Below are 72,089 nucleotides of genomic sequence, written 5' to 3' on the forward strand. Positions count from 1 at the left end.
CATACATAATTTTTTAAAACTCATATTCTTTGATCAAGCAGGTCCATTTTTTACATTTTGTCCAAAGTAAATAAACAGCTACACGCAGAAAGATCTTCACTGAGGGGCACCTGGCTAGCTCAATTCATAGAGCATTTGTCTCTGGATCTCAGGGTTGAGTTAAAACCCCATGTTGGGTGTAGAGATTACTTAAAAATAAAATCCTTTTTAAAAAAAGAGAGATTCAATAAAATTTTGCTTATGATGGCAAAAAAAAATTACAAACAGCCTAAAAAATATTCTTAGGCAAATGAGGTTAAATAAATCCTGGCACATCTGTTTAATGAAATACTTTTCACAAATCAAGAATGATACTATAAATATTTACTTATTGATTGATATGGAATTTGCAAACCAGGATACACAGGATGTCATTTTTATAACAAAAATATCTGGTAAATGTATAGATTGGTGACTCACCATGTAGAGTCCAGATTCTCCACCTTTTACTATATCCTTTAAAATTCAATCTTATCCATTAACTTAGAAGCACTCAAGATCTGAGAGACTGACTCTGGAAAAATATCCTCAAGACTCCAATTGACAAACTACAATGCTGATTTATTCTTTTGCAGTGAAAAATATTCGGTGAAATTTTGCTACTAAAAATGTCCATTTCTTTTCTTTAAGAACACCTTCACTCAGTTATTGAGAAACTAGGAAATCAAGTTTCTTTATCAGAAGTTGCTTCATGGGTGACTCAGTTAGATGCTCAACCCTTGATTTTGGCTCAGGCTAGGGCCTCAAGGTTGTGAAATCAAGCCCCACATTTAGCTCCATGCTGAGCACGGAGCCTACTTTACATTCTCTCTCTTTCTCTGCCCCTCCCCCCACCACACTACTGTTCATGCATACACTCTTCTCTCTTAAAAAAAAAAAAAAAGGAAGAAAAAGTTGCTTCATGAGCTCAGTCTTCAAAAGAAAGGAAATGTGATGTTCCTGAAACTTTTTCCTGGACTAGAAAATCCTCAAGTATTATTTAATGCTCTCCCTCTCTATGACACAGACTGTGTTAGACCCTAAGGATATCCAGGTGAACAGCACAGAATCTGCCATTTCAGAACTCAGAGAAGACAAGAGAGAACAACAGTCATGATCTGATCTCTAAGCAGAGCTTAGTAAGGGATGCCTATGAAGTTGTGTAAGAAGCACTCAACCCAGTCAAGAAGGACTCCAATAAGTAGCCAATATCAAGGTTAAATCAAAAAAGATGAGAAAGTCTTCCATGGACAAGCAGGTGAAGAAGGACCCTCTAGTCAAAAGGACAAGCATATACAAAAAAAGATATTATGAGCTCAAAGCCTGTGAACACTGGAGAAATGCAAACAAAGTTCCCAAACCAAAATGACATAATACCTACAAAACATTGAGCATGATGCTTGGGACAGAAAAGGCACTCAAATGTCAATTTCCTTTCTTTCCTCCTTCCCCAACTCAGAGCAACTGAAGCAGAATGAAGGTAAGAATTAAGTTTTGTGAAGCTTCTATATTTGGGGGGCTTTTTCCCAGGAAAATAATACAAAATCAGTTTGAGAGTCGTAGAAGGGTGCATGCAAGTGAGTGGACATAAAAGTTATGCTTCACTAGCTTCAGCAAGTGTGCCTCTGAAAGAATATAGGCGTGATGGTGGAGATGGAATAAAGCAGGTGCAGTAGGAGCTGGACACCATGGTGAGGACTGGAAGGCACTCCTCAGACACCTCTTCAGGAACAAAGAACTTACTCCCCCACTGCCAGGAGTACAGCAAGAGGCATGCTGCTCATCCAAGCAACACACCTCCTTCCTGGGGCATCCTATAAGGTATAAAGGTCCACTCCCTCTGAGTGGGTCCAACCTGATACAGAAACCCAGGAAATTAAACTATCATCATGCCCTCCCTGTTAGAATAGAGATATATGGACCAGATAAAAAAAAAAATGAGTCCTAACCTATGTCCAGCTCAGTCATTGCAGTAGGTCTGCTGACCCAGCTAGTGGTCATCTCCCCATCCCCAAATATATAATTGGGATGGACATACTTGCTAGTTGCCAAATTCCTATGCTGATTCCTAGCCTATGGGGTAAGAATGAGAGGGGTGTGTAAGACCAAGTGGTGGCCTCTGAACCTAGAAACCACCCACCACCACCAAGACAGAAAATCAAGAATAATACTGCCTCCCAAGGACAGAGGCTGAAATTAGCACCATATTTAAAGAATTGGATTTTATTCATTCATTTATTCAATTACCATCCTGTTCCCTGCAAAAACTAGAAGTCTTCCAGAGTAGACATGGATTACCACAAATTCAACTAAGTAGTATAATTCCATTTGCAGCTGCTGTGCTGCATGAGAAATCTTTGCTTGAACGGCTCTGAGTGTATGGTAAGTGGCGCTGATCCAGCATATGTATTCTCTTCCATCCTACCAGAAAAGAATCAGAAGCATTTTGCATTCACCTGAAATGAACAACAGTAAACATTTATAGTCTTACCCAAGGGCTATGTTAACTCTCTCACTCTGTCACAATTCAGCAAGAGACTGACTGGATATCTGACAGCATCACACTGGCCCATGGGCCCACTGTATTGATGACACTGCGCTAATCACAGCAGAAAAACAGGGGCACCTGGGTGGCTCAGTCAGTTAAGTGTCTGCCTTCAGCTCACATCATAATTCTAGGGTCCTGTGATTGAGCCCCACATCAGGCTTCTTGATTAGTGGGGAGCCTGCTTCTCCCTCTGCCTCTGCCTGCCACTCCCCCTACTTGTGCTCTCTCTCTCTCTCTTTCTCTCTCTTGCCCTGTCTCTCTGTCAAATAAATAAATAACATCTTTAATAATTAATAATAATAATAATAATAAATCAGAGCAGGTAAGCAAATGTAGCTGGTAGATTAGATGCTTTGATAAACACATGAACTCCAGAGTATGAGAGACATACCCTCTGAAGATTAGGACCTTATCAGTAAAGTTTCACATAGAATTATCAAATTTAAATGTCTAAAAGACTGGGATAAACCGAAGGTCCTCTGCAAAGTAAAGGGCAAATACTGTAATTTGTGTTTCTCACCATGAAGAAGGAAACACAAAGTCTGGTAGGCTTCTTTGAGTTATGAAGGCAGCATGTTCCACACCCAAGAATATTCCTTCAATACATATGCCAATTTTCCACCTTTTAGTGTAGATCCAGACCATGAAAAGTTGTCAGCTTTCCTTTTTATTGGGATCAGAGCAGCAAAGGGCTAAGCAGCAGGTGTAGGGTGCAGTTCAAGCAACCCCCTGCCTTTTGGACATACATCCCATATATCTTGGGATATATGATCCCTATGATAATAGAGGTTTCAGTGGTGAGAAAAGATGGCATGTGCAATTTATGGCAATTATCTATGGAAGAAGTATAATACTGATCCACTGGATTCTGGGGCATGCCCCTGTAACAAAGAATCACACGCCTTTTGGGATATGGTTCCTGCCTGTTATTGAGCCCTGTTAGAGATGGAATGTCTGACCATGGGCCACCAAGTCAGAATTGCCCCTTATGAACTGGACATATCAGAACCACCAAGTCATAGGTTGGACAGGTCCAGCTGTAAACTGGAAATGGTACAGGTGGGATTGAACATAAGTGGGGACAGAGAGCACAAACAAGCTGCACAAGCAAGTAACCCTGCCCCACTTCTGTTACCCAGAGCCTCTTCCTTAGTGCACAACCCTGGTCACATGAGTGGTCCCTTTTGACCAGCTGATGATGAAGTAAGAGGAAATCCTGGGTTTGGCTCATACCTGGGTCAGCTAAGTATGTGGATGAAAGCCAAAAATGAATGCTGGCTGCACTACTACCCAATTCAGGATTGGTTTTGAAATACAGTGGTGAGGAAATTCCTCCCAACAAGCAGAGCTGTGGGCAGTGATCACTTTATGAAAAAAGAAATGGCCTAAGCATAGACTGTAATGAACTCATGGGTAAATGGCTTGGCTGATTGAAGCCATGAATGGTACTGTACCATCAAGAACATGAATTTGAAGCCATGAATGGTACTGTACCATCAAGAACAGAAACTGATGCAGAGGTTGTAAGGAGGCCACAAAGGATCAGCCAGCGGTTGCTTCACTGTGTCAGAGAACCAAGCTGTGCAAAGGAAGCTGCAGATCTTCCAAAGAAGCTATAGTCAAGTCTTCATAATTTAGTAAGTCAAAAAAGCCAAGATCCGGAAGACTATATTACATGGTTCCCTGTAACGAAATTAAAAATCAAGCAAAAATAGATATATTGATTATAAAAAAAAAAAAAAAAAAAGGATGGAGTTGCATATCCCCCAGAAACGCAGGACTTCCATGTCTGAGGGGATCAAGCAGCTCTTGAAAGATATGTTAGCTGCTAACCCACAGGACCGGCCTGATGCCTTTGAACTTGAAACCAGAATGGACCAGGTCACATGTGCTGCTTAAAATTCAGGGCAAAGCATCTTGAGTGTTTTTAAACTAGGTGAGTGTACTCTTTTTGTTCTGCATGCCCACTTCCTGGACTGGATTCTTCATCTCGGGGCCCCATGGTGGGCCCTGTGGAGCTGGGGGGAGATGCAGGGTTGAAGACCATGAAGTGCTTGTTATGAGAGACCCACACAAGTCTTGAGATCTGTGGGGTGGAATAAGAGCTGGAAAGTCTAGAGAAGTTTTCTGAGTGGACATGGCATTTGAGCGGAGTCTCAAGTGTTGTAGAAATACTTCTTCTCATCAATTAATAAATGTTTACTGGAGAAAAAAAAAAAAAAGCCATGAACGACCGCGAAGAAAAATGTAAGATCCAGGCCAAGGATGTCTAAGATAGAGGCATGTGGATGGACATATGGGAGTGGACAAGGTATGAAAATCTTCCTATCACATGTCAATGCCCATCAGAAATAATCCAAGACAGAAGAGGCACTAAACAACCATATAGACAGAATGACTCAGCCAGCTGATGTCAGCCAGCTTCTGTCAATAGCCATCCCACAGCAGACACAATGGAACTAACATTACTAACTACTACTAGATTAAAGGAGTAGTTACGGTGGCAGAGATGGAGGTTATGCATGGGTTCAAAAAATCACCCTACCAAGGGTGATCCAGCTACTGTGACTGCTGAATGTCTATGCTGCCAACAGCAAAAACCAATGCTGAGTTCCCCGTACAGCACCATCCTTCAAGGGGCCAACTACTCACTGGTGACAAGTTGATTACATTGGACCCCTTCCTGCACAGAAGGAATAGCTACTCATTTTCATAGGAACAAACATATAAATACTGTCTGGGAAATACAAAATGGGAAATACATTTTGGGAAAGGTTTGCCTTTCCTACCATGGGGTCTCAGTCAGCATTACTGTCCAAAGGCTTACAGAACATTTGATCCACTGGCAAAGTATCCCACGTAATACTGCATCAGACCAAGAAATGCATATTAAAGCAAAGAACCTATAGGACGAGGCACTGACCATAGAATCTATTCTCATTTAATGTATTACAATACCCAGAAGCTTATAGCTAATAGCCTATTGAAAGTACAGCTGAAATTCCAACTCAGAAATGTTCCAAGGATGAGGAAGGGAGGCCTCCTTCACAATCCAGGGTACATTTTAAATCATTGATGTTTATATAAGCACTACTTCCCCAGCCAGTAGAATAAATGGGTCTGAGAATCAAGGAATAGAAGCAAGACTAGTTCCATAGACCATTATTCCCAGAGCCCCATTTGGGAAACTTGTGCTTCCTGGCCCTGCAACTTGGGGCTCTGTGGTTTTACAAGTCCTGGTACCCAAGGTAAGAATGCTTCCTCTGGGGGATGCAGTAAAAATCTCACTGAATAGCCATAGCTTCAACCTGGGCACTATAGGCTCCTCACACCAAGGGCTTAGATCCCTGAGCAATGAGGGTCTGGGTCACACCAACAAGTAAGCCATTAAGACCAGCAGAATTGTTTAAAAAGATAATAAGAATCTGGAATGAAGAACAGAGAAAGGTGACTGTGTAGCCCCAAGACCAGTTGCAAATGCAGGGGTGAGGGTTGTCAATTTACCTTTCTCTTCTAAGTATGCCTCAGAGAGAAAAAAGCCCAATGCCATCCAAAATTTATACACAGAAGTGGATAAAAATGACCCAAGGGATTGACTGTGGTGGTTACTGACATGTAACTACCTGGAACCCCAGCTTCTGGAAGTGTTGAAAGCAGGAGCTCTCAGCTAGCAGCCCCCTCTGTAGATTGCCTCCAGTGAAGAGAAGTGCCTCACCTGATACCACACTTCCTTCCTAGGATTGCCAGAATCTAATGACTGATTGACCTGGGCATGTAATGGCCTGGCCCCTGGCTCAACTCAAGACAACTTTGAAGGGTCATCTCAGGTTAAGAAAGCCCCCACAGAGTCAGCTTTGGCCTCTGCTCAGATTGCATCACAGCTTGACCTCTCTCCCTCTGCCCAATCCTGCTGCCTTCCCTTCTACAGGTGTTGACCTCAAGGGTACATCCTAATAAACCCCTGAATGTTCATCTTCATCTCAGTCCTCATCCCAGGGAATTCAACGTGTGCTATGCACCAAAACAGAGGCACCAAAGATATTTGTGTCTGCCAGAGAAGCTCTCTCCTTTGAATGGTATGTGATAAACACCAATACATTTATCATCCAATTTACCTGCATCATTAACTACTATAGACAAGCAAAATTATAATTGACTTGATCATAGTTTATTTGTAGTAAATATAAATATTGATGAAATACTATCTAATGGAAGGGGTCAGAATCCTGTTATCCCAGGTGGCCCCAGATGTCCAGTTTGATTAAACTTTTTCTTCAAAGATGACTCACTATCAACCAGACAAAACCAGATTCACTCTAGTTTTGGAAGTAAGTCATTTCCAAAAAGACTAATTAAATGTCTGGTGGGCTAGCTCTTTCCATTACCAGGTTGCTTTAGGGTTTTCAGCACCAATACTTAGAATCAAATCTTTGCTAGCGATTCCTGGAAGTCCCTTGCTTTAAGATCCCCCATCTTGGCTGTCCTAGGACAACAGAAGGCCCAGAAGAGCTCTCTCCCACCTCCTCAGTTCACTTTTCCTGTCAGGTACTCTATTACCTAGTTTGGTCAGCAGCTCACATTTAATTTCTAGAGAAAGACAACAGAACTCTTATCTTTAATAGTCTTTCCTGTTCCCCTGACATGGCACTAAAAGGGAAAATACTGCTGTCTTCCCAACTCCAGAATTACATAAATCTATTCAAGTCAACTAACTGCAGGTGGAAAAAACCATAAATCTAGTAGATATGAAGCTACAAATCTATACAAAATAACACAAAGTTCTAAGTAAGACCTGGCCCTCTCCATATCAAAATGGTGTCCAGGGAGTTAAATAACAAGCAACTTTAGAGAAGAGATGGGAAGGTAGAAGGATGGCTCTATGCTCTATACTACTTTTGTCACCAAGGACCTACAAATGTCCTTGTGTTGAAAACCCCTTGTTAAGAAATAGTCCTATTCAAAATCAAAATAATAGCATATGGCTTCTCTGTTTCCTAAAATCTTAGCCCTCCATATCAAGAAGATGCCTAGATTAAAAGCAATTTATGATGTTGATATAAAATAACCATAACTGGGGCACCTGGGTGGCTCAGTTCGTTGGGTGTCCAACTCTTGATTTCAGCTCAGGTAATGATCTCAGGGTGATGAGATGGAGCCCCATGTCAGGCTCTGCACTAGTCATGGAACCTGCTTGGGATTCTCTCTCTCCTTCTTTTTCTGCCCCTCCCCCACCCACCCTCACCCCCATGCTCATGCTCTCTCTCTCTCTCTCAAAAAAATAATAAATAGATAAATAAATAAATAAATAAATAAATAAATAAATAAATAAATAAAATTACCATAACTGAGGAGTTTAGGGTTCTTGGTCCAGACTTGCTGCTAAAGATGAGCCACCTTCCTCTCCTGACGTCTCCTCTTCATTATCTGTGTACAAAAATGGGGAAAGGAGAGAGAGGGCTAACTTTTCCAAAAATATTTTGCAATAAGCATATATTACTTTATAGTGGAGCTAATAAAAACTTTACTATTTGATAAATAAAATTTGAAGGTAATTTCTAAGTTTCTATCCAATGCTAAAATTTTATGAACTTCCAGGTATTCACAATGAGCTGAATTGCATTAGTTCAGCATCCCCAGCCCATGTATCACTCAAAATAGGGCTTCAGTAACACTCTGCATGCCTATAATTTCCAAATTTACATCTCCCAGCCCTACTCCCCCTCTGAGCACCAGACTTGTTTACAACTGCTCCATATATCCATTTGGAAATCTCAAAAGCACCTCAAATGCTGCCCTCAACCAAGTCATGACTTTTTGCCTCAAATCTGATTCTCCTCCAGTGATCTTAATCACAGTGACAAGCACTATCACCTAATAAATATAACAAACTAGGTTACTGGAATAAGACTTGACACCTTCTACCCCCTTCACCTCCACAATCTATCGATTCCTATCAATTGATCACTAAATAACTCAGACCATCCACTGGTCTCCATCTCCATATCCACCAAATAATCCAATCTATGATGACTTCTCACCTGCAGTAGGCAATAGCCTCCGAACTTGCCTCTCAAATCCGAACTTGCCCTATACCTATTCTTCACACTACAATTAGTAATGTTTCAAAACAAAAATATGATCATGCTGTTACCCCTCCTAAAAACCTCAAATGATTTCCCTATTCCCTTAGAATCACAATATCCTTACCTCTTACTACAAAGCCAGATAATCCGGCCCCTGCCTATCTCACCAGCTATATAGTGTTGATCCTCCTCTACTCTCTTGGAGCTCCAGCCATAATGGCCTCTTTAAGTTCCTTAAATAGGGACGCCTGGGTGGCTCAGCAGTTGAGCATCTGTCTGCCTTTGGCTCAGGGCATGATCTCAGAGTCCCGGGATCAAGTCCCATGTCAGGCTCCCTGCATGGAGCCTGCTTCTCCCACTGCCTATGTCTGTGCCTCTCTCTGTGTCTCTCATGAATTAATAAATATAATTAAATTAAAAAGTTCCTTAAATACATGCTTCCACCCACCTAGGACCTTTGCACATATTGCCTCAGAGCTACAGAACTCTGTTATGAACTGAATGTTCCTGTGTCCCTACCAAAAGTCAAATGTTGAAATCCTAACTCCAAATTTAATATTAGGAGGAAGGGCCATTAAAAGGTGATTAAGTTATGAAGGTGGAACCCTCATGAATATGATTAGTACTCTTATAAGAAGAGACATGAGAGTTTGCACTCTCTCGCTCTCTCTCTCGCTCTCTCTCTCTCTGGCAGTGAGGACTCAGCAAGAAGTCCACCATCTGCAAACCTAGAAGCAACCCCTCACCAGACCCAAATCTGACAGCACCTTGATCTTGGACTTCCCAACTTCCAAAACTGTGAGAAATAAATATTCATCATTTAAGCCACCTAATCTGTGGTATTTGTTACAGCAGCCTGAGGTGATTAAGACACACTCCATTTCCTTTGCCTACTTAACTCCTACTTTCCCTTGAATCTCATTCAAAAACCACTTTTTCAGGGAACCCTTCTCTGATGCACAGGTTGAATCAGATTTTTCTGTTACAAATTCTCATAGTACCTCATACATTTTCTTTATAGCACTTAGTCTAGTTTGTAATGATGAATGCAAGGGGCTATTTATTCAGAATCTGTGTTTCCTACCAGGTAAGTTTTATAGGGCTAAGACTCATTTGTTATTCATGTTACCCCAACATTTCCCTCAGAGCTTAGCACATAATAGGCATCCAATAAATATTTCTTTACTGAATGAATGAGTGAAAAAATGAATGAACAAAAGCAGAGAAAAGTAATAAGGCATTTTCTTATTGTTGCTTTTGCTGAAATGCCCAGTTTTCCTCTTAACTTTATTGCATTTTGACTATGAAGGTATAATTTGGGACTGCTGCTCAAATTTTATCAATTTTAGAAGAGAAAAGGTATCTACTCATCAAATTAAATTGTTAAGAATGATCATTTGCTATTTCCATAACAGTTATAAGATGTCAAGTAAAACTGAGTCTTGATAACCCTTCTGGGAAAATGATCAGTAGGTCAAGAAAAATAGAAGCTAAGAAAATATTTGTAATACTCTCCAGGAAGGAGATATCAGCCCTGAGTATTATGCAGTGGAAAAGATTTAAATTACTACCAGGTTTACTTCTCCATAACTATTCTAGTCAAGTGCCTCACATACTTCAATCTTAGACACTTAATGAGGTCCCCAAACCACTCTCTAACCTGGAGACCAATGGAAAGGGAATGAGGAATGTTTCTGGAGGTACATAGATAAACAAATATACTAGTCTAATGAAAACCAGAGAAAACATACAAATAGCAGGAGGAGGGAGAAGAGGGATAAATATTTTCTAATTCAGTCTCTGATCAGCTTACTTCCCTATCTCTATCTCCTTGCCTGTAATGTAATCCCCAACTATGAGATACAAAGATATGTAGGACATTCATTAAGTCCTTGGGACTTTGAGCCCAGGGCACTCATCATGTTTGATTTATTCCTTCATTGTGGCCCTTTAGGCAGCTCTGCCTCTAGAGAACAAACAGACACCAAGATTCTCAGCCAGGTCTTTCATCAGCACCAAATTCAATTTATAAAAACCCAAGTGTTACCTCTCTCAGTGAAAATGCTCCAGACAATATTTGGAGGCAAGTCATGTCCAAATTGCATGACATGTTTAACCGAATCTCTAAACTGATTTCCCCTTCCCTCTACCCTCTACTGCTTTCCTTTAAGAGAAAAAAATAGAAACAGGGCAAGGCAGGAATCAATCACTGAGGTCCATATTCCATCTTCTTCCAATGTGACTGGAATAAAGTGTTTGTCCTTAAGATAAAGCATCAATTGGTCCTGGACTGGAGAGAAATTTACAAAAAGACGCATCAAAAAAGCAGCTTCAAAGTCACATAGTCCAGCATCTGAAAACAAGACCAGCCACCTGTGCTATTTAAGATCTCTCCCATCGAGACACCTGGGTGGCTCAGCAGTTGAGCATCTGCCTTTGGCTCAGGGCATGATCCTGGAGTCCCAGGATTGAGTCCCACATCAGGATCCCTGCATGGAGTCTGCTTCTCCCTCTGCCTGTGTCTCTGCCTCTCTCTGTGTGTGTCTCTCATGAATAAATAAATAAAACCTTAAAAAAAGATATCTCCCATCAACTCCTGGGGCCTAAGGATAAATAGTTCCCATAAGCTCTCAATGGAAAGAATAAGATTCACGCGGTGCCTACTTTTGTTATAACTAAGGAAAAGAAGGGCTTAGAGTATCTTTTTTGCAAAGCCATCCATGATCGCCCTAACACATTTAGCCACTCATATACACACTTATAGACACACACATCCCTTTCAGTTATCATAGCACATTTTTTTGTATCTCTATTATATCACTGGACATGGTATCACATAATTATTTGTTTATAATAAATCTCCACTAGCCACTATGTCCTTCGACAGAAGAATGGATAAAGAAGATGTGGTCTAGGGCAGCCACGGTGGCTCAGTGGTTTAGCGCCTGTCTTCAGCCCAGGGCGTGATCCTGGAGTCCCGGGATCGAGTCCCACATCAGGCTCCTACATGGAGCCTGCTTCTCCCTCTGCCTTGTGTCTCTGTCTCTCTCTGTCTCTCTCTCTCTCTCTGTGTCTCCCATGAATAAATAAAATATTTTTTTAAAAAAAGAAGATGTGGTCTATGTATACAATGGAATATTACTCAGTCATCAGAAAGGACGAATACCCACCATTTGCTTCGACATGGATGGAACTGGAGGGCATTATGCTGAGTGAAATAAGCCAATCAGAGAAGGACAATCATCATATGGTTTCATTCATATGTGGAATCTAAGAAATAGTAAAAGGGATTATACGGGAAAGGAGGGGAATTAAGAAGGAAAAATTAGAGATGCAGACAAACCATAAGAGACTCCTAATTCTGGGAAACAAACAAAGGGTTGTGGAAGGGGAGGTTGGGGTAACTGGGTGATGGGCACTAAGGAGGGCACTTGATGGGATGAGAACTGGGTGTTATACTTATACTATATGTTGGCAAATAGAACTTAAATAAAAACAAATTTTTAAAAAACATGTTTAAAATAACTGGGTGTTATACTATATGTTAGTCAATCAAACTTAAAAAAAAACTTCACTATACTGGGACATCTGCTGGAGCCTGAGGCCACATTTTTCAGCTTTATAGCTCCACTGCATAGCACAATAAGTGTTCAGTAAGCATTTGTTGAATGAATAGGTAAATCAAAGAATGCAAAAATCTGTCAAGAATAACTGATTAAAATTTTACATTTGTAGGGGCACCTGGATGGCTCAGTCAGTTAAGCATCCAACTCTTGGTTTTGGCTCAGATCATGATTTCATGGATTGTGAGATCAAGTCTTGGTTAGGCTCTGTGGTCTGCAGGGAGTCTGCTTGAAGATTCTCTCCCTCTGCCCCTTCTCCCTCTCTCGCACACACATGCACTCAGTCTCTCTCTAAAAATGAACAAATAAATCTTTAAAAATATATATGTTTTTAATATAATGACTAAGGTTGGTCAGCCAATTTATTCCTTTTACTTTTTTAATGTTTTTCTGTTTATAGACATAATCATTTTTAAGTGTACAATATTAAACATACACAAAAATTTATAAGGACTAGCACAATGAACATTAAGGTGCCACCCTTCTTAAGAAACAAAACATTGGAATGCCTGGGTGGCTCAGCAGTTGAGGGTCTGCCTTCGGCTCAGGGTGTGATCACACGTTCCCAGGTTCCAGTCCCACATCAGGCTCCCTGCATGGAGCCTGCTTCTCTCTGCCTCTCTCTCTCTCTCTTTAGGTCTCTCATGAATAAATAAATATTTTTTAAAAAAGAATCAAAATAGGGGATCCCTGGATGGCTCAGCGGTTCAGTGCCTGCCTTCGGCCCAGGGCGTGGTCCTGGAGACCCGGGATCGAGTCCCGCGTCAGGCTCCCTGCGTGGAGCCTACTTGTGTCTCTGCCTCTCTCTCATTCCCTCTCTCTCATGAATAAATAAATAAAATCTTAAAAAAAAAAAAAGAAACAAAACATTACTGATACAACTAGAAAGTTGCTTGTACCCTCCTCCCCTATCCTCACTCTCACCCCACCCTGAGATAAATAAGCACCATCCTGAGTCTAGAGTCTGTAATCAGTTTAAGATAATCAGTCAGGTGCTTTGAAATAAAAATAAGCATGGCAGTGTCATTTCTTTAACTCAGCATAAACAGAGGTCTGCCTTACATAAAAGTTTAGTGTGACTGCATTTATCATTCAAAATTTCACTAATACAAACAGACTTAATAATAATTTAACATGGAAACCAAGGGAAATATTTCCAGCCAGTATATATGCAAACAAGGATAAACAGTTGGGACTATATCAAACTAAAAAGCTTTTATGCAGTGGAAGAAAACATCAACAAAACAGCAAAACAATCTACTGAATGGGAGATTGTATTTGCAAATATCCAACAAGGGGTTAATATCCAAAACATATAAAGAACTTATAAAACTCGGATGCCTGGGTGGCTCAGTGGTTGAGAATCTACCTTTCGCTCAGGGCATGACCCTGAGGTCCTGGAATGCAGTCCCACATCAGGCTCCCTGTAGGGAGCCTGCTTCTCCCTCTGCCTATGTCTCTGCTTTTCTCTGTGTGTCTCTCATGAATAAATAAATAAAATCTTTTAAAAAAAAAACAAAAACAAAAAACTTATACAACTCAACACCAAAAAAAAAAAAAATCTCATTAAAAAATGGGCAGAGGACCTGAATAGACATTTTTCCAAAGAACACATGCAAACAGACACATGAAAAGATGCTCAACATCACTAGTCATTAGGGAAATGCAGAACAAACCAAAATGAGACCATCACTTTATACCTGTTAGAATGGCCATCAACAAAAACAAGAGATTACAAATACTAGCATGGATGTGGAGAAAAAGGAAACTGCACACTGTTGGTGAGATTGTAAACTAGTGTGGCCACTATAGAAAATAGTATGGAGGATCCTCAAAAAAATTAAAAATAGAAGTACCATATGATCCAGCAATTCCACTTCTAGGAATATATATCTAGAGGAAATTAAAATACTAACTTGGTATCTGTATTCCCATGTTCACAGCAGCATTATATTATTTACAATAGCCAACATATGGAAACAACCTAAGTGTCCATCAAAAGATGAATAGAGGGAAGATGGAATTTAGCCATTAAAAAAGGGGGAAATTCTGTCATTTGCAACAACGTAGATGAACCTGGAGGGCATTAGGCTAAGTGAAAGGTAGACAGAGAAAGATAATACTGTATGATCTCATTTATATGTGAGAGGTGAGGGAATTATAGGAAGTTAGTCAGAAGGTACAAACTTAACAGTTATAAGATAAATAAGGATTATAATGTACCACATGGCTATAGCTAACACTGTTGCATAATATAGGAAAGTAGGTCAGAGCTTAGATCCTATGAGTTCACATCACAAGGAAATTGTATTTTTCCTTTTTTTGCTTTTTCTTTTTATTGTATCTATATAAGATGATGGATGCAAACTTACTGTGGTAATCATTTCCAGGTAAACAGAAGTCAAATCATTATGCTGTACACCTTAAGCTTATACAGTGATGTATGTCAATTATATCTCAGGAAAACTTGGAGAAAAAATTGCCAAGTCACTAAAATATTATGGCAAGTTATTCTCATTTTCTTGCTTAATAAAGCATTTGACAATTTCTCCCTTAATGTTTCAAGTTAGATGATAATAGAATTATAAGGATTTAAACTAGTAGAGTAGAAACCAGGTCTCTGGGCCGATTAAATAGATAAATTAGATGATAGATGATAGATAGATTAGATAGATAGATAGATAGATAGATAGATAGATAGATAGATAGATGATAGATAGATATTTAAGATCAGTCCAAACTGATCCTTTCTATTCCTATATTTGATCAAACATTTCTTTGGTTTCCTGTTGAAACTGTTGGCAGAAACTGTTGATTGCTCATTCCACAACCATGTGCCCCTTTTCCTTGGTAACAAAACAATGATTTTGTTTAGACAGTAATAGTTTATTTTCCAGGAAATGAATTCTGATTACTCTATACCAAGCATATCATTCTCAATCTATTTGGCCCAGTGAGCAGCCAATAAGAAATAAAAAGAAGTCTGTTTGTGCACTTCTGGGAAAGATATTTCTCCATGAAAGAAGAAAATGTAAGTGGTGAATGTTCTTTTTGCCTCTTCATTCTTGTTATAGATATTTTTATGTGAAAATCTGATGCTTAAAAAAGGAAAGGAAAGGAAAGGAAAGGAAAGGAAAGGAAAGGAAAGGAAAGGAAAGGAAAGGAAAGGAAAGGAAAGAAAGGAAAGGAAAGGCAAGAAGAAAAGAAAAGAAAAGAAAAGAAAAAAGAAAAGAAAACCTGATGCTTGGAACTGTGGCAGCCATCTTGAAACCATGAAGTCACAAACATGAAGATGAAACTAATCCTCTGATGATAACAGAGGAGAAAGAAGAATAAAAACCAGATCCTCGATGGCATCATTTATCCATCAACCAAGCCTGAGATTACATTTCTTCAGGCTTTTATCAAGTAAACAATAAATCTCCTTATGGTTTGAGTCACTACTAGCTGAGGACATCCTGATATATTTTTAAAAACTAAAAGAATAAGAAAATGACCTAAGAATTTTCAGTTGGGAAAACGAAAGTTTGGTGAAGCTTCTAAAACTGGTGAAAAATGTCTTGGATGTACATATTTATGATCATGTAATTATGTATCACTGTGGTATGATAGAAAATAGTAGTTACATTCTATAGGGGTTTTTTTAAGATTTTATTTATTCATTCTTGAGAGACACACACAGAGAGAGAGAGAGAGAGGCAGAGACACAGGCAGAGGGGGTAGCAGGCTCCATGCAGGGAGCCCGATGTGGGACTCGATCCCAGACCCCGTGATCACACCCTGAGCTGAAGGGAGACACTGAACCATTGAGCCACCCAGGCTGCCATGCATTCTATAGTCTCTTGGTTGAGCCTTGCTTAGTAAGTTTTCTCCAGGTCACAGTATTATATTTTAGAAAGAACAATAGAAAAGTCAAATATAAGTAGCATTTTAAATAATGAGGACTAGAGCACCTGGGTGGCTAGGTGGTTGAGCATCTGCCTTTGGCTCAGGTCCTGATTCTGGGGTCCTGGGATCGAGTTCTGCATCAGGCTCCCCAGAGGGAGCTTGCTTCTCCCTATGCCTATGCCTCTACCTCTCTCTCTGTGTCTCTCATGAATAAATAAATAAATAAAATCTTACAAATCTTACTAAATAAATAAATAAAATGATGAGGACTATAAACAAAGATAAATCTTAAAGAAACAGTTGAATTACTTTCAGGTTGTGTCATAAAAGACAAAATGAATTATGATGGCTAATTCAAACATGGAGGTTTTTGATGCAGTATGGACAAGTGGACAAAATGTTCTGCACTACCTCACCACAAAATTCCTCCTCCTGCGTTCTCTATAATTACACCCTTCACCCAATTGTCAGTATCAGAAAACCAAGTCATTTTTTACTACTCCCTTCCCCTACCTAGCCCACATGTCCAGTAAATTACAAAGGTTTCTGACTCTACCTTCTTAGGGTCTCTCAAATCTTTCTAATTCTCTCCATATCCAATGTCACATCCAATGTTGACCAACATCATCTCTCACTTGGACCACTGCAATAACCTCCTGACAGGTCTTCTTCCCTCTAGTCTCATTGCTCCTTAGTACAGCTTCCAAAATGAACTTTCTTAAAAAAAATAATAAATTTGACCAGATTGCTCCCCTATTTAAAGTCCTTCAAGGTTCTCTACCTGCCTTCAGAGTAACATCAACATTCTTTTTTTAACATAGTGTTGTATTAGTTTCAGGTGTACAATATAATAATTCAACAATTCCATACATCACGTGGTGCTCATCCCAAGAGCACTTCTTAATCCTCATTATCTATTCAACCCATCCCCCCTTCCCCTCTGGTAACCATCAGTTTGTTCTCTATAGTTATTTCTCGATTTGTCTCTCTCTTTTTCCTTTCTGTCTGCTTGTTTGTTTTCTTTGATATCAGCTATTGCAACTTTTTTCCTAGATATGTCCCCTGCGGCAAAGGAAACAAAAGCAAAAATAAACTATTGGGACTACATCAAAATAAAAAGCTCTGTGCAGCAAAAGAAACAATCAACTAAAAGGCAACCTGTGGAATGGGAGAAGATAATTGTAAATGACATATCCAATAAAGGGTTAGTATCCAAAATATATAAAGAACTGATAAAACGGGATCCCTGGGTGGCACAGCGGTTTGGCGCCTGCCTTTGGCCCAGGGCACGATCCTGGAGACCTGGGATCCAGTCCCACGTCGGGCTCCCGGTGCATGGAGCCTGCTTCTCCCTCTGCCTGTGTCTATGCCTCTCTCTCTCTCTCTCTCTCTCTCTCTCTCTCTCTCTGTGACTATCATAAATAAATTAAAAATTAAAAAAAAAAAGAACTGATAAAACTCTACACCCAGGCAGCCCAGATGGCTCAGCAGTTTAGTGCCGCCGTCAGCCCAGGGCATGATCCTGGGGTCCTGGAATCGAGTCCTGCATCAGGCTCCCTGCATGGAGTCTGCTTCTCCCTCTGCCTGCGTCTCTGCCTCTCTATCTCTTTTTTTTCCTCTGCCTCTCTATCTTTGTGTCTCTCATAAATAAATAAATAAATAAATAAATAAATAAATAAATAAACAAATAAATAAATAAATCTATCTTAAAAAAAAAAACTCAACACCCCAAAATCAAATAATTCAATTTTAAAATGGGCAGAAAACATTAATAGACATTTCTCCAAAGAACACATCCACATGGCCAATAGACACATGAACAGATGTTCATCATCATTTACCATCAAAGAAATGCAAATCAAAACCACGAGATTTTACCTCACACCTGTAGAATGGTTAAAATCAACAACACAAGAAAAAACAGGTATTGGTGAGAATGTGGAGAAAAAGAAACCCTATACACTGTTCGTAGGAATGCAAACTGGTGCAGCCACTGTGGAAAACAGTCCTTAAAAAATTAAAAATAGAAGTACCCTACAATCCAGCAACTGCACTACTGGGTATTTATCCAAAGGATACAAAAACGCTAACTCAAAGGGATACATGCACCCCTATGTTTATAGCAGCATTATTTACAATAGCCAAGGGTCCTTCAATTGACAAATGGATAAAGAAGAGGTGATATTTACATACACAAAGGAGTATTATTCAGCCATAAAAAAAGAATGAAGTCTTGTCTTTGCAACAATGTGGATGGAGCTAAAGAGTATAAAGTTGAGAAAAATAAGTCAGAGAAAGACCATATACTTTAAGAAATATCAATAGTCTTAACCCTTCATAACTTGTCTCATGCCCATTATTTCCATTCTCATCTCATTACTTTCCCCCCAAGTACCCTCTGCTTATACCAAAATACTTGCAAGCTCTCTAAAGCATGTCAGACTGTTTCAAGCTTCTGTATCTCTGCTTCCTCAATATCCAAGGAAGAGAAACACACACACACACACACACACACACACACACACACAGCATTCCCTTCAAAATTCTCCTCAAAACTCTCCTCTATCCCTGGAGTTCCTAAAGCTCTCCTTCCCCAGAAAGAAAAGACTGAAGGACACCAGCATACTATGATACATATAAAGTATTCGAACACCCTAGATCAGACAGGAGAACAAGGACAGCCTGGGCTACAACAGAGAGAGCCATCCAGGAGGCTACAGAAGCTAGATTCAAAAAGTCAGGTAAATTCTATGTAATTGAAACTTCACTCCTATGAAATCAGACAGAAAGGTAAAAATTGATAGGATAAAATGGTAGAGATCAGGAGATAACCAATATCAGAATTGAAGAGTAGGAAGATGATGGGATGAGCCCTGGGTATTACACTATATGCTGGCAAATCAAACTTCAATTAAAAAAAAAAAAAGAGTAGGAACAGAATCCGGGATTAACTCAGCCGATTTTGGGGGTGACCATAGACTAGACAGTCACATATAGAGAAAGAGATGACACTCAAGACATCAGCTTGAGTAATGGACACTTACTAATTCCTCTCTTGATAATTATCTCATTATATTGAAATTACCTATTATTATTTGTCTCCCTCTCTGTTCCATATGCTTGTCTAAGGAAGAGACCTTGTCTTATTTATCTGTAACTGATCCTTCCCCAAACCACACCAGTGTAGGAGTAAAAAGTAGAGTGAAATTAACAGTCAAAGCTATTATTTGTCTCTGTCCTTAAACACTCTTTGGAGATCCTCCAAATTCCTTCAAATTCCTAATTCAGGAGTCCCCTCGGGTCACTCATCTAATAGGACTAATAGTCCTAATAGTCACCAAGTGTTCTCCACCATTTTCCTTCTCTTCTGATCCTGCCCCAGCACAGGAAATGGTGCCTTCTGTTATTACTAGTTCCTCCAGTGAAGCTATTGACAGCACCAGCACTGTTTAGTGAAGCTACCACACTGACCACCTCTAAAATCCACCAGAGAAGCCAATGCCCTTGTCCTTGCCCTCGGGTCAATCTGGTTCTAGCTTCCTGCTGGCCCACCGCACTCTGTTCAAGCATCAACATTTGCTCTGGGCTTTATCCAGTGAGCTCCAAAAGTAAAGAGTAGTGAATTCTTCATTGCCTTTTTCTTTACAGTGGCAATATTTCTATAAGCATCACTGAAATCTTGGTAAAAGGATTCTAAGTCTTATTTGTGGCTCCCTGACCTCTATGTGAGAACCCAAACCCATGGGGGGTTAAAACAGAAGCCAATGAGTCTCAGATAATTCTTCTCCTCAGAATAGCCTCTCCCACCCGAGGCTTCACAGGCCTTGGTAATCTGCCCTTAGAATTGCCCTCATGCAGGGGCATCTGGGGGGCTCAGTCGGTTAAGAACCTGCCTTCAGCTCAGGTTGTGATCCCAGAGTCCTGGAATCAAGCCCCGTGTTGGGCTCCCTGCTCAGCAGGAGTCTGTTTCTCACGTGTGTGTGTGTGTGTGTGTGTGTGTGTGTGTGTGTGTGTGTGTTCTCTCCCCCTCTCTCTCATACATTAAAATCTTAAGATAATAATAATTGCCTCACACAAATAAATATTGGACTACCCCCCACCCACCTTTCATTCTGAAGCTTCTTCTGTGCCTCTTTATGTCCATAGTGTGCACCATATGCCTGGCACATAAATGTGTGCCCAACAAATGTTTACTAAATGAATAAGAAAATGTTTCCCAAAATGAAAAATTAAGATGGCTACATTTCTCAAAATAAGATATACAAATAGCAATAAGCACATGAAAAGATTGCCAACATCATTAGTTATTAGGAAAATGCACACCAAAACCCCAGTGAGAAACTACTTCACATTCACTAGAATGGCTGCAGTCAAAAAGAGAAACACTAGCAAGTATTGGCAAGGACATAGGGAAAATGCAAGCCTTATATGCTGCTCATGGGAACATAAGATGGTGCCACATCTTCTTATGGAAGATAGTTTGGCAGTTCCTCAAAAAGTTAAATATAGAACTACCATATAAGCCAGCAATTTTACTCCTAGATTATATACCCAAGGGAACTGAAAACATGCATTTACACAAAAACTTATAGTATCCTCATGTTCATAATGGCATTATTCATAATAGCCCAAAAGTAGAAACAATCCAAATATCTATCTACTGATGAATAGATAACAAAATGTAATATGTCCATACAATGAAATATTATTCAGTCACAAAAAGAAATGAAGTACTGCTACATGCTATAACATAGATGAGCCTTCAACTCCTGTGCTAAGAAGCTAGACACAAAAGACTATATATTGTATAATTCTGTTCAGATGAAATGTACAGAACAGGCAAATCCATAAAGACTAAAGGTAGTGATGCACAGAAGCTGGAAGAGGGGGAAATGGGGAGCAACTACTAATAGGTCCAGACTTCCTCTTGGAAGTGACTGATTAAATAGTAGTAATGGTTGCTCGTCTTTGTGAACATACCAAAAACCATGGAAGTGTACACTCTTCAAAAGTAAATTTTATCATGTATGTTACACCTCAAATTTTTTACATGTATCTCAATTTTTAACTACCCCTAAAAATAATTAGGATGATTGGGTGGATATTATATCACTACAGAGTAGATTTTGGTTCAGTTTTTTTAAAGTACTTTCTACTTTCAGAAATAACCATGATCATCTATGGAAATAAATTCCTCATTCAGGTAATGAGCTGCCTATCTCAAGCATTATTTAAGATAAGTCTTATGTTATTGCACCCTTATGTTTACTGCAGCATTATTTACAACAGCCAAGATATGAAGCAACCTGATTGTCCATCAAGACATGAATAGATAAAATGTGATATATATACACGTATACACACATACACAATGGAATATTACTTAGCCATAAAAAAGATATCTTGCTATTTGTGACATGGATAGACCTAGAGAGTATTATGCTAAATAAAATAAGCCAGACAAAGAAATACAAATACCACATGATTTTACTTATATGTGGAATCTAACAAACACAGCAAATGAATAAAGAAACAAAAGCTGACTCTTAAATACAGAGAACAAGCTGGTGGTTGCCAGAGGTATATAGGGGGAGGGGTGAAATCAATAAAGAGGATTAAGAGGTACAAACTTCCAGTTATAAAATAAGCCACACGGCACCTGCATGGCTCAGTGGTTGAGCACCTGCTTTTGACTCATGTCACGATCCCGGGGTCCTGGGATGGAGTCCTGCATTGGGCTCCCCACAGGGAGCCTCCTTCTCCCTCTGCCTATGTCTCTGCCTTTCTCTGTGTCTCTCATGAATAAATAAATAAAATCTTAAAAAATAAATAAATAGGGCAGCCCAGGTGGCTTAGCGGTTTAGCATTGTCTTTCAGTCCAGGGCCTGGTCCTGGAGACCCGAGATCGAAACCCATGTTGGGCTCCCCTGCACAGGCTTCTCCCTCTACCTGTGTCTCTGCATCTCTCTCTCTCTCTGTGTCTCTCATGAATAAATAAAATCTTACCAAAAAAAAAAATATATATATATATATATATATATAAGTCACAAAGACGAAAAGTACCACGTAGGGAATATAGTCAATAATACTGCAGTAACAGTGTATGGTGACAGAAATAGACTACACTCACCATGGTCCATGGTGAGCATTGTATGATGTATAGGATTGTCAAATCACTGTGTTGTACACCTGACACTAATATGACATTGTATATTAATTCTACTTCAGTGGGAAAAAATCAAATAAAATAAAATACAAAATAAGAAAAGATAAGCTTATCAGGAGTGCTATAGCAGGAATTCCTGGACTACACTTGAGATTGGACTACCTTACAAATTCCATATCACATTAGGTACTCTCTAGTGCCTTACGCAAAGCAGGAATTCAATTATAAATAAATAAATGTCAACAAATGCCTGGTGAATAAGTTAACAGACCCTCATAAAGCATTTATTAAGCATATCTGCGCATGATGCCGTACTCATCAGCAAATGCCAACTTTTTCATCGAAAGCTTACTGTGGATGGATGCCAATCTGTCCCTGATAGGCAGAGAAGTGAACTTCACATTTTCTATGTTGGGTTTTACCAGCTGTTAGAGAAGTTATCTAGAAGAAAACAAATAATGGCTGATTAATTGTTCAGCTGAGTCAATATAAACACTGCTGGCTGACACTGTTCATGCACCCCACCAAAGGAGGATAGGTAGCCCTGATATAAGAGGGAACTGGGGGGTCTGTGTTAGTTTTCAACTGTTAGGAGAACAGGAGACATTATCAGAAGAACAGCATTCCCTGATACCAGAATAATATCAATATCAACAAAGTCCACGGTGGACACTTCATTCCAACATTTATAGTACTGAGCCCAGTCCCGGGCAAAAGCAGACACCTATCGTACATATACATTTTTTAATATATTTTTATAAAAAATGTTTATCTCTCTCAAAAAAGATTTTTTGCTATTCCCCTATCTCTATGGGTTACAGGTTGAATTGTACCCCTCCAAAAAAAAAATATGTTGGAATCTTAATCCCACTATGTCAGAATATGACCTTATTTGGAGATAGGTCTTTCCAGAGTTAATCAAGTTAAAATAAGGTTATGAGGATGGCCCCTAATCCAATATGACTGGTGTCCTCATAGAAAGGGGAAATTTGGACATAGACACATACACACAGAGGAAGAAAACCATATGGACATGAAGGCAGAGCTCAAGATGCAGCAGCAGAAGTCAACCAATGATCGGCCAGCAAGTCACCAGACACTAGGAGACAGGCATGAACAAATTTTCCGCCACAGGCCACGGAGAATCAATCTTGCTGACACTTTGATCTCAGACTTCTGGTCTCCAGAACTAGGAGCTAGATAATCATCTTCTGTCATTTAAACCAGTCTATGATGCTTTGTTACAGTAGCCCTAGGTGACGAATACAATCTACCATCTGCCAGCAGCAGCAGCACCCTCCACCTTGGCTATCCTTGTCACTTTCTGTTCTCAATACATGGAACTTCCATGTACCAGGGTCTAACTTTAATTAGCCCCTGAAAATCACACTGAAAATCCAGCCAGTCAGGGAGCACCTAAGTTCCTAAGCATCCAAGACCATTTTCCCTCTGTGAGGATGGTCTGCGTCCTCTAGGCCCCTGCAGCAAACAAAGGAGATGACAATACCATGATCTGCTCTCCACTCTCATTCATTTTTATTATATATCACTCATCTTTAGCAGAGTGGCAAAAAAAAAAAAAAAAAAAAAAACGTTCTTAAAACGGCAATTTCATGAAGTTAAACATGATTTTGGATAAGTGAGGCCCAAGGGTTCAATAAACAAAAATGAACAGATGTTCCAATTGTGCAAAAAATGTGACAATAGAAAAGAGGGAATAATGTTGCCAGACTGACATTTCATACCCATGGCCCTATCTGAGCTCCCAGTCACCAGTACACCTGCTGCAGGAACCACATTTCGATATGATTTAATATACTCAGTAATGAGTTCAAAAGTGCATCATGCAGATAACTTCATTCTAAGGTCTGTAAATTAGAGTGATCTTCTAATGAGGGATAATAAGTCACATTTCCCAGCCTGCTCTTAGGAAGCAGCAAGCAGAGCAAACTCTCTGGCTCAGAGGAAAGGGCTCGTCTGCACACTCTCTCCATCCTAGGGCCTCTGAGGAGGTCAGCTGTCTAGGGAATGGCATCCCTACCCCAGCAGCAGCCACACTCCAGGCTGCAGAGCCAGGCACTGGTGGGTCTGCTGAGCTTCAGGAATGAGGATACTCCAGCCAGTACCAACAAACACTGCCCTCCCTAAGCCCAAAGTTAGCCTCAGAGTTGATAAAGAAGCTAAAAAGAGAAAGTAGAACTATTTGACTATGGAGGGAAAAAGTCTCACGTGCAACCCTATAAAGGATATTTCAGGGATCCCTGGATGGCTCAGCGGTTTGGTGCCTGCCTTCAGCCCAGGGTGTGATCCTGGAGACCCGGGATCGAGTCCCGCGTCAGGCTCCCTGCATGGAACCTGCTTCTCCCTCTGCCTCTGTGTGTGTGTGTGTTTCTCATGGAAAAATAAATGATTTTTTTTTTTAAAAAAAAGGGATATTTCAGAGAAAACAAATTTAGTTCAGCTTTGTGAGCTTTAGTAGTGGCCAATCTGTACATCATCCTTGAGTACCTACTCTATGCCAAACATGCGTGCAAATTGCTAAGTAAGGTAGTGAAGGTGACAGACACAGCTGCTGCCGATGGAGACATAGCAGTGGGCAAGAGATCAGACATGGGAGTCAGACCCAGCTAACTCCAACCCTGAGTCTGTTATTTATTAGCTGGGTGATCCTGGGGAAGTCACATGACCTTTCTGAGCCTCAGTTTCCTCAGCTGTAAAATCGAAATAGTAATATGTCCTCTAGAATGTTCTGTAGCATTTCTAGTACATACTAATCACTTGAAAACAACAATTACTATATGCTATATATTATTATATATATGCTACTGCGTAAACACTGATGAACACATTATCTTTGTAGATTTGCCTTTAAATGTCCTGCCTGAGAGTATATGTTCTGCCTTTCTGGCTAGAGGCAGAAACCACATCTTCCTTTGCTTTGCTTTTCTATCCTCCAGCTGTTTGCAGCATAATGGTGGGGGCCTGGATTCCCACGCCAGTGTTCTAGACCACCAATAATAAGCCAGAAAATTACATGGTTGAGAATTATGGGTTATGATGCTACTCAGGAAGAATTAACTGGGTCAAGGACAGACTTGTAAGCAAGTGTTACTGTGACTGGGTGTCTTGCTCTAGTCCCAAAACAGAAAGCTTAAAGTTGTGCTTTCACTCTCTTTTTTATTTTTTTTAAGATTTTATTTATTTATTCATGAGAGACACACAGAGAGAGAGGTAGAGACACAGGCAGAGGGAGAAGCAGGCCCCTCACAGGGAGCCCAACGTGGGACTCGATCCCGGGTCTCCAGGATCAGGCCCTGGGCTGAAGGCACAGCTAAACTGCTGAGCCACCCGGGCTGCCTGCTTTTCACTCTCTTTAGAGAAAACCAGTCTACACCTGAAATGACACATGCTCTGGCCCCAGAAGCGATGAAAAGATTAAGTCTATAGAATATATTGATATTGGGACGCCTGAGTGGTTCAGTGGTTGAGCATCTGCCTTCAGTTCAGGTCATGATCCTGGGATCCTGGGATCAAGTCCCACATCAGCCTATGCCTCTCTTTCTCTCTCTCTTTATCTCTCTTTCTCTCATGAATAATAAAATCTTTTTTAAAAAAAATAATATATTGATATTATGTAAATTTACATGGCATGTACATGTTCCTACAGAACACTACAGTTGTGAGTTCCATAAGATTGACCTGTTCCTGAATCACATGAAATATTTTTCAAATAATTTCCTCACTCTAAGAAGAGAAAATAAACTGTTTCTTTTGAGAAAGCAACAGCTTTCTTAAGGAACCAAATGTTCTCCAGGACAAAAACCATTTGCCTTCCAAAAAGAGATTATTTTCTCCCTTCATCTACAAGAGAGACTGCTGCTTTTACCTCAGAAGGTATGTCTTCATACATTTCTTGGCTATTTCAAGGGCTTTACCTCAGAAGAATGTCTTCATACATTTCTTGGCTATTTCAAGGGCTTATCATAAGAATGTATTTTAAAATATAAAAAAAAATAAAATAAAATAAAATAAAATATAGTCAAATATTCTATGGAATATGATTTTCCATGTTTTATTGAAAGTTACATTGAGGGACGCCTGGGTGGCTCAGGAGTTGAGCACCTGCCTTCCACCCAGGATGTGATCCTGGAGTCTTGGGATCAAGTCCCACATCGGGCTCCCTGCAGGGAGCCTGCTTCTCTCTCTGTCTCTCTCTCTCTCTCTGTGTCTCTCATAAATAAATAAATAAAATCTTTTTTAAAAAATAATAAATAAAAAATAAAAAGTTACACTGAGGGGCACCTGGATGGCGCAGTTGGTTAAGTGTCCAACTCTTGGTTTCAGCTCAGGTAGTGATCTCAGGGTCATGAAATCAAGCCCTGCATCTGGCTCTGAGCTCAGCGTGTGGAGTCAGCTTAAGACTCTCTCTCCCTCTTTTCTGCTCCTCCCCCACACCATATTAGCAAGTGTGCTATCTCTCTAAAATAAATAAATAAATATTTTTTAAAAGAGAGTTACATTGATGTCTTCTTAAAGAAGAACAGGAATTAGTTCAGTTATAAAATTCAATAAATTCTTCTTTTTCTCAAAAACAAGGGATTTAATGATAAAAGGGAGGTTATAGTTGACAAGGGAAAAAAAGATTAATGTTTTAAAGAAAGTCATCAAACATAGAAGAAATTGTCACACACATTCAGCCCTTTAAGATACTCACAGCTCCCCTTAGACACTCCTAAGAGAATTAATGAGACAGACAATGGCTTGGTAGGGAGTAGACGCTCCCTAATCTGGCCACCATTCCTAACTCTTGTTTTATTCTCCAGCCTTCTGCTACTCTTGTCAGCTCGGCTTGGCAGGCCCATTTATGTACTCTCATAGGATCCAACCTCTCCAGACTTCAGCCAGCTTGCTCCTCCCATGAACTGCTAATGGACCCACACTGGCTTGTCCCAGCCTCCCTCCACCTGGGCCCTGCCCTCAGGGGCAGCCCTGACAAGGTTTGGCCCTGCCCCGAAGGGGCGAATCCGACAGCCAACTGCTTGCTTTGAATGATTTAATCTGCTCAAGACTAGCAGCTGGATAGGGTGATACCTTGAGACTTGCGGTTTTTGAATAAATATTCTAACAGTCTATGGCTAAATCTTCCCAGTAGAGCCAGACAGAAAAATGTCCTACCCATTTAAAACATAAACAGAGAAAAATATGACTAGTAGTAAAATAATTTAACCTCAGTCCAGACCTATTATCAGCAGCAGACTAGCAGACTGGTTTAGTCCTTTCAGAACTGCAGGCTTTTCTATGGTGTGGATGTGTGTGTGTGTGATAAATTAGGGGAGGGAGGCCAATCAAGGGGTAGTGAGATGAGCATCTCTATTTTAGCCTAAAAGCAGATTATCCCTCACCTCTGAGGTTTGAATAAAAGAGAAAGAAAGCTGAGGAAAGCAATTAAGACAGCTTAATAAGGGCCTGAGAAGGTTTTGCTGCAAGCAGTAAGAGTGGAAGGCAGGAAGAACGTTTCAATCCTATTTAGAACATCTAAAGCCAGATCTGCATGTGGAACTGAATGAACACTGGTCGTTTGTATTTGGATAATTCACCAGTTGCCACTAAGAAATTACCCTGGGGAATGCTTTCTGGGAAGGATGTGGGGGAGGGGAGCAAAGGACAGGCTGTGTCCTTTCACCTGATTGTTCAGAGCCTGGACTCATTTGCATAGCCCTCTGAGGATGAAGTCTTTTCTGCCATTTGGTAGATTGCCATCAAATTTCAAATGACATGATGCACCGTAGATTTATGCACCGTGAAGCGGATACTGCAGGGGGCTGGTGTATTTGTGTTTCATTTCCAGTTAAACAATACACAGGGGGCTGTCACACTAACAAGGTTTATAATGATTGACTTGTTCAGCCGAATCGAGACCTTTACTTCAATAGAGCAGAAGCCTCAATAAACAGGAAATTTATATTTGAACAGATGTCTGTCTAGAAGGGTGGTACCATATTTCTGCCTGACTTGGTTCAGAGTGAATCAAGCACATTTGCCTCCCCCCCCCTAAGCACAGCACACAGCTAAATTCTGGACAATATGCAGGATCTCTGGGTCACTAGCATCTTACTCTTGTAAAATAGAGTCCCTTAAAATGTTGTGTTTAAGTCCCCTGAATGTATTACCAGGCATTCAACATTTGGCTGTGCTCCTTTTAAACATGAATTCATGATTTTGAAAAATGCACACTCCATATCAGAACAAAAAGAAAGCAGTTTTATCCCTGGTTTGGAGCACTTTAATTCCCTGAGCTTCAATTTTCTCACCTATAAGTTAGGAATCATAAATTCCATCATAAGAGGTCGTCATAAGAATTAAATAAGAAATAGTCTATGAAAATCTAGCACATAGTTGGTGTCCAATACATATTTGTTTATAAAACTACACAGGTGATCTAAGTGACCCCCTAGGTATACCTAATTTCACCTTTGGCTGATGAATTCATATCATTTGTGACAGAACTAAGAATTAACAGAACAGAGCCATGGAGTATACAGAGAGAAAAAAGTGCTTTCCTAAAACTGATATATCCAGTGAGCCAGGCAGATACGACAAATGTGGCCACCGCAAGGGACTGGATCCCTGAGGAGCTACATGAAACTTGCTAAGTATTAAGATATGAAAGAGTTGAGGGAAAGTTGAAGAAAGTGATGTCTACCTTTGTATTCAAAAATACCTAGATATTTGTTGAAGGAATGAATGAACAAATGAACAAAAGGGTTAACACATCCTGACATAATCAATCACCTCCAACTAATCCAGGGTTTTTCTATGAACCCTTTGTTGATTCAACATATATTACTGGACCCATATCAGGTGCCAGATCCCATGCTAGGCACTGAGGATACAGTGAAGCCAGATCCCTTCCTAGAGCCCATAGTCTAATGTGGAGAAAGATAAATATTTGCGATAAAAAGATAAAAAATGTGATAAGTGCTATGATGGGAAAGTACAGGATACAATGAAATTTTTATACCTTAGGAACCTAATGCCTGGGACCTGAGGTATGTGTAGGAATCAGCTAGGGAAGAAATAGGGAGAGTTCCAGGCAGGGGGAACAGCATGTGGGAAGTCCTTGAGGCAGGAAAGAGCATGGGGCATTTTGAGAACAGGCTTTAATGGCCGGAATATCACAAGCAAAGGGAAGACTGGCAAGAGTTGGCAGAAACCAAACCCAGCAGTCTTACTGGCTTTGTTATTTACTTTGTAGTTTATTCTAAATGTAATGGGAAACAATGACTTGATCAAATTTTGCTTTTAAAAAACTGACTATAATGTACTAAATGAATCAGAAATATAAAATGGATGTGCAGATACTATTAAAAAGCTATTGCAGTCACCCTAAGAAGAGATGATGTTGGCTTATTCTAGCATGTGGAAATGAATTTAATATGCATTTTTGAAGTAGAATTATCAAACCTGAAATTCAATTAGCAGGGGTCAGGCAAAAGGATAGATAGATAGTGGTACTACACTCTAAATGGAATATACCAGAAAAGCAGTTTGCGGAGCGAGATCAATGGGAGAAGATCAATAACTTAATTTTGGACATTTCAGGTTGAAATGTCTGTGACCACCAAAGTGGATGTGTCTAGAATGCAGGTGCACCTAGATTCTAGAGCTCAAAAGAGAAGTCAGAGCAAAGACATAAATTGGAAATCACAGGCACATACAAATAATAAATAAAATCACAGGAGCATCTGCACTTGTCAACAGAAAGTTCAGAGGATGAATAGAAGAGGGTTTAGCATTTCAAGGTAGGTCAAGATGACTGGGCAGGAGAAGCCATAGAATTGGGAAGAAACCAAGGGTGCTTGGTAGGGATGAAGAAGGGGAGTAAGAGAGAAAGCATTTCAATAAAGGAATGTTGAATGTTGCTGCAAATAAAGTAAAATGAGAACCAAATGAGTCCATTGGACTTAACACATGCAAGTAACCTGAGGAAGTCTGGATATAATGGAATACAACCAAGCTGGAGTGGGTTAGAAAGTCAGAGATAAAGGGGCACCTGGGGGGCTCCGTCAGTTGAGCATCTGCCTTCAGCTCAGGTCATGATCCCAGGGTCTTGGGATTGAGCCCCATGTCCGTAGGGCTTCCTTGCTCCTCAGGGAGTCTGCTTCTCCTTCTCCCTCTCCCTCTGCCCAGGCCCCTACTTGTGCTCTCACTCAAGCTCTCTTTCTCTCTTAAATAAATAAAATCTTGAAAGAAGGAAAGAAAGAAAGAAAAAAGAAAGAAAGAAAGAAAGAAAGAAAGAAAGAAAGAAAGAAAGAAAGAAAGAAAGAAAGAAAGAAAGATGAGGAAATCCAAGGGCATGGCAGACAAGGCAGATGGGAGAGAGACTGGGGTCAAAGAAAGGTGGTAGTGGCAGTTGTTTGTCATCTTTGTAACTGCTGTCATTGTCCTTCCTGGGAGGAAATACTATAACATATATTAATACCAATCAAATAAAAGCTAGAGAGAGTGGAATTCAAACCACACATGGAGCAAGTGGCCTTGTATAAAAGGAGGGGTGCGTCCTCTGTCATAACATGTGAAAAGAGGGCACAGATGCAGCTATGATTTAGATCATGTGAAGGGAACGTGGGGAGTTTCCATCTGAAAGTTTCCCTTTTAAATATGAGGCGAGGTCACCTTCCGACACTGAGGAAGAGTGGAAAGTCTTATGTAGAATGGAAGAGAAAACAGTCCTTGAGGAAAGTAGGATGGAGCTTACTAGAAAAAGTAGTGCTAGGTTTGCCATGTGTTGGGGAGAAACCAGTTAAGTTTGGTTATGGTGACTACACAGTGTTGCCATCTGCCAGGGTGCTTGATGTTTTCCAGCAAAGCCAAGCCACTCAGGGGTGGGCCTGGGGAATGGCTGAGTTCCTCCAGAGCTGGAGTTTTATCAGGTGGGCAGGACAGACAGAGAAAAAACACATGAGGGTATTTGCAACAAAGGAATGGTTGTGGGAACCCTGGGTGGCGCAGCGGTTTGGCGCCTGCCTTTGGCCCAGGGCGCGATCCTAGAGACCCGGGATCGAATCCCACGTCGGGCTCCCGGTGCATGGAGCCTGCTTCTCCCTCTGCCTGTGTCTCTGCCTCTCTCTCTCTCTTTCTGTGTGACTATCATAAATAAATAAATAAATAAATAAATAAATAAATAAATAAATAAATAAAAAAGGAATGGTTGTGATGAGCAAGGGAAGACCAGAGGGGCTAATGGGGAGAGAGAAAGTGAAAGGGGCAGTGGACTGGGGATGCAGGGGGCATGTCAGCAACAGGGCAGGGAAAACACAAATGGCAGGTCTCAGGATGCAGGCTGTACAATTTAGATATTCCACAGAGGTGGAGGCCTCTGCTGATGACAGCCATCACACATAGCCATGGAAAAGGGTTGCCCTAACAAAGGAGTGGAGGAGAAAACCATTGTGGATGAAGCATTCAACAACTAAAATTTGGGATGTTGAATAAACTTAGCCATGGATATTTAAGTTACCAAGGGAAACAGAAGTTAAAGTGGACAGAAAGATTGAGCCATGGTTCTAAAATCTTTAGTGACAGAAAGTAAATACCAAAGAGATTTACTCACTAAAGAGTAAGCAAATTACAACGAAGAAAAGGGGGGAAATGTGGTACAGCTGAATGGTTTGAATTCAGGAATTTTAAGAAAAATGAGAGGGTAGTTATGGTCTAAAAGTATCGTGAGGGTGGAATGAGGACACCTACCCTCCAGACCAACCCCACAATTAATCAAGTAGCAGAAAATCACCTCTATCTGAGAGTATCTCAAGGAATATAGAATAGCAATTACCACAAATGTTTTGAGTGGCCACCCTGTGCTAAGAACAATTTGCACATTACAAAAACCATTAGGTATTATACTCATTTCACAGATGAGGAAACCAAGCTTAGACAGAGTTAAATAACTTGCATTAATCATATATGTTACAAATGGCAGAGCTGAAGCCATAACCTGAAGGAAAGCTGCAGTTATTGAAATGTTTTTCAGGACTTCTTATATTGACAAGATGCAATGCTTCTTTCATAATTAGAAGGATCCTGAAAAGCCATTATTCTATGGATACATGATGAAGTAATAAAAGTTCTGCAGACTGCCACTAGCAGATTGTTGCATTCTGTGTCCCTGAGGAAGGAACCAGGCTTGGTCCCTTCTGTCCCCTCCTACCCCTTTTCCTCTCTCTCCTCCTGCAATACAAACTCCTAAAGCCATGTCCCATTTTTCTTTGTCTCCCCTGCATCACATAATAGTTGCTCAACAAGTATCTGGTGAACTGGAACAAGGAAAAGATCCAGACCAATCCACTGACCTTCTCTTACTCACTGAGACAAGGACAGGAGAGAAAGAATGCAACAGTTTCTCTTGCTGCCCCACCCCCTTCTCTTGCCCCTCAAGAAGTCAGAAATGTGGCCACTTTGTTTTACATAGTGGTAAACTGACTCACCCTGTATTCTGAACCTTTAGCTCTTGGTCTGGATTTTAGGAGAGACCTCAGGAGTGGAGAGAGCAAAGCAATTGCACATTGGCAAGGAATTCTAATTCCCAGGATTAGACCCTCATATTTTCTCCAGGGCACAAGAAGAGAGGGAAACTATTTCCCCTTGGCTACTAACCCTTCTCCCACTCTCTCCAATTTTCAATCTTAAAACCACTGGGTATTAAACATGAAGAAAAAATGTGGGAGGGCTGAGATAAGAGCCCACCACTTAAACCAGGGCAGCTTGATCCACAATACTGTCAGGTACTTCAAAAACGGCATTTTCTGAAATCCAAGATTTCAATCTGGCCTGATTCAGAATAGAAATGCTTCTACATGTGGGTCAGGCACCCACTACAAAAACCCACATCTTCTCAAGAAGACGACTATGACTTCGTTATTTATATTGAATATATTCTTATTTTCACTTACTTCATATTTCACTTATTTCAGTTATTCGATCAGCTATCACTCCATTCCTATTCCACTGGTAAGTGCTAGAAGCTACAAAGATGTCCCCTGATTGTGATTTGTGTCACTATCTGCAACCTACAGAGGTCTCCCTGACTGATGTTAATCCTAGGATGACAGCAGGAGAACCAGAAGCTTCTATCTACTCATCCGAAGCGAGTAAGTCAGGCCAGAAGTCCATGTATACATAAATCCAGGCCTGACATTGGGAAAGGTGTGGACACAGGTGAGGCCAAACCACTCTAATTTAACCCATCATCATGATGCTGTTGACCTGCAAATATTCCAACCACTCTACAGATAGGGCCCCAACATCCAACCGCCATCCTTTTAGGAGACTGCAGGGCACACAGAACACAGCTTTTCTTTGAAATGTCATTAAAATGCTTCTTTTCTCTTTTGAATATTTCACTACTTTGAGAGGAAGGAGGCAGCAGCTGGTCACAGTGCTCCAGAGGTTGTCAGTAATCCCAGGCATCTGATCATTTTCTTAGAGGAAAACTGTCACGTTGATGAGGCTCCAGGTGTGTCCTTTCAAGAAGGACAGAAATAGGATGGTGATCTGGACCAAAGAAAGAAACTAAGAAAGGTCAAGGGAATCCCCCAAAGGGATCCACTTTGGATCCTCCTACATCTTTATCCGTCTGCTCAGACGCTCCTAAGCGAGATACAAGAACGCTGAGATCCATTTGCCAACCTCTAACTAAATTTTTTCTGGCTCAGTACCATGACCAGGTAATAAAACCAATGCCAGACCCCTTACTGAATTCTTTAAATGCTTATACCATATAATTCTTACTAAAGTTACCAGATATATATTATTACTACCCCCATTTTCCATATAAGGAAACTGAGGCACAGAAGTACTGCTAACAGGTGGAGGTAGGATTCAAACCCACACTTCTCAGGCTCTAAGCACTGGTGTTACAACAGTGCTTCCCAGAAGACAAAACCTGCAACGTCTAGATATAATTTGGCAGTAGCAGCCCTATTTGCCAAGATTCAAAGCTGATTCATTTTTTTTGTCCATCCTTATCGCTTATCTCCAACCCAAACAATAGAGGAGGCAGAAAAGACAGCAAGTATGCCAAACACGGAATAGAAACTTCAGAAATGAGGTGGTGAGTTTCAACAGAAACATAAGGGTTAAGATCTTCTGGGTTGCTTCATTTTCAGACTATGCCAGCACAGACTGCTCCAGGTCCTGCGAACCTAAACGTCAAATGCAAAGGGAGGTTAAGGTGCATGGTGCTGGAATTAGCACCTGCAAGCTCCAGCCCACAAAGAGAGGGCATTCCTCCTTCCCACTGCCTTCCCAGAAAGTGGCAAAAAAGTAAAAGATGTGGCGAGCATGTTTCCTGCCACTAATCATGACTACAGACTCCCATGGACACTATGAGAATAGGATCTCCGGCAGTAAAAAGAGGTGGGTGTCGCAGCTTCAACAACACGAGAAAAAGGAAAACAGATCCACAGAAGCCTGGGGAACAGAATGTAAGAGAACGTGAAATGTTCTTGGTTTCAGTCACATATACAAATTATGAACCAGTTGGAATTCATCAGAAATTTTTTGTGGGCCAACTTTGCAGCGAAATGCTTCGCTCAGTCTGGAGAAGTGTGAAGAACTGGCAGCCGACTTGGGATGGCTTGTTTTGAGTTTTAGTCTAGGTTCACCCCACAGTTTACATCTCCAGAGCCCTCCGACACCCAGCTGAGACAGCTCCCATGGAGAAGTTTGTCACTGGAGACATCACACACAATTAAGCCGTACTTCAGCTTCCAAAGCAAAATCCTAAACACTTTGCTCCTCTCTAAGTGGCTACAAGATGACTAACAAAGCCATCTGAACCAATGTGCACCTACCCTCCTCCCCTTCCTGGTGCTAGGAACTCGCTTCCAACTTTCTCAAGGCCAGCCCATTACTTTTTATAGGTAACACAGCAAGGGTAGTAAGATGAGTAAACCGGGACACAGATGAGCAGCTGACTTGCCCACATCCAGGTTGTTAACAGAGCTAAGATCCAAGCCACTTCACGACACAGACAAGGGTCTACTCTGTACCAGCACTGTGTTAATCCAAAATGACTGAGACACTGCCCCATCCTCAAGGAATTGACAGTCTAATTGTTGTGCTTCATCTCATGGGTTTCAAATCCAGATTTTTCAACCACTTCTAAAATACCATAATAACTTCTTTTTTTTTTACAATAACTTCTAAGTGACATCCTGTATTCAGTATGCATTCAGCTCAATGCTTCTTCAGCTATAATTAATAACTTATTCAATAAATATTTATTAAGTACCCACTGCATGTTAGAAGACAGAGACATAGAATATGGCTTCTCTCAAAGAGCCCACAGTCTAGAAGAAAATTTAGCACAGGAAGTTCAGGGACAGGGGGACAGCACAAGGTACTATGGAACACAAACAAGGGACATATAACCCTTCCAAAGGGGCAAAGGAGGTCTCTACCAAATTTTGAAGAGCAAGTAAAAGTGAGCCAGATAAAGAAGGGAAAGAGAAATTGATGAAAACATAATCATATTTATACCATGTGTTTCCATGTGTCTTTACAATTCACAAAATGTTGTATCGATTATCTCATTTAATGAAAACTGATCAGTAACTGGTTCAAAACATGGGCACATGAGCTGCACCAGACCAACCAAGGCCTGTCTCTAAGAATTTGTTTCATTTGAGCTGTGAATAAATGTGTCTTTATCTCTGGTCACAAGTTACAAAGATGGGAGGACAGAGCTACCTGCTGCCATGTCCCCCGCTGAATGGAGAAACAGCTGGTAAGAGAGAATGAGGCTTGCAGAAAGAGGCAGAAATGAGAGAGATGGTGTTTCATGTGCTGGATATCCAGTCCCTACAGCCAGCTCTACTCTGCCCTTTCCACTTGGAATCATGCGCACCACTGATAACAATGAGTATCTATAATGATACTACTGATGAGCACATATTGGTTGTCCAATATGTACCAAAGGCTGTGCCAACCTCTGCACAATTCCAGTAGCACAATTCCAGTAGCACCTTCTTTGTAAAACGCGTTGCCAGGCAAGGAAAGGATGAGTTACTGTAAAACTGCCCATTACTCAATGACTTGAATTGAATTCCTGCTTAGCCAACAGCTAAGAACTGTCTCACTTGGATAGCATCACTAGATATTCAGTATAGACAATGAAATCTAGTTGCTTCTTGCTATTTTTTAAATCTCCTTTCATTTACTTGCTCTATAAGTACAAAAATGTTCTGTACTCTGAGAAGGACAACTGTTTAAATATAGACAGTTTTTGGTCCCTTGCAGTCTGGTATTTGGGAGAGAAGGGAAAGAGGAGAGACCAGCTCTATGGCCATGCTTCTCACAGACTCTGCTTCCTGACCTGCCATCAACTTGCCAGGCTGACACCTAATGCTAGGAGCCCCATGCTGTCCTTGTGCCAAACTCATCTTAAGACAAATACCTGTCCTCTCTGAGCAATGGCTAGTTGGGTATGAATCTTCACGTTGTCCCTCTGCACCTCTCAGAGAGGGTGCCACCCTCTACCAAGTGGTTAGAAGAGTCTTTAAAATATTCCTGTAGTCCCCCAGTACTTCTCTCCTCCCAAATGTAAATTCCCCCTCCCTCAGCAAAGGCAATTTACTCTGTGCCACAGCTCCAAATTGCCTGCATGCTCGTCTCCAAAAGTACAAATCCTGCTCTTTCCGTGGTGTTCTACTTATTGCTGTTGCCAAAGACACCAGAAAACAAACTGATTTCCATATCACACAAAGCATTAGAAAAATAACAGCAATATAACCTCACAGCAGTTTAGTCCCTGATGATATTCCAAATACATATGCTTTACCCCATTGATTTTTTCTAACAACATGAGAACTATGTAACACAATTTGGACAGATATTGTTACCCTATTTTACAGATCACAGAGAGCACACTTATTTCCTCAAGGTTACCAGACTATAAGTGACAGAGCCAGGCAAGGACCCCATGCATCCTGCCTATTACACTCTGAGAGGAAGGCAGCCATTATGAGGATACAAATCCCAAACTAAAAACAAAAATCTTTTAAGTTTAAAACCTTGATTGCCTTTACCTTCATTTTCTTTTTGGAATATATGATGCTTGGCTTTAATAGATACATACGATGTTTGGAGAGAAATAATTTATTATATATCTCCTTTTAACGAAGAGTCCAAAAACACGATTCATTTTCATTAAAGGTTCTGTGTGAGGTGTGCAGTGGTGGCTGCCTTTGCAAACCATTTCTCGTCTCATATCTTGAAATGAAGAGGAAGAAGCAGTGCGAAACTGGGAGGTAGAGGATATCTCTTTAAGGACTTTAGACACAGCATTTGGAGTAATGCGTCTGAATGTCTCCCACACTTTACATCAATGTAACTTACTGGTAGATAAGTCAGAAAACTCTGGAGAAAAATGTTTTCTTCCCAGCTCCTTCCCCAAAAGAGATGTTAACTGTTGATCACTTTCTCATTAGAGAAGCTGTGTTCATTCAAAAAGAAATTTTTCTCATCCTCTTTAAAACAATCACTACCCATCCCAAGAGAGTTAATCAAATGGATTCATTTTGGTGGTGTTCCTGGCTCCCTGAGAAGACACGGTGGAAAGACCAAATGACAGGACCTTGAGCAAATAACTGGGGACTGTACCACACAGCCTATGGCAGAGAGAGCCAAACGCTTTAACTGCAAAGTTAAAACAATAACAAAATTTTGCCCATGACACTCCACACTCTAGCCTCCAGGGGTCACTGTTAAATATCACAGCTATTTCTCCAACCTGCAAGTCTCCAAGGACCCAAGCCAAAAAAATTCTTTGCCAGCCAAAACTTGCATGACCTTTGCCAAACAAAGATAACTCCTTTTGACAGAATATTCTAGGACCTTGACATTACTTGACATATCTATTATTATTCTTTGAAACAACCGTCATTGTCATGGTTTTTTACAATTTTTTTTTATTTTCAAGGAACAAAAAGTGATTCTTTTAACACTTCACATCTAAGAAAGTCCATGTAACTTGCATAACTCATGAGGCACTCATCTACAATATGTATTGCCTCTTCTTCTAAAATAATCCACTTTCCATTTCCATTTCCATAGTTTACAAACACATAGCGAAAGTGAAAGCTGAATTCAGATGTGGGCAGGAAAAGGGCCCAGAAAACAACTCAAATAGGAGGATTATACTTTGTTCATATATGTGTATGTATATACAACCATGTAGATACTTATGCAGATAAGAACAGAACCATATAATATATATTCCGTATACTTATATACATAATGCAATAGGCAGGTTGTTAAAACCCCACAGAAAGGATATTAATGTATTGTTTTTAAATTATCTTAACTTAGCAAGTACACGAAAGTACCAAAATAATTTATCCTAATTTTACTAAATACCTACAACACTTAAGCAACCAAAACAGAGCAATTGTTTTAAACATAAGGTTACTTGTTTTTAGCCCATAAGAACTTTTTCCAGAGTTCCCCAAAGTAGTTCATAAATGCTACAAACCATTTCCCTCTTTGGGCAAAACACAAGCACAGAAAGAGAGCTATTTAGCCTAGTTGTTTAATATAGCACTTTGTAAACTTATTTACCACTGAACATATTTTTCATTGAATATCTTTTAATTTCTCATGCAATCTATCATAACAAACAATAAAAAATAGCAAAATATAAACACAGTTTGGAAAATGCTGGACTACTGTTTAAATTACTGCCAAGAAGATTTAAGAATTTGTTTTAAGTAGATTCCACACTAAGCATGGAGCCCAACACCAAGTCTGAACTCATGACCCTGAGATCAAGGCTAGAGCTGAAATCAAAAGCCTAACCGATCGAGCCACCCTGGCACCCCAAGATTTAAGAATTTTTAAGTGCTATATATTTATTTTATTTTGTTCTTGATTTTTGAAATTTCCTTTTGGGAGACTATCTTATTATCCAGAGAATCTACAACAATTTATATATTATAATCCAAGTTTGTCAATTTCATTTACCTTTATCATGTTCTAGTGCTCTAAAAATTTACACTCATATACTAAGCTTTATCATTTCACACAGTAGTAATGGTTTACATTTCTAAAAAAAAAAAAACCTCAAAGTGTACTGCATTTTGTAACTCATTTTCATAACACAACTCTGACACAGGTGATTAATTGTTCCATTTTACAAATATAGAAAAGGCATCTCAGAGAGTGAGTAATAAACAAAGTTTGGAAATAAAACTCACTTATTGAGCCTTCAGAATGTAATCTTTCATCCAGATGGCAATGTTCCTCTACAAATTAAAAGTTTGGTTCTCTGTGTGTGGCCAGCTCCTTGGGAAAAAAAAATAAAATAACATAAAGAACAAGTGAAAAGTACTATCGATGGAATCTTCTCCACAATAGAAACATTTGATCAAGGACCTCTCCCACAAGGATTCTGAATAACAAGCTAAGGGAGCAGCCCCCTCCAGGCAGAAGGAGAAAGCACTTGGTGATATAATTCTAATGCGGAGCCAAAGAGCTTAGTATCAATCATCAATTACAGCCATCTACTTCCTTTTTAAAGCTAACAGGGCTTTGCAGAGTCATTTGCCCCAGGCCACAAAATAAAATACAAAACAGCCAAATCAGTTGAAATAATTTTAAATCTCTTAAAATAATGGAATCTTCTGGATTCATTGAATATGATGCTTGAAAGAATCATTGGTCATTAAATCAGTCATTGCCGTCATTCTTACCTTCAAATGGTGTGGCAGCTATCATTTAAGGAAAAGCGCACACACATACATATACACACACATCTGGTGTCCATCAGGAAATCCCTAGTCCTTTCAAAATCAAAAATCAAAAAAAGAAACTTGAATTTTTTTTTCTTCTGTAACATTTTCATTCTCAACATTTAACCTTGCCTCACAGTGCATTTTGCCCAACAAAAGTGCTTACTTGGACAAAGCCCATTTGTGTCTCCATTCCTAAAAGGACCGGCCAGCCGGGCCTCCCTGGAGCTATCGTTTTTCATACCTAAACACTTAGTCCTCATCCTTAAACTCTGGCTAATCCTTGGCCAATTCTTTTATTATTCAACAGGAAATTAGGGGCTAGCTAAACTTTGATGCTGGAATAAAGCTCAGTTCCTTTATCGTTGATGCTCTTCTCCCACCCAATGCCTCCTGGGAACTAAAGACTAGTCCAAGAATCTAAGGCCAAGGCTGGGCTCAGCTTTTAGCTCCTCTGCATACACACGCACACACACACACACACACACACACACCGAAGATGCAACAAACTGCCTTCATGATTTCCATGATTTCCATCCCCTGTCACTCTGCTCCTGTTCCTGGGCCAGACCATCCGGATCATTTTCCATCACTGGCCACCAGGCAAGCTCCTCACAGACCTGGCCAGCCTAAATGCCACTGTCCTCCAGTACCTTCATTGGCCACCTGGACAGTCTGTCAATATACTAAGTTCCAAGCACTTGAGTATAAGCATCCAGAATGTTCAACTGTTCCTAAAATACTGACAATCTGTAAGAACCAGTGTCTGAAAGTTTCACTAGCCAGACCATGGACACTCACCATGCCAAGTACAGAAACGATGCTCAATATGTACATATTGAAAAAACAACTAATTGCTGGCCACTACACTCAGATACCCTCAACCCTGATGTCTGGCCCCTCACCTGTAAAACTGACCACCAGGTACAAGTGAAGAGAACTTGAATCAGATTAAGGTATAGTGACTCACAGTGCCAACTTTTGATTCAGGTTGCTGTGGCTCCATCCTATGTCCACCACTTACTGACTATACAATCTGTGGAAGGCTACTGGCCTTCCTAACCTTAATGTTCTCATCCATAAAATGGGGGAGATAATCACTTACCTCATTAGGTTTCTATAAGGACTACATGAGCCACATAAGGGACTGTGCAAGTCCCTAGGCTACAGGCGGCATTAGAGAAATGTTAACTGTGATTAGCATTAAGTCTCTCCCATCAGTTGCACTCAGAAAGGGGAATAAAAAATAAGGTAAACAAAAAAACTTGGTATCTGAGAATGTCAAAATAGACTGTAATAACTGCAAGCATTTTTCCCTTTTTACTTTCAGTCCTTATTTTCATCATGTTTGCTAGGGGTAGCAGCCCATAACACCAGACAACAGCAAGTCAACACTCCAGCAATTCTTGGTCCTCAAAGGCTCCACAGCTAACGTCACAACAATGAGCCACTCCAGCTCCCCTCAATGTGCTGCTGAAGGGTGAGAGGCGTGTTTTTGCTTCAGGAACTATTAAAAATCCAAGATTACTTTCATCCTTGAATACTCTTGAAGAACCCTTACCACAAGCTGGTCAGGCTTTCAAGTCTTTATTCACTGGCTGACTAGACATGGTGCCAGGCTAAGTATTATCCTGCTGGACCCAAATTCGAAGGTCAGAGTTCTCAGTGTTCCAGAGCACGCTAGCTTTGCAGTCTTGACCTCTTTCAGAGAGAGAATGCCACCTTCTTCAAGGTCCTCTAACACCAATTTCACCTTGGCTATTCCGTACAATTGGAAAAATCCTCTAGAAGGATGCTGAAACATATAACACTGTGCAGAATATGTCTAAAGAATAGAAAAAGTTATACAGCCGAAGGACTGCTTTTCAAAAATGTGGGCTCTGATCCATTAATAAGAAGTGATATTTAGTTAACCTCAAGAAGCTTGGTTTTAGTAAAATAGAATAAAGTAATGGAATGGAAGGGAATGATATAGAATAGAATACAACAAAATAGGCAATATCAAAATATGTCCCATGTAATAAAGATATTGTGTCATGTTTTAATTACATACACATGAATATGGATCACACTGTAAAAGTGCACTTCTCACTATAGATTAAGATGAAATATTTTTTAAAACCACATGTCTGGGACACATGAGTGGCTCAGTGGTTGAATGTCTGCCTTTGGCTCAGGTCATGATCCCAGGGTCCTGGGATCAAGTCCAGCATTGGGCTCCCTGCGGGCAGCCTATTTCTCCCTTTGCCTATGTTTCTGCCTCTCTCTCTCTTTGTCTCTCATGAATAAATAAAATCTTTAAAAAAAAATTTTTAAGTAAAACCACATGTCTAATGGAATGCCTAAGTTAGTATAGGCACACCTCATTTTACTGTGCTTCATGGATATTGTGGTTTTTTTACAAATTGAAGGTCTGTGGCAACCCTTATGGTAATCTAATAATGACATTTTTCCAACAGCATTTGCTCACTTCGTGCTTCTGTGTCCCATTTTGGTAATAATCACAGTATTTCAAACTTTTCATTATTATTATATTGTTATGGTGATCAGTGTCTTTGATGTTAATATTGCAATTGCTTAGTATACCACAAAATGGGCCCATATGGGACAGCAAACTTAATCAATAAATGCTGTATGTGCTCTGACTGCTCCACCAACCAGCCCTTGCCCCATCTCTCTCTCCCTCTCCTCAGGTTTCACTATTCCCTGAGACACAACAATACTGAAACAGTGACCTCTAAATGTTCAAGTGAAAGAGTCCCACATCTCTCACTTTAAATCAAAAGCTAGAAATGATTAAGCTTAGTGAGGAAGGCATATTGAGAGCTCAGAGAGGCAAAAAGCTGGGTCTTTTGTGCCAAAAAGCCAAGTTGTGAATGCAAAGATAAAGTTCTTAAAGGAAATTAAAAGTACTACTTCGGTGAACACATGAATGATAAAAAAAAAAAAAGCAAAGCAGCCTTATTGCTGAGATGGAGAAAGCTTGAGCAGTCTGGAGAGAAGACCAAACCAGCCACAACATTCCCTTAAGCCAAAGCCTAACCCAGAACAAGGCCCTGACCTCTTCAATTCTGTAAAGGCTGAGAGAGGTGAGGAAGCTGCAGGAGAAAAGTCTGAAGCTGGCAGAGGGAGGTTCATGAGGTTTAAGGAAAGAGACCAAGAGACCATCTCCATGACATCAAAGTGCAAGATGAAGCAGCAAGTGTTGATGGAGAAGCTGCAGCAAGTGATCCAGAAGATCTAGTTAAGGTCATTACTGAGGCTGGCTACATTGAACAACAGATTTCCAATGTAGACGAAATAATCTTCTATTGGAAAAAGATGCCATCTAGGACTTTCACAGCTAGAGAAGAGAAGTCAATGTCTGACTTCAAAGCTTCAAAGGACAGGCTGACTCTTTTGCTAGGAGCTAATGCAGCTGGTGACTTTATTTTTTTTTTTAATTTTTTTATTTATTTATGATAGTCACAGAGGGAGAGAGAGAGGCAGAGACACAGGCAGAGGGAGAAGCGGGCCCCATGCACCGGGAGCCCGACGCGGGACTCGATCCCGGGTCTCCAGGATCGCGCCCCGGGCCAAAGGCAGGCGCCAAACCGCTGCGCCACCCAGGGATCCCCGCAGCTGGTGACTTTAAATTGAAGCCAATGTTCATTGACCATTCTGAAAATCCCAGAGTCCTAAAGAATTATGCTACATCTACTCTGCCTGTGCTCTAGAAATGGAGAAACAAAGGCTGGAAAACAGCATGTCTGTTGACAACACGGTTTACTGAATATGTTAAGGCCTCTGTTGAGACCTACTGCTCAGAAAAAAAGATTCCTTTCAAAATAGGACAACTCATTGACAATACACCTGGTCACCAAAGAGCACTGATGGCGATGTAGAAGGAGATTACTGTTGTTTTCATGCCTGCTAACACAACATCCATGCTGCAGCCCATGGCTCAAGGAGCAATTTTGACTTTCACATCTCATGATTTAAGAAGTATGTTTCATAAGGCCATAGCTGCCGTGATTCCTCTGACGAACCCAGGCAAAGTCAAATGAAAACCTTCTGAAAAGGATTTGCCATTCTACATGCTATTAAGAACTTCATGATCCATGGGAACAGGTCAAAATATCAACATTCACAAGACTTTGAAAAAGTTGATTTCAACCTTCATGGATGACTTAGAGGAGTCCCAGACTTCAATGGAGGAAATCACTGCAGATGTGGTAGAAATAGCAAGAGAACCAGAATTAGGTGACATGACTGAATTGCTGCAATCTCATGATAAAACTTGAACAGATGCAGAGTTGCTTCTTGTGGAAGAGCAAAGAAAGTGGTTTCCTGAGACGGAATCTACTCCAAGTGAAGATGCTGTAAAGACTGTTAAAATGACAATAAGGTATTTAGAATATTCCCAAAACTTAGTTGGGAAAGCAGTGGTAGGGTTTGAATGGATTGACTCCAATTTTGAAGGATGTTCCATTGGTAAAATGCTATCAAATAGTATCACACGCTAGAGAGAAATCATTCATGAAAGGAGGAGTTGATCGATGCAGCAAATTCATTATTGTCTTATTCTAAGAAACTGCCATGGCCACCCCAAACCTCGGCAACCACCACCTGCTCGGTCAGCAGCCATCAACACGAAGGCAAGAACCTCTACCAGCAAAAAATCATGACTTGTTGAAAACTCATCTGATGGTTAGCATATTTTAGCAATCAAGTATTTTTAAATTAAAATATATACATTGTTTTTTAGACATAAGGCTAGTATACATAGTATACACTTAATAGACTACAGTATAGTGTCAACATAACTTTTACATGCACTGGTTTTCTAGGGTTCCTGAACTCAATTCTAACTTGGGGGCCAGGTTGTGGGTGCCCCTCCCATACTCACAACACCAGGAAATTCTTGGACACCAGCAAGGTGTCTGAGAATTCAATCCAGTGTTAACACTATCTACCCAGAGATAGCGTCAGATTTCACAGGTTAACAGTTCAGTCCTTGAAGACTGTCCCCCACCCTCCCACTTCCAGTGCCAGTCACAAGCCCAGGCAGTTTGTTGTTTGTTGCTTCTGACTAACTGGTTAGAGATTGGAAGTTCCAATAGCCCCCTCCTTGGGTTTCAGACATCAGATGCTAGTCCAGGTTGTTACTTGAATTACTGACCCACTGGTTCTAAAGCAGAAATTCTCAGGACCTCTTCCTCAGGTTCAATTAACTCACTAGAACAGCTCACAGAACTCAGAGAAACATTTTACTTACTGCATCACCAGTTTATTATAAAAGGATGTAACTCAGGAACAGCCAGATGGAAGAGATGCACAGGCCAAGGAGTGTGGGAGGGGCACAGAGCTTCCAGGCCCTCTCCAGACACCACACTCTCTCGGCATCCCCACAAGTTCACAACCCAGAAGCTCTCCAAACCCAGTCCTGATTGACTAACTCATTGACCCTTGGCTAATTCAACCTCAGCCCCTCTCCCCTTTTAGAAGTTCAGGAAATTTCAGCCCCACCCCTCTAATCACAAGGCTGGTTCTCCAGGCAACTAGCCCCATTCTTAGGTTACCTGATGGTATTAACATAACAAAAGCCAACTTTCATCCCTGGAAATTCTAAGGGTTTTAGAAGCAATAAACCGGGAACCTAGGACAGAGATCAAATATGCATCATTCAGATGACTAAATCTATATTTCTTATAAATCACAATATTGCAACTGGGAAACCAAAAAATTCATTTGTCTTGCTTTATTGCAATATTAACTTTACTGAGGTGGTCTGGAAGCAAATGTTCAGTATCTCTGAGGTGTGCCCTATTGACCCATTCGTCTACCCATAACAATAACTTTTCAGTCTAGAGGAAGGGAGTGGTGAACTTTGGGAAAATATCAGGGAAAATGCAGTCAAATTTAGCTGCATGTCTAAAAGCTATTCAAACGAATTTAGGGAAAATTAATTTAAGACTCAGCTTACATCAGACACCTAGAAACTTAAGTAGCAGTTAGAGAACACAGACTACTGAGGCTCAAATCTTTGTCCCTTGCTGGCTGTGTCTTAATGAGTCAATTACTTAGCCTCTCCAAGCCTAACGGTCCTCTTCTGTGAAATGGGGATAAAAGCAGCCAGTAGGAAAATGAAATTCAGTATTATAATGAATTATTATAAATGGATTACACAGCACTTAGCACAGGCCTGCCACAAAGTAAGCTCTATTAGCTATTATTATATTTGCCATTGAAACTGGTAGCTATTGTTGTTCATTACATGAACAATGAAACAATGTTGTTTCATTACATGAAAAAAAAATGCACTGGAACTTCATCTGGAAGATAACACCCAGCACACCATGAAGACCAAATAGTTATTTTCCCTCCTTAAGCCACCCAGCCTATTAAAACTCCCCATGACCCAAAACACCAAATCTCCGCCTGAACAATTAAGAGAGGCCTAGAGTTCCATTTCCAACTAGAGCTACCCAAACAGTAGGTGTAGGTTTGGGGATGTACGGTTAACACTGTGATACTTTGTTCTGCACAGTCATATCCAGGGTGAGTTCAAAAATAAACACAAATTCTATATTCAAGTGGGCATGTGTGAAGAAAAATTTGCCTTTTAGACATTTTTTTCATAAAACATTAAAAGGAATTCCAAAGAGCTTTCAATTAATTATTTTACAGCCTTAATATTTGACTTGGACCTAGTTTTGTTTTTCGGTATTCTTTTACAGTTATTGCTCTTACCTACCTGCATTAGCCTGATTTTCAGGACTTTCTCTGTGGCTCAGCAAAAACACACTGCGAAGGAGGGTGAGGAACAGGCAGTGGGGTGGCAGAGATGGGATGCCAGAAACCTACCTGCCTATATACATTAATGAGAATAGCACTTTCTGGCTGTTATTTTCTCGGTCTATTCCCTCTCAACACTGTATTCCACTTCACAGCAGCAAGGAAAAAACAATGTGGTACTTTCTTGCTGCTTTAGGGTGGGTTGAATGTGGAAATCTTTTGTAAAGAAGAAATTTCTCAGGATGCCTGGGTGGCTCAGTGGTTAGGCCTCTGGCTTTGGCTCAGGGCATGATCCCAGATTCCCAGGTTCCGGTTCGAGTCCCACATCGGGCTCCTTTACATGGAGCCTGTTCTTCCTCTGCCTGTGTCTCTGCCTCTCTCTCTGTGTCTCTTATGAGTAAATAAATAATATCTTTTAAAAAAAAAGAAGAGATTTCTCCAAGCTCCAGATTGCTTAAGCAATCTATAAATGAAAATAGGATGACCTAGACAAGGACTTTTTTTTAAGATTTTATTTTTAAGTAATCTCCACACCTAAAGTGTGGCTCAAACTTACAACCTGGGGATCAAGAGTCACATAATCCACCAACTGAGCCAACCAGGAGCTCCGAGGATATTTTTAAAACTCCATCTTCTTGCTAGGCTCTCTTCATTCCAGTCTATAGAACCACTGGTCCTCAGATCTCACTAATCACACTATTCAGGCTGAGAGTTAGCTTTAATGTATGAGAAAAGGATATCCTTAGAGCAGTGAAAACACAGATGATTCTGTTTTTAATTCAGATACCAGATTATAGAAATAAACAGACATGATAAAGAAACTATAGTGCATATGTGCCCAGAGCTACCGTTAAGTGTTTTATATACACTATCTCACCTAATCTTCATCTTACAGTACACGTTTATTCCCATTTTACAGATGATGAAACTGAGACTAAGACAGCTAAGTAATTTGTTTGAACCCACACAGAAGCAGTGTGGCCAACTTTGGGAAAGGAATCAAAGAGCATCTCTATTACCCACAACACCCCTCCAACAATACGAAATACCCCAATCTTCACATTTACCTTCACAAACCACCTTACAAACTTCTGAGAACAGAGGGGAGGGGGTGAGTCGGGGAGGTGAACTGAGAGAGAGAAATGGAAAACCAGTGTATGTGGTGGCATCAGTAAAGTTTGGGTTCCCATCACAGCTCTGGGAAAATGTGTCCAAGAGGACACCAAGCAAAGTGAGGACAACAGAGGGTAGAGCCAGACTACTCTTGGGAGTAGGGTAATACCAAAGGAAAGCCTGAGCATTCTCAGCAAGCAGAAAGCCTCATGCAATTTTAAAGAAATAGCACTGTAAGTGACATATCACATTTTATAAATACTCTCAATTCACCAGTGTCTCAATAAACATCAGCTCCACTTGAAACAATAGGCTGAAGATATCATATCTAGCAATATGGTTTAACTGTTCTAGTACCAAATAATAGCATCAGTATGTTCCAACCATGTTTGAACTAGAAACAATGCAATGAAATTTTAATGGGGAAAAAAAAAACATCAAATTCATATTAAATTCCCTAATTGAAAAGTGAATCCTCCATATTCCCAAAGAAACACACTGGATGCAGACTACGGTTATTGTTTTAAGAGGCAGATAATCCATATTAATGTGTTGTCTTAAGAATTCTTTTTTCAGTTAAACATTTGCCATAACTCAGGGAAATGTTTGCATAACTCAGCATCGTTCAAAATCAAAATGCATATACAATCCAATCTGAGATCATTTCAAAGCTTGCCCCTATCAGATGTTCAGACAGATGAAGAAATTTCATACAAAGCCCCTATTCTTAATGAAAATCCATCTCTCCTTCATCACTTACCTCTAGCTGATCATGACAAAAAGCTTTTCCCTAAAGAAAGTGGATTGAGTAGAAATGTGGAAAGAGAGACATAATGTGTATTCAACCCTCTGCCTGCTGCCAGCTCTTGGGATTTAACTGGCTTTGAAATATGTATAAGCTAGGGTGACTGTTGTATTATTCATCAAAGATTTTCAGACCTCTAAGCTCAGTTATACACAGTGACCATGGGACGCTTTAAAATAACAATAATAATAACAAAATGTATAATAAAATAGATCTTTTTTATTTAAAAATTGCTCTCTAGGAAAAGAAAAAAAAACAGAGAACAATTGTTTAAGGTTAATATCTAGACCTTTAAATAAAAACTGTAGCAAGGTTCCCCATCCTCCAACACTTTGTTTTTAAACTAAAAATTCAGTCCGCAAGGATCCCTCCCTCACCTGTGGACCCCTATAAAGCAAGATTCATCTGTAAAGAATCAACACCTTCATTCAGGAAATAAACATTACCACAAACCTCTGAAAAAGACATTGTGCCCCAAACAGCTGAATTATCCTTTAAAGAGGGAAAGGAACAGAAAGCACTCAACTATTCCTTTTCAGTCCTAGCTTTCGGTTTTTCTTTGTTAAATGGAAGAAGACTGGCAGGTATCCAATGTGATTTCCAGTTATACAAAGCATACAGATGGGATGGCACAGATGTAGTTGTACATACCTCAGCCTCCGCAATGCTGTGACTTGGCCAAGGTCACAAGTAGATAATCATATTCATTACTTTATTCAACAGATTTAGAGTCCCTAAAATGTGATAAGCATTGTCTTATATATGACAACATGTATAGTATAGTGTACCATGTATAGTGTACTTACAGGGATCCCTGGGTGGTGCAGCGGTTTAGCGCCTGCCTTTGGCCCAGGGCGCGATCCTGGAGACCCGGGATCGAATCCCACATCGGGCTCCCGGTGCATGAAGCCTGCTTCTCCCTCTGCCTATGTCTCTGCCTCTCTGTGTGTGTGTGTGTGTGTGTGTGTGTGTGTGAGACTATCATAAATAAATAAATAAATAAATAAATAAATAAATAAATAAATAATTATATAGTGTACTTACATAGAAGACAGTATGTACTGTGTATAGTGATAAAAAATAAATAGCCCTGGCCACTGCCCTTCTGGGGCTCAGAGGCTCTGAGGACAACGAGGGTGTGTGTATATCCACTGATGGTCGACTCACAGCTCTGGAGCCAGATCCAGTCCATGAGGAGGTTTTTTGGGGATTGTTTTGTTTTGTTTTGTTTTGTTTTTATGAGGAGGTTTTCACCTATCAGAGGCAAAAGGAAAAAATACAGAGTGCAGAGTTCCATGACATTGAATGTACTCACCTTTAAAAGGAGTCAGTCCTTTATCCAAGACTTTTTTCCTCATTTTGTTCTGCTAAAAATTACCTTTTTTTATTATAAGGGAAAGGAGGGGAACTCAGTGGGGAAAATTAGAGAGGGAGACAAACCATGAGAGACTCCTAACTCTGGGAAAAGAACAAAGGGTTGCAGAAGGGGAGGTGGGCAGGGGGTTGGGGTAACGGGGTGATGGGCACTGAAGAGGGCACTTGATGGGATGAGCACTGGGTATTAAATGCTGGCAAATCGAACTTCAATGAAAAAAAAATAAAAAGCCTCCAACTGGGGGTCACTAGAGATGGGCTGGGTCTGGCAGCTCTTTCTTCCTACATCTAGAACTCCAGCTTGAAAAGGATGTTAACACAGCTCATATACTGTGTCCCAACACAGTTGGGACATTTGTTGTTGTTCTTACAACAACAACACCACAAATGGTTATTGAAAATGGAGAACTGGGCCACCAAGACTCTCCCCTTTTTTTTTTTTAAGAGTTTATTATTTATTCATGAGAGACACACAGAGAGAGAGGCAGAGACACAGGCAGAGGGAGAAGCAGGCTCCATGCAAGGGAACCCAATGTGGGACTCCATCCTGCGTCTCCAGGGTCAAGCCCTGGGCCAAAGACAGGCGCTAAACTGCTGAGCCACCCAGGCATCCCAAGACTCTTCCTTTATGAAATGAGTTAATTAGCTAATATTTGTGGAGTGCTCGAAAGTGGTAAAGGGTTCTGTCTATGCTACATGCCATCAGGATTACAGAAATGCAATTAGAACTGAGTAGGATGTGTACCTGCAGGGAAAGCATTTCAAGAAATCTCTAAAGGTACATCATTAACCTCAACATAGATGAGCAAGCCTCTTGGAATGTCCTGGTTGCATTACCTCCCGAGCAAAGGATAGAGAGCTCTTTAAGCCTTTCTCCCCTCTGGATCCAGACAGTTGTGGCCTTGTTCCTATTGTTGGATTTTTTCAACTTAGCCTATCCCAATGCTGAGCCCCTCTGCCAGAGCAAGGGGAGGCTACAAGAAGCAGAAGGCAGGCCCATGAATACCTGAGCACGGAGTATCAAAGCATGGCTCTTTTTCATCTTCTGTTGCCAAAAACTCAATCAGCTCCACTGTGCTCGCAGTGAGAAATGCTTACTCCCAAAAGTTGTGTCTTAAACAATTTCTAGAATCATAACAACAGTGATCATTTGTTGAGTGCGTTTCCATTCCCATGGCAATCCACATAAATATGTAGTGTCATCCTCAATTTCTAGTCCAAAATATTGAGGCCTAAAGAGATTAAGTAACTTGACCAAGGTCACAAAATGCAGGACTTGCACCAACTCCCAATCTCTGCTTTTATTTATTTTTTTTAAATTTTTTTAAATTTTTATTATTTTTTTTTTTATTTATGATAGTCACAGAGAGAGAGAGAGAGGCAGAGACACACAGGCAGAGGGAGAAGCAGGCTCCATGCACTGGGAGCCCGACGTGGGATTAGATCCCGGGTCTCCAGGATCGCGCCCTGGGCCAAAGGCAGGCGCAAACCGCTGTGCCACCCAGGGATCCCCCAATCTCTGCTTTTAAACCATGACATTGTGCAGCATCCTGCAAAAGCTCTAAAGCATAAGGAAAGCAGGCAGCTTTCCCTTCCAAATGAAAACTAAATCTATTCCAGCGGATGCTGTGATATAGCTGTTGTGCTCATTTCCGGGGCAGCTGGGAGCATGGTCTGCTGAAAACTCACAGCTTTGTCCCTCTAAGGATCGCCCTCAGCCAAACCAGGAGCTGCAGCCAGCACCCAGGGACCAGCTGATGCAAAAGCCAGGTCCTTCTGCCTCAGTTTGGGACAACTCTGAAAAGCAATCCCACTTCAGAGTGCACCATGGGATCAACTGCAGCTATATCCCAGTTCACCCTCCCACTTTGCCCAATCCCTTTAAAAAAAAGAAAAGGAAGGAAGGAAGGAAGGAAGGAAGGAAGGAAGGAAGGAAGGAAGGAAGGAAGGAAGGAGAAAGAAAAGAAAGAAAGAAAGAAAGAAAGAAAGAAAGAAAGAAAGAAAGAAAGAAAGAAAGAGACACTTGAACACAAATCTGAGTCTGCTTCCCAGGGAAACTACAATATTTATAATAACATATGATTTTTATGGAGCACACTTACTATTAGAACAAATGCTATTCTAAAGGTTTCTCTATAACAAGGAATTTGTTTTACCAGACTATCTGTAATTGAAAGTTCCAAATGCCCCCACCTGGCCTGTAATATTGATGCACAATATCCCGTAAGAAACCTTCTGCCCCTCTTAGTGATTATTGATATTCTATTATTGATATTAGGGCCATGAAAACACTTAAGGACAATATCCTTGCTTTGGCTGTTGAATGAAGGTATGGACAATGGGGAGAAGAATTTAAGCCCAATGGGGAGAGGCAGGATTTGAGGAAATATTGGAAATTTTTTGGAGAAAGATCATCATCTTCATGATCACTTCTTTTCTTCTATATCAACAGATCATTTATCATTTAATCACAAAATTGACAATCTAGAACTGTACTGTCCAATACAGCAGCCACTAGGCAGACATATATAGCTATTTAAAATTAATTAAATTCAAAAAGTTAAAAATTCAGTTTCTCAGTCATACTAGCCATATTTCAAATCATCAATGGCCATTTGTGGTTGGTGGCTACCATATTAGATGGCACAAAATGTGAATATGCCCATCACTGCTAAAAAGTTCTACTGTCACTGGTCTAAAATGAAAAATGTTTTTCCCTATAAAGACATTAAATATTATTGCTTTTAAGCTAATCATTACTAAATCGTCTCCATATTCCTGTGGAATAAGAACAGCTCTTTTGAGTCATATAATACTCTACCCAGAACTCAAACTCTGTGCAAATGATAGTCCACCTGTCTGAAGCAGGCAACAATTATAGCTATTGTAGATATCATTAAGAGAGAAGTAAGCCTTTTGATATGCATGACTACAAGATAGAATCCACGAATTCTGTGGGGAGAATAATGCATAGAACCACTATTTTCACATTACAGAAAATGGTTGCCCAGAGGTGGCAATCTGTGGAATACATAGTGCAGGAAAAGGTTCACACAGTGAGCCTGACTGCCAACCCCTGGAAGGCCTGCTTGCAAGCTTGGCCCTTGGTTTGTGTCCAGGAACTTGGATTTCAGGAAGATTCCCACCACCCACCCCCAGAACTAAGAGTGACTTATTAGGCCTAAACTGTTTCCACAAACAAAATGATCTATGATGAACATCTGCTTTCCCTCTGGAGTCTAGAATTTTGGTACATGACAAGCAGAGGTCACCTACATGGCCTAATAAAACCCTGGGTGCTGAATCTCTAATGAACTTCCAGGTTTGGCGTTTTTCACATGCATTGTCATAACTCATTACCAGGGGAATTAAAACACATCCTGTGTGACTGCACTTCAGAGAACCCTTGGAGATTACACCTGGTTTTGCCAGGACTGGTTGCCCTTATGAGCCTTTTCTCTCTACCGATTTCACTTTGAATCCTTTCGCTTCAATAAATTATCTCCATAAGTGCTACTACACCGAATCCTGCACATCCTCCTGGTGAATCATTGAGCCTGTGGGTCTTGGTAACCCCAACACAGATATTATCTCTCATAGACAAGTCTCCTAATAAGCTCCTTCTGAGTGGCAGAGAGGGCTATTGATTCTTCCCCAGAACCCAAGGCAAGGGCCCAGGTGCACCCTGCCACTTGTGCATGGTTTTCCCAGAAGATCATTTTTCTCTCGATGAGTGGGGCTGATACTAACATGGTAATCCCTTATTACTTATTGGCATATGAACAGGCATTATATCATTACTTGGGTGGTGAACAGACTTTTTTGTCTATTGTTACTTTTCCTTCACTCTGAAGGAATACCTTAAGACAGGACCAAGCACACAAAAATCATCTGAAATTTTCAACCAAAAAAAGCGGATGAAAAATCATTATATTCATTAACAGAAAATGATTAATTACTTGGGCTCACTTACTTAAGGTGTAGGCTATAGACAAGTCCAGACAACCTTCAGGACAACAGTGACTTATCCAGACATCTCTAGGGGATCCAATCCTTTTCCTGTTGGTGGAATGAAAAATAGTCTTCTCCTATACCTACGAATTCTGCCTGACAATGTGGAATGGGAATTCTCAATATTCTTTAGAAAGGATCCCAAAATCCCTGGGTGGCTCAGCAGTTTAGTGCTGCCTTCGGCCCAGGACGTGATCCTAGAGACCCGGGATCGAGTCTCACATCGGGCTCCCTGCATGGAGCCTGCTTCTCCCTCTGCCTGTATCTCTGCCTCTCTCTGTGTGTGTCTCTCATGAATAAATACATAAAATCTTTAAAAAAAGAGAGAAAGAAGAAAGAAAGAAAGAAAGAAAGAAAGAAAGAAAGAAAGAAAGAAAGAAAGAAAGAAAGAAAGAAAGAAAGAAGAAAGAAAGAAAGAAAGAAAGAAAGAAAGAAGAAAGAAAGAAAGAAAGAAAGAAAGAAAGAAAGAAAGAAAGAAAGAAAGAAAGAAAGAAAGGATTCCCAAAAGCTAGGTGTTAAGGATAAAAGGAATCCCAAGCTTATTCTCAAGAACTAACAATTTTGTTCCTCTAAAAAGAGATGACTTTGAGATTAGACAAATACATTTTGAGTCAGCAACATGGCTCTTATACTTTAGATAAAAGCTCCTATCAAGACTAACTTCAGAAACAAAAGTCATTCTGATACAACACTATCAATAACATAGAAAACTTCCAGCTCCTGATAGCTATTATAAAATGAAAAGCTCTTTTTCTTTTTTTTTTTTTTGTTTTGTTTTTTGTTTTTTGTTTTTTTGAAAAGCTCTTTTTCAATGAACCAATAGAGAGGGCCACCAGTTATCTGGTGTTAATTCTTTATGTGTGTTATCTCATTTAATTAAATAATCTAATGAGGATAGTATTATTACCCCCAATCAGTAGGCATGGAACAGAGGCAGAGAACTAAGGAAACATGCCCAAGGATAAGCAAGTGAGTAGGGAAGTCAGGGCTAAAACCACTTGACTGACTCCAGAGCCAATACTCCTAGCCACTAGACTAGAAACTGCTCCAGTCACCTGGACCTTGAAGAAAAATTTGAGAGAGGCCACAACATATGATTCCGCTCTTTCTTTAGAGAACTTTGGGCTGCTTCTGAGAGTACTCTAGATTTTCCTGATCTATAACCTACTTCTATGATTAAAGCAGCCCATTGGACAGAGGATGTTAATGCTCTGTGTTACTGGGGCACCACTTGGGAGTAAACTGCTTCATTTAAGTACAAAATAACCCTAAAAGGATTCCTCAATCTTTTCAAACTATGAGATTAACAATGTAAGTGCTTATATGCAAAGAGAGTCAAATACTTTCAAAAAAAAGTATGTAGACATGTAAGGAGAAACAGCAGTGATCCTAGAAAAGTGAAGACCTGTAACCTTCCCTTGCCACCTCAAAGGGCCGGTCTCATTATGATCCATCTAGGATCTTGCACCCCAAGAGCAAGGATGTTACCAACATGGCTGTTGATGACAAAATAGTTCTCAGAGAAAAGGGGTCATTATGGGCAGAGCAGTTTTCAATAAGGGGTCTCTGGTATACAGGATTCTAAGGTGGCCTCAAGGTTCCTGCCCCCTGATACATACACCTTCTATGTGTTTTATGATGGTATTTTATAGATGTTATTAAATTCCCTAACAGTTTACTTTAAATTAGAGTAATTATCTCAGGTGGGCCTGACCTAATCAGGTGAACCCTTTTTAAAAATCAGAGAGCATCCGGATGCCTGGGTGGCTCAGCGGCTGAGCATCTGCCTTCGGCTCGGAGCATGATCCCAGGAGCCGGGATCAAGGCCCACATCAGGATCCTTGCAGGGAGCCAGCTTCCCCCTCTGCCTGTGTCTATGCCTCTCTGTGTGTGTGTCTCTCATGAGTAAATAAATAAAATCTAAAAAAAAAAAAAAAAAAAAAATCAGAGAGTATCGCAGCAGCAGACACCTCCAGTCAGCCTTGGAAAACTAAACTGCCATGTTGTGGAGAGGACCATGGGTCAAAGAAGATGGCAGTCTCTAGGAGTCCTCAGCTCTGCAATCATAGGAAAACCAAATTCTCCCAACAACCAGTGAGCTTAGAAAAGGACTCAGAGCCTCCCGATGAAAACACAGCCTGGACAACACCTTCATTACAGCCTTATGAGATCCTGAGCAAGGGACCAGCTAAAAAGTGCCTAGACCCCTAACCTACAGAAACTGAGACAATCTACATGTGTTGTTTTAAGCCATTAAGCTTGGAGCAATCAGTCATGCAGCAATAGTAAACTAATACAGGGCCCATCTCAGAAGCAGACAAAACTGGATGCTGTGGGTTATAGCTCAGGATTACAAGCATGCAGGCTTACCAACGTAGGAAACAGAAAAGGCCTCTGAGTTCCCAGCTCTGGAAATACCCTTTTTGGCCCCTGTTGGGAACAGAGGAGCCAGGCACAAAACCAAAGTGGCTACGTGGAGGGAAGACAAAATCACAGAACCACTCTCCTGCATTTTTGTGGAAGCAGTGACTAAATTGTGTTATTTGCCTGGTAATGCCCCTGTCTTATTAGCCTTATTAACTGAAAGGGCTTTCTCCTTTTGCCCCTCAGGGACTGCACAATGGCACTGGCAGGAGCCCATGGACAGGGCCCAGTGTTAACAATTTTGCTTAAACCATCAGCAAAGGTGTATGTAGAGGATCTTATTAAAATTGAGACTTATTTGAAAAAAAAAAAAAAAACCATCAGCACTTGGGAAGCAGAGCAAGGCAGGGTATGATCTGCCACTCACTGCCTAAAAGCAACAAAATGTTTCTAGTTTTATCAAGCCTACTGTTTTTTTTTTTTTTTGATAATTCCTAAAATATATCCTAAAAGTCCAAATTCTCCAATCTTTTTCTAATTTTTTATTTTTATTTTATTGTTTTTTTTTTTTTAAGATTTTATTTATTTATTCATGAGAGACACAGAGAGAGAGAGGGAGAGGCAGAGACACAGACAGAAGGAGAAGCAGGCTCCATGCAGGGAGCCCGACATGGGACTCAATCCCAGGTCTCCAGGATCAGGCCCTGGGCTGAAGGTGGCGCTAAACCACTGAGCCACCCGGGCTGCCCTTTTTTCTAATTTTTTAAAACTGACTCAGAGCTTTACAAAATTTTTCCCCTCTAGGTTCATAAGGTAATCCACTTATTTTACTCACTTATCCTGTCAACAACTCTATGCTTATCCTTGAATTACAGGTGGAAAAGTAAAACCCAGGACTACCATCAGAATTATCCAGAGCCATAAAGTGATTTCCAGATGGGCTGGAGTATCTATCCCCAAGGCTCTTTCCTCTCAGCAGTTATGTAATTCTTTAGTGTGTGTCTGAGTGTATGTGTATACATATTTTACTTGCTATTTCTTCTGGAGTCATTTCCACAGTCTGGATAGCTATCTCAATAGCCTCTTGCTCCCAACGCAATCTACCAAAGTTCAAGATGTACCCGGCACAGTCTGAGCTAATTACCTGAGTGGAGCATATAGGTGCCATTTGATAAGACAACCATGCATATAAGATAAAATGGGGTTTGGGATTAAAAATAGAGATACTTCAGAGTTAGACAGTGGGGCCAAATATGTAAATATTTGAACTGCCCTCAAACCTAGAATATATGTTTACATATGTCCACAGATGTATTTTAAAGACATCCATACATTTACTTGTACAACATCATCAGTAAAATCCCTGCTGAAGCAAGCCTATGCTTGTCATGTAAACTTAAGGAATACTTGGAAAGGGAGTGGTTTGTGTGATAATAGACATGAAAGTAACACAAAGTTACTAAACAGACTGGATAATTATTATAAGTAACACTGTCATCATCTATGCATAAAAGAAAATGTCATCCATTCATTAAGAATTTACTGGCACATACAAGGAGTACCTTGTATGTGCCTGGAACTGGGATAAATGTTTTGCATAAATCATTTCACTTATTCCCAATAAGAACCCCTCAAGGTAAATATTGCCACTGCCATTTTGTAAATGGGGATACAGATTGAGGGCGATTAAGTAACTTGCCCAAGGGCACATGGCTACCAAGCGCCTCCTGAATAAAATACACGGATGAAGAAAGGCTGAAACCAACAAAAATCTCACTGGAAGGAGCTCTAAGGGCTTCCCTACTATTTCATTATACTAAAATTTCATTTCATTATTCTGGTAAAAGACATATCTCTAGCCTAATAGACCTAAAAGTAAAACAGAACTGACACGCTATTTACGTTACTATGTAATCAAACAAGTCAAATCACATAGTTAGAGCCCAGCTGGGGCTATTTCTTTCCTTTGCCACTATCTTTTTTTTAAGATACTTTTATTTAAGTGGAATTTCTTTATGTAAAAAGTATAATTTTGGAGGCTAAAGGGATATAAGAATTACAAAGAAGCTATTTGATAGGAGAAGTGAAGTAGTAATAGAAATTATAGTAATCGATCTGAGGAGGGCACTTAATGGGATGAGCACTGGGTGTTATATGTTGGCAAATTGAATTTAAATTTTAAAAAGTGTAAAAAAAAAAAAAAAGGAAGAAGAAGAAGTTACAATAATCAGGCACCTGGGTGGCTCAGTGGGTTTAGCCTCTATCCTTGGCTCAGATCATGATGGGGGGGCGGGGGTCTGGGGGGCCTAGAATCAACTTCCTCATAGTGCTTCCTGCTCAGTGGGGAGCCTGCTTCTCCTTCTCCCTCTGCCCCTCCCTCTGCTCATGCTTTCCCTCTCTCTCTCTTTCTCTCTCAAAGAAATAAATAAATTCCTTTTAAAAAGCTATAATAATCACATTCTTATTTAATGCTCAATCTTAAGCACTTAATACAAAATAATATCTAATCTTCATAACAATCCTATGGGGATACTATGATCATCCCCATTTTAGAGGTGAAGAAACTGAGACACAAAGAATTAAATAGCTTACAAAGGTCACACTGAGCAAGTGGAAGAACCAACGTTCAAACTCCTAAGAATGGGCTCTGAACAACTAAGAATTATGAGGAAATAAGGTCCTCCTTACTTTTCTTCTCATCCTTACCCTCCACCCTATCCTTACCACCTCCACAAGAGCTCTTAACCATTTCTTCTGTTAAAGGATAATAATGATTAAAGAAAGGAAACTGGCTTTGAACAGGATTTTGTGTCATATGAGGTATAGTTTATTTTTTTCTGCTGGGAAAAATGGTCCTACCTCCACCCCACTGCAGCTCCCAATCAAATATTCCCTTCCTTTATCCATCCCATTCAAACAGATTTGTCCTGTCTCTAAGTTACAGCAGCAAAGCATGTCACTCACAGCCAATGCATATGAGTGTTAGCAGAGAACTTCAAACACTACTTGAACCTAATGGGACAACTCTTCGTTATAGAATTGCAGGCACTGTAGCAGGTTTGGGGAGCTGCACTAAGAACAGTGGGTCTCCAGAAGAATTCATCCAATTAGGAGCATTCTGAATGATACTGACATGTGTGTACTATGTAATACATTATAAATATGCAATAATATGGCATTATAAAGTAACACCAATGAACTTTTAAGCTTAAATAAAAGTTAACTAACCTTAAGACGTACGCTGAATCCTCAGAATTATTTTTTTTTAAAGATTTTATTTACTGGGCAGCCCGGATGGCTCGGCGGTTTAGCACCTGCCTTCGGCCCAAGGCGTGATCCTGGAAGTCTCCCTCACCTCTCTCCCTCTCTGTCTCTCAAGAATAAATAAAACCTTTAAAAAAAAAAAAAGATTTTGTTTATTTATTCATGAGAGACACGCAGAGAGAGAGAGGCAGAGACACAGGCAGAGGGACAAGCAGGCCCCATGCAGGAAGCCCGATGTGGGACTCGATCCTCGGACTTTAGGATCACGCCCTGGGCCCAAGGCAGGTGCTAAACCCTTGAGCTACCCAGGGATTCCCAAATCCTCAGAATTAGATGGGCAGATCCAACTCATGACTATAAAAAGTACTAGAAATTGTAGAATCTCCTCTAGAAACTTCTGAAATTAAGATAATGTCTCATCAATACAGGCAAGTTTAGGTGTAGATATTTCTGTTTATTCCTGGCCCTGATACTCTAAAATGTCCACTTGTTTCATGCCCTAAGCACAGCCAGGCAAACAAAGATCAGTCTAGACATTCTCATCAGATGAGATCCAAAGATCATGGTAGAAACACCAAGTCTTAGGATTCAGACATATCCACACATGCTAACGTTGGTTTTTCTGCACCACCATCCCCCCCCCTTATTTTTATTTCTTTATTTTATTTTTATTTATTTATTTATTATTTATTTATTTATTTATTTATTTATTTATTTATTTATTTTTGAGCTGTGGATTTGATTGTGTAGGCTACAGCACACATACTTTCTTGGGAAACTTGGAATCTAACAGCATCTCTGCTATTAACCAGTTTTGCAAATTTGGGCAAATCATTTACCATCTCTGGTCCTTTGCTTTTCTGATGAATGAGAAGGGTAGATGAAAGAATCCCTATGATCCTGACTGGCTTGAAAATTCAGCGATTCAGAGCAAACCATCTACATGTAACATAATAGATTAAACACAAATAAATACAATGTTGCTTGAAGGAAATGACACAGATGAGCACATTTTGTATAATTCTACTTATATTTTAAAAAACAGATAAAATATCTCATTAGAAGGCAGAGAGAACTACCTTTGCAAGAAAATAGTAAGGGAAAGTCCTCTGGGGTGCTGGTAATTCCTCCACCTTGATACTGGCTAAATAAGTGTGAATACTTGGTGACAATTCACTGAACTGTGCACTTATGATTTGTACACTTTTCTGTATGTATGCTATGCTCCATTAAAAAGTTGTTTTTTTTGTTTTTTTTTTTAATTTTTATTCATTTATGATAGTCACACAGAGAGAGAGAGGCAGAGACACAGGCAGAGGGAGAAGCAGGCTCCATGCACCAAGAGCCCGACGTGGGACTCGATCCCGGGTCTCCAGGATCGCGCCCTGGGCCAAAGGCAGGCGCCAAACCCCTGCGCCACCCAGGGATCCCCTAAAAAGTTGTTTTTAGCGATGCCTGGGTGGCTCAGCGGTGAAGCATCTGCCTTTGGCTCAAGGAGTGATCCCAGAGTCCCATATCAGGATCCCTTTGAGGATTCTGCTTCTCCCTCTGCCTATGTCTCTGCCTCTCTCTGTGTGTCTCTCAAGAACAAATAAATAAAATCTTTAAATTAAAAAAAAAAAAAGGTTGTTTTTTTAAAAAATGTTAGTGGCCCAACCCATAGTGCAATTCTCAAATTCATAAAGTAATGGAAAACTATCCCCTTTACTTGGTGCTGCATCAGCCTGGGAAAAGGGAGAGAAGTAAGTGAACACGTGTTGAGCACTTACTATATGCTACTCTCTTTGTTGTAGAAGCCCAAGATCAGGGTCCTAGTATGATTGGGTTCTTGTAAGCCTTCTTCTTCCACCAGGTCACAGACTGCCAACTTCTTGTGACCTTACAAGGCAGAAGAGGACATGAAAGCTCCCCGGGGGCCTCTTTTATAATAAGGACAGTAATCCACTCAAGATGGCTTCACCCTTATGAATGACCTAACTATCTCCCAAAGGCCACACTTCCTAATACCAACACAATGGTTACAATTTCAACATATGAATTTAGCATGGAATACAAATGTGCAGTTGATTATACATATCGCATCGCTATTCTTATTACAAGGCTATAAGAGATCAATAACCATCCACATTTACAGATGAGGAAGCTGAGGGTCAGAAAGTATGAGACACTTGCATAAGCTCATGCAGCAGTCAGCAATGGAGCCCAGGTTTGTCTGCCTAGGTCTGTAGTGCTCTTTCCATTATATCTTGCTGAAAATCACTGCAACTTGGGGTTTGTAAATATATATATATATATATTTAGACCTGAGGTCTTACATGCAAAAAGAGTTTGGGAAAGCTAGAAAATGCTTTCCCAAAATTCAACACCAAGTTCAAGGTTAAATATTTGGAGCAGTTCCTGGAAATTACTGATTTAGAAGGAGGTAAATAGAGGCACTTGGCCATCTTGGCTCATCACACAATGTGTGCTTGAAAATAAAATATTTCCTTACGAACTGCTCCCTCTTGAAGATTTAAGAAAGCTCTCAGTGTCTGAAAGATCCTCTTCAACTGTACAAGACTACATTAGCCACTGCTTTAAACACACACGTAAGACTCATAAGCCCTGACCTTATTCACTTCAGGAAACCCATTTCAATAGCAAAGAAAAAAAAATCAACAAAATGAATAAGCAACCTCAAGAATGGGAGAAAATATTTGCAAACCATCTTCCTGATAAGAAGTTAATTTCCAAAATATATAAGGAACTCATACAATCTGACAAGGGGGGAAAAAACCTGATTTAAAAATGGGCAGAGGAACTGAATAGACATTTTTCTATAGAAAACATACAGATGGCCAACAGACACATGAAAAATGCTCAACATCACTAATCAAATGCAAATCAAAACCACAATGAGATATCACCTCACACCTGTTAGGAAAGCAATTATAAAAGAAAAAAGATAACAATTGTTAGTGAGGATATAGAGAAAAAAAAACCCTTGTGCACTGATGGTGGAAATGTAAAGCGGTATGGCCATTATGAAAAACAATATGGAGGATCCTCAAAAATTAAAAATAAAACTACTATTTGAAAAAAAAAAAAAACTACTATTTGATCCAGCACTGTCACTTCTGCATACATATACAAAGCAAATGAAAACAGGATATTGAAAATATCTCTGCATTCCCATGTGTATTGCAGAATTATTCACAATAGCCGAGACATGAAAACAACCTAAGTATCCACTGGCAGATGAATAAAGAAGATGTGGTATATACATACAATGGAATGTTATTTAGCCAAAAGAAATCCTACCATTTGCATCAACAGGGATGGACCTTGAGGGTATTATGCTAAACCATTAAATAAGCCACACAGAGAAAGACAAATACTGCATAATCGCATTTATATGTGGTATCTAAAAAAGCCAAATCGTGGAAACAGTAGAATAGTGGTTGCCGAGGGCTGGAGGGAAAACGGGGAGATGGTGGTCAAAGGGTACAAACTTCCAGTTATAAAACAGTAAGTTCTTATAGTTCTGGGAATCTAATGTACAGCATGGTAACTATAGTTAAAATACTGTATTATATATTTGAAAATTCCTTAATGAGATCTTAAATGTTCTCACCACAGACACACACACATACACACACACACACACACACACAAATAGTGACTAGTTGAGGTGATGAAAATGTCAACTGGCTGTATCGTGGTAATCATTTCACAATACAGGGGTCCTCAATATCCACCGAGATATGATCCAAGATCTCCCAGGGGATGCCTGAAACCACTGATAGTACTGAAACCCATATATACTATGTTTCTTCCCACACACACATACCTATAATAAAGTTTGATTTGTCAATTAAGCACAGTAAGAGATTAACAACTGTACCCAATAATGAAATGGAACAGTTACAACAATATACAAAAATGTCTTATTGTACCACATACACCCTATACGATGAAGCAAAGTCAGGTGAATGACCTAGGCACTGTGATGCGGACTTAGGCTACCTAACTAATTCACCTTCTGATGATTCATCAGAAGGACTGTGGATTAGTGAAACCATGGAAAGCAAAATCCAAACTGCAGCTCACAGGGGGACTACCCTATATACAGGTATCAAGTCATGTTATACGTCAATTATCTCAATAAAGCTAGAAAATAGATAGATAGATGATGATAGATGATAGATAGATGATAGATAGATAGATAGATAGATAGATAGATAGATGATAGATAGATGATAGATAGAACAACCTACTGTCAGAAAAAGTTACACACACATTCTCAGTTGTCTGATTGCTTGAGACGATATACATCATTCTTCTATTTAATTTATATGCTTCCTGTATGGGGGCAGGAAGTATTAAGTGGATTTAAACCTTTTTAGATAACTCAGTTTGAAACAAAAAGAAAATTCCTTCCAGAAGCCTGCAGTCAGGACCTTCCCAGCCTGTTCCCCTTTCACCAAGAAGACCAACATTCCTCTCTTCCTCCCACCAAACTGAGGTTGGCTGACTTCGGTGAGGTGATAGAAAGCAAGCAATAGGACCAGCAGTGTTCATTCTAAGATCAGTTTTCCAAGGTAGTCATCTTTTTAAAGTAAAGCTTATTTATCCACATAAATTCCTACTAGATGAAATATGATTCCAAGCCTGTGTACCCAAGGAAATTAAAGAATTCCGGTACTGTGGGGGAAAAGAAGGTAGCTTTTTCCCATGATGCATGGAGCTTCACTGTTTGACTCCTTACAGCACTTAGAAGATGATTTAAGGATGATGGCTGTGAGTCACTCTCCTTGATCCCTAAGTGATTTGATCACTATGCATTTTTCCCTATTTCTACATTGACTGGGTTCCAATAATTTATAGGCATATATTTATGCAGATAATATTTCAAATGACTTGCCAAAATGCTGTCAGGAAGCTGATGTTTAAAGAAATGGTGAAAGAATTCTAACTAACTAGAATATATGGCTGTGATCTCTAAATGAGTCTGTTATTCAGTCTTCCCAGCTCCACATACCCATTCCTTTTAAGACCACTTCTTGTGGGGTGCCTGGGTGGCTCAGCAGATTAAGCACCTGCCTTTGGCTCATGTCCTGGTCTCGGGGTTCTGAGATCGAGCCCCGCATTGTGCTCCCTGCCCCATAGGGAGTCTGCTTCTCCTTCTCCTCTGCCCGTTCTCCCTGCTTGTGTGCTTGCTTGCTCACTCTCTCTCTCTAATAAATAATTTAAAAAAAAAAACTATTTCTTGCTTTCCACTTCCATTGTTTTATACATACATATTTAAGCACAAAGAAAAATGAAGCAGGAACTAGATTTATGGTCATCAGAATGTGAGATCTAAACCTCGATGAAATCTTCAGCATAGTGTGGGATTACAATACCCCATCAATTTTTATTAAGCATTTACCAAGTGTCAAGCATTGACATTCACTCTTGGAATTACAGCTCTATCTCAGTTCTTGCCTGGAGGGAGATGCTGGTGTTCAGCATGCCTTTGCCTTTGACTGGGCCATTAAATATCCTCCCTTGGACCCCAGTATCACACAGTATAGTCATGAAACAAACAGGAGAGTCAACCCAGGTCAATACGTTTAGAACATGGGCAGCCCCGGTGGCTCAGTGGTTGGGCGCCGCCTTCGGCCCGGGGCGTGATCCTGGAGTCCCTGGATCGAGTCCCACGTTGAGCTCCCTGCAGGGAGCCTGCTTCTCCCTCTGCCTGTGTCTCTGCCTCTCTCTCTGTGTCTCTCATGAATAAATAAATAAAATCTTAAAAAAAAATACGTCTAAAACATGACTTCCAGAAGGACATAAGTGATAAGCAAGATTTGGAAATTACAGCAAAGAGTCATTTTTAAGAGAAATGTTTCTAAATTCCAAAATTCACATTTTTTTAAGCAGGTGGAAATCAACTAGTTGTGTTGGAAAATAAGAGCATACTATGAATGGAGAAATATTTTCTTACCAGATGCTCCATCCTCTCTGGAAAACCAGCTTTTTCCCTCTTCCAAGCCTGAGTCTCCAGCTTACTTCTTTGGGTCAACTGTTTAGAAGATGCAAATTCAGTCATTATTTAACTATTAATAGTATCTAGAGTGCCTAATACACTACCTGGCAAGTATCTATTGAGTAGGCCCTCAATAAATATTTATTGCATGAGTGAATGAATTGTAGAAATCAGCGACTCATATTTTACGCAGAAAAATACAAATGGTGTTTTTAATTAATTCAGGACCATATGGTATTGATTCTAAATGTGTTTTATTAAACTATAAGCAAGCACTGAAATAGTGATACTGCAAAGGTAATTTTGCTACCAGAATATAATTATAGTAACGCATTGCTAGACTTATTTGTTAAATACAGACTATTAATATGCTTTAATCAGCCCTAAGCTGTGTAGAAATCTTTTTTCTTTTTTTGACATAAGCAGGCACTATTCTTTTCCTAACAAGATAAATTACTTTCTAATTTTAGTTATTACGTCCCCTAGAATGTGCTTTGTCCTTTTTTTTTTTTTTTTAAGAATTTTATTTTATTTTATTTATGATAGTCACAGAGAGAGAGAGAGAGGTAGAGACACAGGCAGAGGGAGGAGAAGCAGGCTCCATGCACCGGGAGCCCGACGTGGGACTCGATCCCGGGTCTCCAGGATCGCGCCCTGGGCCAAAGGCAGGCGCCAAACCGCTGCGCCACCCAGGGATCCCCTGTGCTTTGTCCTTTTAACCCTAACCTTCTCTCAAAGAGCCGTCACCACTCCAGGGGCAACGACCAGGGGACTGGATCCTGGAGGCGGTTTTTCCTTCCTGAGCTGAGTTGTTGGGGTTGACGTCATCAGCTGGTAGAGGTACCTGTGCTGCAGCCCCAGAGAGTAGCCCCCGAAGAGCAGGGGTGCAGGTTGCAGGCTCCCCTGGACCCCACTGTGCAGGGGCTTGGCTCTTGGCACTTGGCCCTCCATAGCTAGTGTCTCCATGTTTTTCCCACTGCCCACTCTACTACCTTCTATGCCAAGAGAAGTGGCAGGGAAGAGTGGGGTGCAGAAATGTTTAAATGCTTAAAGCTACCAGATTTCTCAGAAGCAGTAAGCAAGTATCTCCCTTATAGCCAAGCAAGAAGGGACTTGTCATGGATCCCTTCTCTGGCACTTATCCAGCTGCACCTCTCCGCCCCCTGCCAATGAGGGCATCTGCAGAGCCAAATGTCCATGTACACCCAGAGCCTACACCACCTCTCCTAGACCACACTCAGAGTGTCTGGGACCCCAGAGTTCCCAGGTCAAACAATACAAGCGACTTCCAGAACCTGTTCAACACCACTTCCCAGAGTATCTCTTCTAAAAGCTGGACGACACTAGAGTGCTCCCCCTCAGCCTCAGTGGTGCACCCAATAGAGAGGGGTGCCCACACAAGTGCATGCAGGGTAGAGGCAAGGACGAGGAGAGAGGGGGCTGGCCTCAGGCTAAGGACCAGGACTTGCTTTCTCTGTGTCACAGACCCCCAAGGAGACCAACAATTCTAAATTCAAAAGTGCCTTTCCAAAGTTCTCAGGGAAAACATGCATGGTGATGTTGGTTAACTTTTGAGTGTAGAACTGTTGGTGATCTTTTTTCTATGTGTTTTATATTTATTTTGCCTCAATTTTTATGGCTGTAGAGTGGAGAATAATAATAGGACAGTCTTCATCAAATTGTTATAAAAACTAAACAAGAGGAGTGCCTACGTGGCTCAGTCCAGAGAGCATGTGAGTCTTGATCTCAGGTCATGAGCTTGACCCCACGTTAGGTGTAGAAATTACTTACACAAATAAATAAAGTTTTTTAGAAAAAAAAAAAAGACTAATTGAGATAATGCACGTAAAGCTTGAAGCACAATGGATAAATGCCTAAACTACAATTTTTATTACACACATACTAATTGCAATAAATGCAATTTTTAAACCCTATTTAAAAAACAAAAACAGGAACGCCTGGGTGGCTTAGTGGTTGAGCGTCTGTCTTCAGCTCAGGGCATGATCCCAGGATCCGAAATCGAATCCCACATCGGGCTCCCTGCATGGAACCTGCTTCTCCTTCTACCTATGTCTCTGCCTCTCTCTCTGTGTCTCATAAATAAATAAATAAAATCTTTAAAACAACAACAGCCTTCCAGGTCACTATTAAAGTATGTGTCGGGAGCATTTCTTTATTTGCTAGATAGAATGCTCCCTGATTCATGAATCACTTAATAAAGAAAAAAAGTGTATGTGTCAAAAAAAGAAAGTAAAAGTAGATACGGTTTGGTAGCTTGGTGTATAACTTTTCAGAATTTAGACATATGGTTTATGGACCTCTCTACCCTCAGCTTTACAAATGTTGAGTGCTTTCTTCAAATTCTTTTCTTACATTCAGATATCCAAAGGTACTGAATATGCTTAATGAAGTATTACAAATGAGATCTTGCCCATTTAAACATGTGAGATTTCTTGTTCTCAAATTTACCAACAGAGGTGCTTGGTTCAAATGAATGAACTCTCTTGAGACAGCCTATGAAGATCAACAAAGTTCATCTCTAATGGTAATAGGATTTACAAATAATAATAAAGTTTTTCAAGCATTGAGCCTATCCCCAAAGTATAGCACAAAGCTATTTGCATACATTATTTTATTCAATCCTCAAAACTCTAAGGTAGGTGCTAATATTATTCTATTTTACAAATGATGAAACTAAGGTATAGAGAAGTTCAGTAACTTGATTGAGCTTTCACAGCCAGAAAGGACAACATCCTGAGCTCCCCGGTTCTCTGCTCCTTATTCCACTGCCTCCAGCATCAGCATCACAATCCCCTTCCCCATCTAGGCATCCTCTCTTCTTCAGCCCTCTCCCTATCGCCTTTGCCCACTTCCACCCAGGCCTCAGGCCTCCAACTCAGATTTCTAGTTATAATTGCTTATTGCATTGAAGATAGAGATTCCATAGGGCGGTTGACGCCCTTCAATACACATTCATGGAATCAGGCAGGCTATGCGCTGGGATGAGACGAGAGAAGTGGAACTGAGTCATGGAGATTCCACAGGGAGTGAGGTAAGTCGGAGCTTGGGGTGCGTACCACACACCCTTGTGCCGCAAGCATGCTGAGTGCCCGCCATCTCTGCTGCACCTCAAAAAGAAGGGACAGGAAAGGGTGTGCAGACATGAGCCTCAGTGCTGCTGCTGAGGAAAGGGGAATCCAAACTGAGGGAGAGTCGAGAGGGTAGGGAGCACAGTTTGAATCAGGCTGAATAGTTAAGTAAAATTTATTCTTCTTCATTAAACTCCACACCAAATTCACTCTTGTTTAGTTAAATGAAATCGATTGTTAAAGAAAAACAGACTGTAACCTATGTGTTTTTGAAATATAGAGATGGGGATAGGGGTGAGCTATAAATTTCCTCAAAACTGAAATGTGTTTGGGATACAGTCCATGAGCCCAAACAGAAAGGCAAAATGTTCCCAGAGGCATTTCACAGGATTAAATAGTTTTAGGGGACAAGAGAAGAGCATCTTTTCTTTCCATCTCCCTTTCTCTCTTTTCTTTCTTCAAATGCACTGACTGAATATGCTTACTTTTGGGGAATAGATTGAGGCACAACCATGACATTTGCCCTCTTTAGAGAGAGAGAGATGAAAATGATATTTCATTTTAAATCCACATTTCAGTTCAACCTCACCCTTCCATACAAAAGCGTCTAGGGCACTCAAAAACTCTTACTTGCTCTTGTTTCTGTTACCATGACAACAGGAATCTGCTCTGAATGGACAGGAAGCATAGGGAAACAAATATGTCTCAAGCTCCTTGAGAAATACTTTCTTGTTGATAGCACGATGCTTCCAGTGTTACTGGCCTAAGTGTATGCAGAGACAGAAAACTTTTCCCTTCTCCTCTTTCAGGTTCTTTGGCTGGTCTAATGACTAAAGACATAAGACAGAGAAATAGGAGAAAAACAAATCTAATTTCATACTAATGGGAGCCCGTAAAAATATGAGACTCGAAGAAGTGACCAAAGCAGGCAGATTTTATACCTTTTAAACAAGGGAGCAGTAAATTTATGAAGAACTGACAAGACAAAGGAGTTGGGGCTTGAGGTAGCAGGTTAGTGAAGAAGTAACAAGGTTTGTTGATGCGGCCTTCTCAGCCCTGAATTCCTATCTCTGGCGTTAAGGACCTTCTACCTTCCTGCTACACGGAGGGTATATTTCACATGGGAGATTTATCTCCTGCTTTTAGGGAAACAAAGAAGGGTCCTTCTTGCATCAACTGTTTCTACCCCCCCCTTTTTTTTAATTGCAATATAGCTGACATACAATGTCATATTAGTCCCAGGTGTACAACATAGCGAATTCCATAATTCTATAATTCAAAAATTGTATAGCACCAGCTGTTTCTTAAGTAAGCTAATTCAAAATAATCAATAATGCCAAAGTGACATATTTGGGAGCAGCATATTCCATTCTCCTTCACATATTAAGTGGTGGTTTATAGAAGCGCCTTCAGGAACCTGATTCTCTCTAGGATCTAAGCTATGTGGCTAAGGAACAACCCATTTGATCCAATTCTTCTGCCTGATGGAAGGAGCAGGTGAGACTCACAGAAAGCCCTCTGTCAACTCTCAACTGCAGCTAGGACACCCAGGCCTGCGGTTTTCCACGGACTCAGACACGTGCACAGCCTAAGTTAGGAATGGCCACAGGCCAGGCTTGTTGGAAACAAAGCCAAGAACCCTCTGTAGAGTCTGAATCCCTGGTTATAACTCAAAGAGAAAATAACAAAGCACCTCTCCCAGCCACCTTCACAGCAGTTGTACTTTGCTCCTGATCCCATTCAGTATTTTTGAATCCTATTGTATGTCAATTATTAGGTCTAGCCACCTTAACATCTTCTTGAAATAGGTGCAATTATCCCCACTTTTCACTAAAAACAACAATGCTCAAAGAAGATAAAAAAAAACTTGTCCAGATTCACAGAGTCTAACTCCAAATTCACCTAAGTAAAAAAAAGGAGCCAGTCCTTTGGTCTGCTGCAATGCAGGAAGTGGGGGAAATGCTGAGCAGCCCCCTCACTGACTGGCAACACACTAATCACCAGTGAACCAAAAGCTTGGTCCTTACTCCCAGGGAGCTTGCACACTAGGGCACTCAGACCATAGACAATATATATGATTATAAGAAATATATATAGGATTACATATATGTGATAATATAATATATATATGATTATAAATTGTGATAAGTGTTGTTAAGGAAATGATGTCCTAAGGACGACTTATGACCTCACCCTTATGAAAAATTCTGCCCTCCAGAGCCCTCTCCTTCAAAGCAAATGCAGCCCCTTGATCCACAAGCCTGAGATGATGTGCTATAGGGAACAGCTATAAACTTGCTCTCGGTCTACCATTTGAGGCCCAGCTCTGATATAACCTAATTGTATGACCTGGGAGAAGCAACTTAAAATTCTGTGGGCCTCACCAAATGCAGAAATATGTGTAAAGCATGTAGCTGTACCTGGCACATAACATAAATATGAGTTTTCTCAGTTATATTATTATTGTCATTATTTCCCTCCCACCCACAACTGGAAGTCCTCCCAGATGTTGCCTGTGTTGGCAAACGGAAATGGTGGCTTCTAGAGTCTATGGAACTAAAGCCACGGAGTATCAGCTCAACTGACACTTCAACGGGATGAAAATGTCTACTTCCTCTGCCCATGCTGACCCTGTTCCTTTCTTTCCTGTGTTCTCTATAAGCTGACGCAGCAAATGCTGTCCATGACCCACTTGCATGTCCTCGAATCCCTTCACCATTTTCATGCTCCCTGGATCCTATTGCACTCTTTCTAGTGGTCTGCCCGCCAGCTGTCTGAACCCGAATTTATGCCCCCTGGGGACAGCTGTAACCCATGCAGCATGACTGACAGGTACTTCTCTACAGCCCTATGGAGATAAAACTTGAATGAGTGCTCTCCTTTGTAGAACTTTGCTTCATACTACTACCCTCTTCCCCTTTCAAGTCACACTTCCCAATCCCCTATCAGGGGACACTTTCTACTAAGTAAATCGCTTTCACAAAAATCTTCTTAAGATCTACTTCTGAGGAACCCACTTAAGACCGGCTCGGGTTAATTGGCTTAAGTCTTCCTTTAAAAGCATGGTTTAGTAATAAAACACTAGGATAAGAAATGTTTTAGTCTTAGCATGGCTTGACACACAACTTTTAGTATTCTCTGAAAATTGGAGAGAGTAGCAATAGGTATTT

Source organism: Vulpes lagopus, chromosome 1 (assembly GCF_018345385.1).
Source record: "Vulpes lagopus strain Blue_001 chromosome 1, ASM1834538v1, whole genome shotgun sequence".
Lineage (NCBI taxonomy): Eukaryota > Metazoa > Chordata > Mammalia > Carnivora > Canidae > Vulpes > Vulpes lagopus.